Below are 71,230 nucleotides of genomic sequence, written 5' to 3' on the forward strand. Positions count from 1 at the left end.
TTAGTCTGCTGGCATTTCTTATAGTGTGTTTTTCATTTCAATTATTGTAGTCTTCAGTTTTGACTGGTTCCTTTCTATATTTTTGAGTTCCTTGTTAAAATTCTCACTGATTTCATCTATTCTTTCCCCTAATTCAGTTAGCATTCTTTTTATCTGGTAGGTTAACCAAGGATGTAAAACATCTTTACTCTGAAAAATATAAGATGATAATGAAAGATATAAAAAATAACAGAAATAGATGGAGAGACATACTATTTCTTGGATTGGAAGAATTAATATTGTTAAAATGGCCATATACCCAGAGCAATCTACAAGTTTAATGTGATTCCTATCAAATTACTCAGAGAAAATTACTAGAGCAAATAATCCTAAAATTTATATGGAACCATTAAAGACCCAGAATTGCCAAAGCAATACTGAAGAAAAAGAACAAAGCTAGAAGTATTTACACTCCTTGACTTAAAATTATACTACAAAGCTACAATAATCAAAATAACATGATACTGGCACAAAAACAGGCACATAGGTCAGTGGAACAGAATAGAAAGCCCAGGAATAAACTCACACACTTATGGTCTCATTTACAACAAGGGAAGAGAAAAGATATTTAATGGAGAAAAGAGAGTCTCTTCAGTAAGTAGTGCTTGGGAAACTGGATAGCTACATATAGAAGAATGAAATTAGAACATTCTCTCACACCATACACAAAAAATAAACTCAACATGGATTAAATACCCAAACGTAAGATGTAAAACCAAAAAAACACTTAGAAGAAAACACAGGCAGAACACTCCTTGACATAAATTGTAGCAATTTTTTTTTGGTCTTTCTACAGCAAAGAAAATAAAAGCAAAAATAAAGGAATAAGAACTAATTAGCCTTAATTTTTTTTGCACAACAAAGGAAGCCATTGACAAAATGAAAGACAACCTACTGAATAAGAGAAAACATTTGCAAATGATATGACTGATAAGCAGTTAATATCCAAAACATATAAACAGTTCATACAGCTCAACACCAAAAAATCAAAAAACCCAATTAAAAAATGAGCCAGAAGATCTGAATAGACATTTCTTCCAAAGAAAACATATAAAAAGATGCTCAACATCACTAAGTAAAAAAGCAATGCAAATCAAAACAGCAGCAAGATATCAAACCACATCTGTCAGCATGACTATTTTAAAAAGTCAAATAATTAATGCTAGAGAGGATATAGAGAAAAGAGAACCATTGTACACTGTTGGTGGGAATATAAATTGGTGCAGCCACTATGGAAGACAGTATGGAGGTCCCTCAAAAAACTAAAAATAGAGCTACCATATGATCCATCAATTCCATTCCTGGGTATATATCTGGAAAAACCAAAAATACTGATTCAAAAGATACACACACCTTATGTTCATCGCAGCACTATTTACAATAGTCAAAATATGGAAGCAGTCTGTATCCATCAACAGATGAATGGCTAAAGAAGTTATAATTTATATATGTATAAGTACACGCACATATATATATTTATATACATAACCATAAAAAGGAATGTAATTCTGTCACTTGCAATATTGTGGATGGATAAGCCTACAGAATACTAGGCTAAGTGAAATAACTGACAGAGAAAGACAAATACTATATGATGTCACTCATATGTGGAATCTAAAACAATAATACAAATGAATGTATATAGTAAAATAGAAAACAGACTCATAGATATAGAAAATAAACTAGTGGTTACCAGCAGGGAGAGGGAAGAGGGAAAGGGCAAGTTAGGGGTATAGGATTAAGAGATACTAATTAGTATGTATAAAATAGATGAGCAACAAGGTATAATGTACAGAACAGGGAATTATAGCCATTTTTATAATAACTTTTAATGGAGTATAATCTATAAAAATATTGAATCACTATGTTGTACATCTGAAACTAATATAATATTGTAAATGAACTATACATCAGCTTTAAGAAAAGGAGTGTGAATATGTGTCAAGGATAGAAGCTTTGTGTTTGTTCATTCTCACCCACTAACACTCAGAAAGGCATTCTTCTCCCTACTCTTCTCCTCCCATCCTATCAGACCAAGCTCCTTAGTGGGGCTTCAAATACCTCATCCCTTGCCCCAAGCTGCACTGGTTCCACTGGCCTGGAAGAAAACTCACATTTCTCATCCACACTCCCTCTTTTCACTTCTCTTGTTCTACCCTTCCATCCACCTTCCTCTCCAGTCATCCATCACCCTCTTCATAAGAGCACTCTCATGCTTAGCCCTGTCCCAAGACTCAGGATCAGACCATACCCTCTCCTCGTCTTTCCTTTCCTCCTCTTTGTTAATGGTAAAGCAATGGTAAAATTCCTACAAGGCCTGACATCAAAAACACCTCAGATTCTTTGTGTTTTTCAGTTTCTTTTTTTGTTTGTTTGTTTGTTTCTCAGATTCTTTGTGTCCCATTTCTCTCTATGCCTCCCATTGTTTGTATATCCCAGTGTCTTTGTGTCTCAGTGTTTGAGCATCAGAATGTTTGTGTATATCCCAGTGACAATGTGCCCAAGTGTCAATATGTTTTAGCTTCTGTGTGTCCTAATGTCTTTATGCCTTAGTGTCTTTCTGTTTCAGTGTTAGTATATCCTAGTGTTTGTATGTCCTAGCTTTTCTGTATGCTCAAGTATCTATGTGTCTTGGGGTTAGTGTTTGGATATCTCAGCATCTGTGTTTCCTGCTGTTGGTATTTACCCTTATGTGTAAATGCCAGTGTCTCTGTGCCCCAGTCTCTGTACATGTCACAATGACTATATTAAACAGTGTTTTTGTCTTAGCATCTGTGTATACCTCAGAATCTTTGCTTTTACAGTTTCAGTATTTCCTAGTGGCTGTATACCTCAATGTCTGTGTTTCCTAGGTCTGTGAATTGCAAGGTCTGGGTATGTTCCAATGACTGTTTGTCCTACTCTGTGTGTCCCAGTGTGTGTATCCCAGGGTCTCTGTGTGTCCCATGGGCCAAGTGTGCCTGTGTTTGTGTCCCAGTCAATTGTTCTTATTGTCCCTCTTATTGTCAGTTCAGTTGAGTCACTCAGTCATGTCCAACTCTTTGCAACCCCACGGACTGCAGCATGTCAGGCCTCCATGTCCATCACCAAATCTTGAAATTTACTCAAACTCATGTCCATTGAGCCAGTGATGCCATCCAACTATCTCATCCTCTGTTGTCCCCTTCTCCTCCCACCTTCAGTCTTTCCCAGCATCAGAGTCTTTTCAAATGAGTCAGTTCTTTGCATCAGGTAGCCAAAGTATTGGAGTTTCAGCTTCAACATCAGTCCTTCCAATGAATAGTCAGGACTGCTTTCCTTTAGGATGGACTGGTTGGATCTCTTTGCAGTACAAGGGACTCTCAGAGTTTTTTTCAACACCACAGTTCAAAAGCATCAATTTTTTGGTGCTCAGCTTTCTTTATAGTCTAACTCTCACATCCATACATGACTACTGGAAAAACCATAGCCTTGACTAGATGGACTTTTGTTGGTAAAGTAATGTCTCTGCTTTTTAATATGCTCTCTTATTGTCAGTATATACTAATTCCTGTTTCCTGGTGTCTATGTATCCTATTTACTATATGTTCCAATGTTGTATATTTCCTAGTGACAATGTATTTCAGTGTTTAAGAGCATTACTTTCCATGGTTCTCATAGCTGTAGGCCCAAGTGTTTGTATATCCCAATGCTTGTGATTCCTGGTGTCTGTGTGTTGTAGAATCTGTGAATGTCCTAGTGTTCAGTTCAGTTCAGTTCAGTTGCACAGTCGTGTCCGACTCTTTGTGACCCCATGAACCACAGCACACCACGCCTCCCTGTCCATCACCAACTCCCGGAGTTCACTCAAACTCACACCCATCGAGTCGGTGATGCCATCCAGCCATCTCATCCTCTGTCGTCCCCTTCTCCTCCTGCCCCCGATCCCTCCCAGCATCAGAGTCTTTACCAATGAGTCAACTCTTTGCCTGAGGTGGCCAAAGTATTGGAGTTTCAGCTTTAGCATCATTCCTTCCAAAGAACACGCAGGACTGATCTCCTTTAGGATGGACTGGCTGGATCTCCTTGTAGTCCAAGGGACTCTCAAGAGTCTTCTCCAACACCACAGTTCAAAAGTATCAATTCTTCAGCGCTCAGCTTTCTTCACAGTCCAACTCTCACATCCATACATGACTACTGGAAAAACCATAGCCTTGACTAGACGAACCTTTGTTGGCAAAGTAATGTCTCTGCTTTTGAATATACTATCTAGGTTGGTCATAACTTTCCTTCCAAGAAGCAAACGTCTTTTAATTTCATGGCTGCAATCACCATCTGCAGTGATTTTGGAGCCCCAAAAAATAAAGTCTGATACTGTTTCCACTGTTTCCCCATCTATTTCCCATGAAGTGATGGGACCAGAGGCCATGATCTTAGTTTTCTGAATGTTGAGCTTTAAGCCATCTTTTTCATTCTCCTCTTTCACTTTCATCAAGAGGCTTTTTAGTTCCTCTTCACTTTCTGCCATAAAGGTGGTGTCATCTGCATATCTGAGGTTATTGATATTTCTCTCGGCAATCTTGATTCCAGCTTGTGCTTCTTCCAGCCCAGCATTTCTCATGATGTACTCTGCATATAAGTTCAATAAGCAGGGTGACAATATACAGCCTTGATATACTCCTTTTCCTATTTCGAACCAGTCTGTTGTTCCATGTCCAGTTCTAACAGTTGCTTCCTGACCTGCATATAGGTTTCTCAAGAGGCAGGTCAGGTGGTCTGGTATTCCCATCTCTTAAAGAATTTTCCACAGTTTTATTGTGATCCACACAGTGAAAGGCTTTGGCATAGTCCATAAAGCAGAAATAGATGATTTTCTGGAAGTCTTTTGCTTTTTCCATGATCCAGCGGATGTTGGCAATTTGATCTCTGGTTCCTCTGGCTTTTCTAAAACCAGCTGGAACATCTGGAAGTTCATGGTTCACGTACTGCTGAAGCCTGGCTTGGAGAATTTTGAGCATTACTACTAGCGTGTGAGATGAATGCAATTGTGCGGTAGTTTGAGCATTCTTTGGCCAAGAGAATGCGCTGGTCATAGCAAACATGCTCTTCCAACAACACAAGAGAAGACTCTACATATGGACATCACCAGATGGTCAACACTGAAATCAGATTGATTATATTCTTTGCAGACAAAAATGGAGAAGCTCTATACAGTCTGCAAAAACAAGACCGGGAGCTGACTGTGGTTAAGATCATGAACTCCTTATTGCCAAATTCAGACTTAAATTGAAGAAAGTAGGGAAAACCACTAGACCATTCAGGTATGACCTAAATCAAATTCCTTATGATTATACAGTGGAAGTGAGAAATAGATTTGAGGGACTAGATCTGATAGAGTGCCTGATGAACTATGGAATGAGGTTCGTGACATTGTACAGGAGACAGGGATCAAGACCATCCCCAGAGAAAAGAAATGCAAAAACAGCAAAATGGCTGTCTGAGGAGGCCTTACAAATAGCTGTGAAAAGAAGAGAAGCGAAAAGCAAAGGGGAAAAAGAAAAATTACTCATCTGAATGCAGAGTTCCAAAGAATAGCAAGGAGAGATAAGAAAGCCTTCCTCAGCAATCAATGCAAAGAAATAGAGGAAAACAACAGAATGGGAAAGACTAGAGATCTCTTCAAGAAAATTAGAGATACCAAGGGAATATTTCATGCAAAGATGGGCTCAGTAAAGGACAGAAATGGTATGGACCTAACAGAAGCAGAAGATATTAAGAAGAGGTGGCAAGAATACACAGAAGAACTGTACAAAAAAGATCTTCATGACCCAGATAATCACGATGGTGTGATCACTGACCTAGAGCCAGACATCCTGGAATGTGAAGTCAAGTGGGCCTTAGAAAGCATCACTACGAACAAAGCTAGCGGAGGTGATGGAATTCCAGCTGAGCTATTTCAAATCCTGAAAGATGATGCTGTGAAAGTGCTGCACTCAATATGCCATCAAATTTGGAAAACTCAGCAGTGGCCACAGGACTGGAAAAGGTGCTAGTGTTAGTGTGTCCCAATGTATGTGTACCTCATGTGTAGGCACTGATATCCATGTGTTCCAGCGCCTATATATCCCAGTGTCTGTCTCTTAGTGACTATGCACCATTATCTATGTTCCCAGTGTCTGTCGCAATGACTATATATCCCCAATTCACTATATATCAAAGTTTCTATGTATCTTAAGTTCTGTCTGTATCTGTGTACCATGATGTCTATGTATACCAGTTTCTCTTTATCTCTGTAAATTAGTGCATTAGTGTCCATGTGCCCCAGTGTCTGTGTGCCAGCATGTTTGTTGTATAGCTCAGTTTCAGTGTTTCTGTGTGCCTCAATCACAGTGTCTATCCCACTCTATGTGCCCTAGTGTTTTTGTACTAGTGTCTGTGTATCTCAGTATCTGTGAAAAGAGTGTCTGTTTGTCCCAGTGTCAGTATATCCCCATGTCTGTAAGTTCCAGTGTGTATGTATCCTAGTGTCTGTGCAAGTGCCAATTTACTGTATGTTCTATTATCTGTGTCAGTGTTTGTTTGTCCCAGTATTTGTCCCACTTTGTTCCAAAGTGATTGTGTGTTCCAGAGTAAGCATGTTTCAGTGTGTCTATGTATTTCAGTGTTTTGTGTGCTTAGTGACTGTATCCCAGTTTCTGTGTGTTTGAGTCTGTGTATCCCAGTGTCTACATATTTCAATGACTGTGTCCCTTCGTTAGCATGTTGTAGTCTGTCTGAGTCTCAGTGTTTGTGTGCCTCATGACTATATCACACTGTATGTCCTAGTGTTTGTGTGTTCCAGTATCTGTAGGCTTAAGTGTTTGCTACTGTGTATGCCAGTGTCTGTATGTTTTCTGCTGTCTGTATGTCCTAGTTTGGGAGGACCCTGATGTTTATGTATTCCATTGTGTACCACACATCTCTATGTATCAGTGTTTGTGTGTCTCAGTGTCTGTATGTCCCAGTGATTTTTTTTCTCAGTGTTTATGTACCTTGTTTCCCAGTGTCTAGGTCCTTCACATTTCACTAGTGTCCCTAGTGACTGTATCTCCCAGTGTTTCTGTATATCCAAGTGTCTATGTATGTCAGGGGCTGTGTCCCATTGTCTATACGCCCAAGTAGCTGTGTCTAAATGTTTATGTATCCCAGTGTCTATGTATTTTAATCTACAAGTCCTTATTTCTGTCTACTTCTGACTGTGCAACAGTTTGTGTGTCAAAATGACTGTGTGTCACAGTGTATATATACATGCTGATGTATGGCAAAACCAATACAATATTATAAAGTAATTAACCTCCGATTAAAATAAATAAATTTATATTAAAAAAATGACTGTGTGTCACAGTGTATATATAGTTCCCAGTACCTATAGATCACAGCCTCTCTGTACTCTAATGGCTGGGTGTTCCAATATTTGTTTATGCCCTAATGACTGTATGTTCTAGTATCTGTGTGTCTTTATGTTTGTGTATGTTCCAATATCTGTGCACACAGATAGGAAAACACAGATACTGGAACACACAGAGGCTCACAAATGCCCTGACACAGAGATGCACAGATTTTTTATATGTCCCATGGCCTGTGAACCCCAGTGACTGTTTGCATGTTGTGTATGTCTCTTAATTTCAGTGCTTGTATACTTCAGTACCTGTAGCCCAGTGTCTGTGTGTCACAACATCTGTTTGATCCAGTTTTGTGGTGGTTCTATGACGGTTCCATGTCTGTATGTGCCTCAATAACTGCATGTCCCAGGATGTGTCCCAATTTCTGTGTGTTCTGATGTCAGTGTACCTCAGTGTGTGTATATTCCAGTGTTTGCTTGTTCCACTGTTTGTGAGGTAAAGTGTCTGTATGTCTTAGTGTTTTTAAATGTCCTTATGTTTCTGTGCTTCAATATCTGTATTCTATTTTTGTGTATTCTAGTCTCTGTATGATCCTGAGTTTCATTTTTTTTCATATTTAAGTCTCTATGCCTCAGTTTCCTTGTGTCCCAGTGGTGCTATGTCCCAGTGTGTGTGTGTGCCCCAGGTTCTATGTATCCTTCTGTTTGTATATCCCAGTGTCTGTGTATACCAGTACCTGTGTGGCAGTGTCTGGTCCCATTGTTTCTGTGTGCCAGCATCCCAGTGTGTTCTGATGACTGTTCTAGTATCTTTGTGTGTTGCATTAGTATATTCCAGTGTCTCTCTGTGTTTTATTGGTTGGCTATATTTCCCAATGGCTATGTGCCTCTTAATGTATGTATGAGCAAGTGTTTGGCTGTGTTTCAGTGTCTACATATTTTAGTTTCTCAAGGTTTCTGTGTTTCAATGTCTCTGTGTTCTGGTGTCTGTGGTTTCCTTTGCATATTGTAGTTCACTATCTGCATATCCTTGGTTCCCCATAATTCTGTGAGTTTCTGTTTCCTGTTCTTTATGCACATGTCTTATACACTCTATTGGTCTTTTTATTTCAGTGTCTGTATGTTCACCTCTCTGGGTTTCTTGGAGTCTCTGACTGTATTCTCCTGCTTCTATCTGTTGTTTCTGTGTGTCCTTGATCTCTGTATGTTAGTATTTGTGTATCTTTATTCTTCAATGTACTTGAGTCTTTGCATATCTTAAACCTTTGCATATCTTGTGCTCTAGTGGTCTATATCTCCCTGTCTCTGTGTGCCCATGGATCTCTGCATATTAGTGTCTGGGCATCCAATGAGCCTTTCTGTTTGAGTGTTGGTGCATCCCCTTTTCTGTTCATCATTGAATTTTTGTGTTCCTGAATCTTTACATGTTCCTGGATCTTTGCATTTTCCTGAGTCTTTATTGTGTCCTTGTGTCTTTGCTCCTCCTTGAATCTGCATGTCCCTGAGTCTTTGCATGTGATCTAGGATCTAGTGTTTGTGCATCACTGTGTCAGGGCGTTCATGAGCCTCTGTGTGTTCCAGTATCTGTGTGTTTCTATCTTTCTGCATCCCCAAGTTTTGCATATCCCTGAACTTTCATGATGCACTGTAAGTGTGTCCTGGAATCTCTGTATTGCTGTTCTGGGTGTCTCTCTCTGAGCCTCTGTGTTCTAGTGTCTGTACTCACGAATCTGCATATGCCTCCTTCCACGTGCCCTTTGTTGGTGAATCCCTGAGTCTGTGCATCTCTGGGGCTTGGCTCTCCATGTCTGTGATTTAGCATTTACCCTACTTCTCCATTTATTTTCTGCAACTTTTGCCAATGTTTCTGTATTAGTTTCTTGATATTGCTATGGCTGTGTCTTAAGTTGTTCTGTGCCTCAATACCATTCTTTCCTAGTCCATAGATCTTTTTATCTAGATTCTCATGGCTGTGTTCTTGTTTCTGTGGGTCTGTTTGTTAGGGTGTTTCTTTGTATTGGTTCCTCTTTTTGTCTTTCTCTGTCCCTGTTTCTGTTTTGATCTGACTCACCATGTCTGTGTCACTGTCTCTCTATTTGTGTCTAGTGTCTGGATCCATGTCTTTTTATTTTTTACCCACTATCTCTGTGTCCCTGGGTCTGACTCACTGTCCCTATTTCTTCATTTGTGGCCTTGGTTCCTTTTTTGTGTGTCTCTATTTCTGGGCATCCCCAGGTGTATCTTTATTCAGTGTTTTTACCCATTTGCTTATGTTCTGTGTGTTTGTTTCTCTATGTCTAGGTTTCTTTATTCCTATGTTGATTCTTCCAGAAGTGTCTATGTTTCTGTCCCTATGTCTATTCTATACGACTGTGTTTGTGGGTTCACATCCCCATGTCTACTTGTTCTAAGATTTCTCATTCTGAATTCCTGTATCCCTGTCACTGTGTCACAATATCCCCATTATTCCTGGGCTTATCTTGCCTGTCCTTATGTTTGTTACCTGATCTGAAACTTATCTCTTCAATGGTGTTTGTCATGGTTGAGATGTCTGCATTCCCATGTCTTTGTCATTGGATCTCTAATTATATAAATTATGTTTCTGTCTCATTCTTAGTGTGTTCCTCTGCATGTGTGTGTGTCTTTGGGTCTTTATCACCAAGTCTGTATCTGTGTAACATTGAATCTGTTTCTATGTCCTTATAGGTTTTGGGTCTTGTGTCTTTGTGTTCTCTTATCCCACATCCCATGTCTGCATGCCATCATGTCTATGTGTTTCTACCTTTCTGTCCTTGGTGTGATCTTGGCCAAAAACAAGACTAAGACTGTGGTCTTGGTCAATGTCAAGACCAAGACTAGGATCTTGACCAATGTCTCCCTGGTTACCTCTGTGTCCCTGTGTCTGAATCTCTATCTTTTCATTTTGTATGTTGTTATGTCTCAGTGTCTTCATATTATTCACTGTGTGCCTGTTTCTGGGTGACCCATTTTTGTCTCTCTGCCATTATCTTTGTGACAGAGACAGCACCTCAAAACGGGGATATAGAAGCTCAGCCAGAGAGCATCTGTATCTCTGGGTTTATGTACCTGATGCTGTCACACTGGCTTCCTGCCCCCATCTTTGTACGTCTACATGCCCCTATGTCTATTCTCTTTATTTTGAAATCCTTGTATTTCCATATGTCTCTATCTCTACCAATTCATATCTGTGTCCTCATTGCTGTTTCTGTGTGTGATCTTGTGACTTTGGTTGTGAGTAGTATATGTGTGTGCCTTCTGCTGTGTCATGGGATCCTTTTTTGTTCATTCATTTCTTTATTCAGCAAATATTTACTAAGCACCTACTAAGTGCTAAGAACTGGGGATACATAGATGATTTAGAAAAGGTCCTTGCTCTCAAGTAGCTCACAGTCTAAGTAAGGGATCCAGACAAGTAAATAGTATGCACACAGTATGTACAAGTAAGTACATACTATGAAAGATGAATTTGAATGGAATGGGGGTGGGCTGTGGGAACACAGGGGACCAAACTCAATCTATGGGAGGGGTCAGGGAAGACTTCCTAGAGGAAGTGACAACTAAGACTTGAAGAATGTGTAACATTTACCTGAATGAAGCCAAGGAAGGGAATCCCACATAGAAGGAAAAGCACATACAAGGGCTGATTGGTGGGCATGTTTGTGTGCATGCATAGTCGCTCAGTCATGTCTGAGTCTTTGTGACCCTATGGACTGTAGCCCATGGGCTCCTCTGCCCATGGGATTCTCCCAGCAGGAATACTGGAGTGGGTTGCCATTTCCTCTTCTAAAGGATCTTCCTGACCCAGGGACTGAATCCACATCTTCTGCATCTTCTGCCTTGGCAGTCAGATTCTTTACCACTGAGTCACTTGGGAAACCCTAGGGGAACTGTAAGAGCTTTAAATAAGCCATGGGAGCCAGAGAAGGTTGTGAGGAGTACTGGTGCTTCAGGTTTTTGTTTTAAAGAAGTCACTTCTAAGGTTGCTCTGGACTATGGACTAAAAAGGGTAGAGACTGGAGACAGTAAGGACTGTGAGGAGGCAGGAGTCTCAAAGCCTCTAGTTCCATAGATCTGCATATCTTTGTGTATGTGATCTGGTGAATGTACCACTTAGTGCCTGTGTTAATGTGTGTGTTCCTGTGTGTTTTCATGTCCTCAGGGCTTTGTTCCTGGTCAACCCTTTGCCCTGGCCTCTGAGTCATCAGGTCTCTTGGCTGTGGGGTTCAGGGACCATCACAGGACTTAAGCAATGTAGGGTTGGCCCAGAAACCACCGTACATGAGAGCATCCCACCAGCCAGTAGGAAGCTCAGTGGGGCAACAGTCTTGGTGAATCCTTCAGCAGCTTCTTGCCTATGACCACAGGCACATCTGGGCCCTGGTGCCTTCTCAGATTTGGCCCCATAAGCCCTGCCACCAGCTTGATGTCTGCATGCTGGAACTGTCCTGAGGGAGAGAGATGGAATACCAGTCAGATCAGTGTCCTGAGTCCCACTGATAGTTCTGAGAGGATCCTAAAGCAGGGAACCTTGAAAGAAAAGTAGGAGGGAGAAGAGGCAGCAAAGGCCTGGAGGAGGGAAGAGACTGAGCATTGTGTGATTTGTGGAGGAGTCAGATGGGACAGGAGTGTAGCATGAAAGTAGAGGGCCAAAGTGGATGAGATGGCAGCAGATAGGGTATAGTCTGGCTTGAAGGAGATGACAAGTTAGATTAGAGAAGTGAGGAGGTTCAAAGGAAGTAAAAATATCTGTTCAATCCACCAACACTGCCCAAATTCTTTGGTGGGGGTCTCGGCCTCAGGTTCTGCTAGTGTTTCCTGACCTACAGTCTGGCTTCCTGCAAAACCCCTTTACATCCAGAGGGATCTTTGTAATACTCAGATCTGACTGTATCTTTCTCCTGCTTTCCTGATGGCTCAGACAGTAAATAATCTGTGTGCAATGCAGAGATGCAGGCTCAGTCCCTGGGTCGGGAAGATCACCTGGAGAAGAGAATGGGTACCCACTTCAGTATTCTTGCCTGGAGAATTCTATGGACAGAGGAGCCTGATGGGCAACAGTCCATGGGGTCTCAGAGTCCAACACAACTGAGCAACTTTCACTTTCACTTTCTCCTGCCTATGTCTTTTCATGACTCCTATTGTCTTCAGGAAAAGTCAAATTCTTCATGCGGGCACTCTGGTCTGACTACTCCAGCTCCATCTCCTCCAATCTCCTTTCTTTTCCTCTACACATTTGCTCAGCTTTCCATACTCAGTGTGGGTCTCTCTCCTACAGGAGATCTTTCTTGAGCTCCAAGGCTGGGCAAGGTGCCTCACCCTGGATTCCTCCAGCTCTTTGGACTGCTTTCTGTCTAGCACTGATACTCACTGGGATCACTATCCATGTCTGGGTCTGTCTTCTTCTTAGATCAGGAGCTCTCCAAGGGCAGAGCTTGGTTCTGATTCTTCTTTGTGGTTTGAGGGTCAAGATGCTGGGGGCTAACTGACCTTTCATTGTGGCAGAGTTTCTCTTGGGACTGGTGCTCCCTGGCCACTATCAGCCTCAGTAACACTTAGCCAGTAGGCCATGGGCCAAGGGGCTGAGACTTGAGCCACTGACCACATAGAACCCCAGGTGTGGTAGTTGCAGGATGCTGGGGTTCTGGTAGTGGTGCTGGAGACCTAGGAATTCAAGGTAAGGCCCAACGTAGAGGGTTTCACATGCTGCAGCAGTCACACTGGAGCTCCAGCTAAGGCCTTTTCAGTAGTGCAGGCTGGTCCCAGGATAGAAGCAAGGTACCCTTACCTTGAACAGATATGGAAATGTGGGTAATGGAAACAGTGTAGGCCCAGGGTATACAGGGGTCTACAGGGCCAACACAGGGTTGGTACAGGCCTACAGACCTACCTGGAAGTAGGTACAGATCTGGTCCTTGTGCCCTGGACTTGATGGTGTCCCAAGAAGCTGTCTACTCACATGCAGCCCTGCGGGGAGAAGAATGCTTACCAGGAGCACAGGGTTTCACATGGTTATTCACATGGTCACCCATAGCACAAGAAGGGTGAAGTCTCAGTACCTGAAATTCAGATGAAGTGGTGCAGATTTGTGATTAGAATGCTAGCTCCTGAGGATAGTGCTTCTACCATAGCCTATCCAGCTGCTCCTTCCTGTGCAGTGTGTGAGCATGTATGTATATGTGTGCATGCTTACCCCAGTGGGGCTGTTTGCATGTGTGTTTGCCTCTGAATGTGTAAATGTGTGGTTTAGTTCCATTCATCTGAATATCTCTGGGCATATCAGTGCATCTGTATATTTGGGAAAAATGTTATGGTAGAATGTATATTTTTTTGGTTGTATGTTTATATACGTCTCTGGATATGTGTTTCTGGGCTTCCTAGGTGGCACTAGTGGTAAAGAACTTACCTGCCAATGCAGGAGACATAATAGACTGGGGTTCGATCCCTGGGAAGATTCCCTGGAGGAGGAAATGGCAACTCACTCCAGCATTCTTGCTTTGGGAATTCCATGGGCAGAGGAGCCTGGTGGGCTATAGTTCATAGGGTCGCAAAGAATTGGACACGACTGAATAGACTTGGGACTCATGCTGGATATCTTAGTGTTATACATCTTGGTGAATAGTTTATGTCGTGTGTGTCTGGTTGTGTGTTGGTAAATATTATGTATCTTGGGGTGTTACTGAGTATGCATCTGTCTGTGTATCATGGAATTTGTGTGCATTGGTGTGTTTTATGTATCTAGAGTAGCAGAGTGTGTGTGCCTGTGTGTGTTAAATTCTTGTGAATTGGGATGAATCTGGGGTTATCAGTGTATGTATGTTGATAAATGTGTCATTGTGTATATCTGGGCATGTATTATGCATCAATATGTGTCTAGATGCATATTTGTATGTTACTATTTGTAGGTGTGGAAAGTGTCAAAATATATGTCCCTGGGTGTGTGTTTTTGTGAGTTTACTGTATGCCCTGGTATGTGTATGTGTATCTATGAGTGTCTTGGTGTTAGAGTGTATTTGTGTTTTAATGTGTCTGAATATGCACTTGTGTGTTTGTGAGGTGCACTGTTATGTGTTTGTATTAGTCCACAAATGTCTGGAGGTGTTGACTTGTGTATTTGGCTGTGGAGTTATTATGAGATAGAGTCTTTGGTGCTCTCCCCTGCCTTTGGGTCATCTATGAGTTGTAGTAGTTCTCCTGCATGCTCATCCAGTGTGAAGAAGATCTTCTCTTCTGAGTGTGGGATGTGGATCACAAAGGGGGGTCCCATTTATTGCAAGGCAGGAGGCACAACTCTGTAGTTATAGCCTTAGAAGGTATGGGAGATGAGGAGAGGGAAAGAGAGAGTAGGGGAAGATAGGAGGCCATGTTTATCTCCCCAGAGAGACAGTTCAGCCCCAGTCCCAGTGCACAAGCTGTCCTATACTCAAGTCAGCAAGGGTGGCTGGCTTATCTAAGGATGAGAAAGTGAAGATGCTTGGCAACATGCCTGCAAAAGATAGGAGGACTGTGTTGATAGGAGACTGATTATTACATTCCTAGTAACTCTGTGGCCCCCTGGCCTCTGAGTCACCCCAAATTCCTGAGCTCAGTACTTAAGTCTTTTCTGATATCTAGTCCCTGCCTAGCTCTCCACTCTTCTCTGTATGCTCCAGCCTAACTGAACTGAATATTCTTATGGGTACCTTGCCTTATCTTGCTAGTGACCCCACTGTTTCTATTTCTCCTGCTACTTGGAATGCTCTCGTTCTTTTAACTAGTAATAATCAATTTCTAGTCATTCTTCTAGGTCAGCTCAAATGCTATTTTAAAATTTTATTGATTTATTTTTGGCTGCACTGGGTCTTCGTTGAAGCACCTGGGGCTTTTCCTTGCTGTGTGTAGGCTTTCTTTAGTTGTGGGGGCTACTCTTACTTGTGCTGCATGGGTTTCTCATTGTGATGGCTTCTCTTGTTGCAGAGCATGGACTCTAGAGTGAGTGAGCTTTAGTAGTTGCAGCATGTGGGCTCTAGAGTGTGGGCTCAGTAGTTGTGACACATGGGCTTAATTGCCCCACAACATGTGGGATCTTCCCAAACCGGGGATTGAACTGCTGTCTCCTGCATTGTTAGGCAGATTCCTATCCACTGTGCCACCAGGGAAGTCTCGTTAATATTTTAATTTGCATTTTCATTATGACTTAAGAAGTTGAACATTTGTTCTGTTTTGAAGTGCTGGTTTTAAGTCAATTTTCAATTGGATTGTCCTCATTTTTCTTACTGCAGATTTCTAGAACTTTGTTATATATTATTAACATAAGTGGAAATGAAAGCTTGGGGGTCTTTGTCAGCGGAGCTCTTTGTTCACCTTTCGCTAGTACTGCAGAACTTTCCTGAGATTTCATGCTGCCTCCATCTCCTCCACAGATCTCTTCAGAGTTGCTGTCCCAATGAAGATTCCCTGCCAAGTGTAAAAGAAATAGGAGAAATCCTTCACACTCTGAGGGCAAAGAGGTCTCCAGCCCACCAAAAGGCATACCTTCCTTCTGATTAGGAGAGTCTTCATTGGCTTCCCAATCTGACCTTGAACATTGCCAAGACTGAGATCTTATGCTCCCCATGGCATCTTAGTTTTTCAAGCTCAGTCACTCAGTCGTGTCCGACTCTTTGTGATCCCATGAACCACAGCACGCCATGCCTCCCTGTCCATCACGAACTCCCTGAGTTCACTCAGACTCATGTCCATCGAGTCAGTGATGCCATCCAGCCATCTCATCCTCTGTCGTCGTCCCCTTCTCCTCCTGGCCCCAATCCCTCCCAGTATCAGAGTCTTTTCCAATGAGTCAACTCTTCCCATGAGGTGGCCAAAGTACTGGAGTTTCAGCTTTAGCATCATTCCTTGCAAAGAAATCCCAGTGCTGATCTCCTTCAGAATGGACTGGTTGGATCTCCTTGCCATCCAAGGGACTCTCAAGAGTCTTCTCCAACACCACAGTTCAAAAGCATCAATTCTTCAGCGCTCAGCCTTCTTCACAGTCCAACTCTCACATCCATACATGACCACTGGAAAAACCATAGCCTTGACTAGACGGAACTTTGTTGGCAAAGTAATGTCTCTGCTTTTGAATATGCTATCTATGTTGGACATAACTTTCCTTCCAAGGAGTAAGCGTTTTTTAATTTCGTGGCTGCAATCACCATCTGCAGTGATTTTGGAGCCCAGAAAAATAAGGTCTGGCACTGTTTCCCCATCTATTTCCCACGAAGTGATGGGACTGGATGCCATGATCTTTGTTTTCTGAATGTTGAGCTTTAAGCCAACTTTTTCACTCTCCTCTTTCACTTTCATCAAGAGGCTTTTTAGTTCCTCTTCACTTTCTGCCATAAGGGTGGTGTCATCTGCATATCTGAGGTTATTGATATTTCTCCCAGCAATCTTGATTCCAGCTTGTGTTTCTTCCAGTCCAGCGTTTCTCATGATGTACTCTGCATAGAAGTTAAACAAGTAGGGTGACAATATACAGCCTTGACGTACTCCTTTTCCTATTTGGAACCATTCTGTTGTTCCATGTCCAGTTCTAAGTGTTGCTTCCTGACCTGCATACAGATTTCTCAAGAGGCAGATCAGGTGGTCTGGTATTCCCATCTCTTTCAGAATTTTCCACAGTTTATTGTGATCCACACAGTCAAAGGCTTTGGCATAGTCAATAAAGCAGAAATAGATGTTTTTCTGGAACTCTCTTGCTTTTTCCATGATCCAGCGGATGTTGGCAATTTGATCTCTGGTTCCTCTGTCTTTTCTAAAACCAGCTTGAACATCAGGAAGTTCACTGTTCACATATTGCTGAAGCCTGGCTTGGAGAATTTTGAGCATTACTTTACTAGCATGTGAGATGAGTGCAAGCTCAGTTACATTCAAAATTCTGAGCCTGGTGGGCTGCCGTCTATGGGGTCGCACAGAGTCGGACACGACTAAAGTGACTTAGCAGCAGCAGCAGCAGCAGCAGCAGTATAACATTTATGACATGCATTCACTTGATCATTTATTTATTCATTCACGTGCTGTTTAAGTATCAGGAACATGGTGGTGAAAAAGTCAGTCATGATTTCTGATGTGGTGAAGCTCATATTTAAGTTGGGAAGGCAGGCATGAATGAAATTATAATTACCAATTGTGCAAATGCTATAAGAAAAAAAGAATAGATTGACCGAGAGAGTTGCAGGTACTCAACATAGTTTGAAGCAGTAGTAAGAGGTAAGAAGGACATCTGAGTTGAGATTTAATGCATGATCTGGAGCTTGAGTGACAATGGAAGAAATGAGGGTGGTAGGCAGGAGCAGGGCAAAGCAGGTCAGAGCAATTTTCAAGCAGGGGGAACAGCTTGGAAGAGGTCCCTGTGTGGAGGCAGGGGAGAGGGTAGGGCCTATTGGTGGAACAGGAGGCCAGTGTGGCCTGAGTTCAGAGGGTGAGTGGGAGAAGGTGAGGTCAGAGAGGTATGAGATATAGGGCAGGTCATGCAGGGACTTGGAGCTCATTAAAAGAACTTTAAACTTTACTCTAAAAAGTATGATAAGAAATGATAAGTGCAATAGGAAACCCTTGAGGGGAGTTAAGTAGGGAAGAGACATGAAGTGATATATGTTTTTAAATGATCCCTTTGCTGGGGAAGAATGTCCAAGAGAATATCTCAAAAAGGGAAGAAGGAAAACCAGTGATGAGTCTGGAACAGTTTTCTAGGTGAAGCACAATGGTAGTCTGCCCTAAGATAGTGACAGTTGGGGTAGTGAGAAGTGGATGCATTTGACAAACAGAGATAACTGTGTCAGGTATTGAAGATGGATGGGATATTGGGAGGGAGGATGGTGAAGGAGAGGGGTATGTCAAGAATGTCATGCCCAAATTTATATCCCTGTGAATTATTGTCACCACCAACTTGTTCTAATCCTGCCCTATAACGTCACCCAGGAAATGTCACTCCTCTCAGCAAGGTGAATAATGAAGTAGTGAATCACATTCATCATGGGACCAAAGTGTGTAGGTTCAAATCTCTTACTAGTGGTGTGAAGTGGTGTCACTTCTCTGTGCTTCAGTTTCCCCATGAGTAAAATCCAGATAATAAGAGGCTTTTGGTGAGGATTAAATGAAGACTACAAGTACGGTATGTAGATCAGTACCTGTACATAGGAAGAGCTAAAAAATGTAAAAAACTAGAAATAAAACCACCATATGAATCAGCAATCCCACTCCTAGGCATATACCCTGAGGAAACCAAAATTGAAAAAGACACTTGTACCCCAATGTTCATTGCAGCACTATTTACAATAGCTAGAACATGGAAGCAACCTAGATGTCCATTGACAGATGAATGAATAAAGAAGTTGTGGTACATATACACAATGGAATATTACTTAGCCATAAAAAGGAATGCATATGAGTCAGTTCTAATGAGGTGGATGAAACTAGAGCCTATTATACAGAGTGAAGTAAGTCAGAAAGAGAAAGATAAATATCATATACTAATGCATATATATGGAATCTAGAAAGATGGTACTGAAGAATTTATCTGCAGGGCAGCAATGGAGAAACAGACATAGAGAACAGACTTATGGACATGGGGAAAGTGGGGGAGAGGGTGAGATGTATGGAGAGTAACATGGAAACTTACATTATCATATGTAAAATAGATAGCCAATGGGAATTTGCTGTATGTCTCAGGGAACTCAAACAGGGGCTCTGTATCAACCTAGAGGGGTGGGATGGGGAGGGAGATGGGAGGGAGGTTCAAGAGTGAGGGGATATATGTACACCTATGGCTGATTCATGTTGAGATTTGACAGAAAACAACAAAATTCTGTAAAGAAATTATCCTTCAATTAAAAATAAAAAAAATGTAAACATTATTTCACAGCCTTTGGAAAATTTAAAGACAACTGTCATCATCTTCCTCATTTTTTATATTCCTCTCATTAAACAGGGGTGTTTATGGAGCACAAAACAACGAATCAGACCTACCTTGCCCAGGGATGCTCCCATTTATAGCCCCACATCCCTTCTCTGCTTGTGAAGTATAAGCAATTCTCTTGTCCAACAAAGCAAATGTCAAAGCCACAGCTTGACCAGTTTGTTTCAGTCTTAACATCTCTTCTCTCCCAGGGCCTCTAATTCTTTGCCTATGTGCTGAAGCCCAGAGAAGTTAAGTATCTCATTTAAAGTCTCAAAGCAAGCAAGCAAGTGGCTTAAATCATAAAAATCTGTACGGGCTTCTGGTTCTTAGTGCTCTCTATTCTCTATTCCCTTGTGGCTTGACCTCTTGTTCATAGACACAGGTGGTGCTTTGGGGCTCTGGCAACAGGTCATGCTGATGCCAGAGCCTTCCAGGGGGCAGCAGAGAGGGCAGGGTGGGGTGAAAAGGAGTAGTGAGGAATTCTCCAAGGGCAGAAATGGTCATGGTACTGCTGGGACTTGTGGGACTTGAGACTGTGCTTGGGAGTATGCAAAGCCTCTGGAGGTGGGGGCCTGAGCTTGGCAGGCCTGGAAGGTAATGGGATTTTGGGTTTATTAGGAGTTGGTGTCCTAGATTGGAAAGTGATAAACCTAGGGAAGGTTGGTGAGGTGGGGCACTAGGTTTAAGAGGTGATGGAATTTTAGGGGTCTTAGGTAAGAGGATCCCAGGTCTAGGATATGGCATGTTGTTTGGGGTCTTAGGAGCAAGAACCCTTGCTGTGGTGTGTGGTGGGTATATAAGGATCTGATGTGTGGAGAATTCAGGCCCGGGCTGCGACAGGCTTTTTGATTGTGGTATAAGTACCCCCAGGTTGTGGGAGTGATGAGGCATCTCATTTAGTTTGTAATGGAGCACCAGGTTTGGAATGCAGCAGAGTAGCGTGTTTCATAAGGCCAGTTTGGGGAGGGGCTAGAATGCTATAATTCAGAGGTGGGACTTGTGTCTTGAATTCATGGCTAATACAGTACCAAGGTTCTAATGTAATGGTGTGCTGGACTTAAGGAGCAATAGGGCACCAAAATTTGAGAGCACAAGGACAGCAGGCTTTGTCCTAAATTTTGGCTGAACCAAGGTTCCAGAATCCTGTTATGCTGGAATTTGGGGCATTGGGTATGCAATGGTGTATGGGGTACTAGGGCTCCGACCCAGTGGCCTTAATTCCTTGGAACTGGGCATCTTCTTTGTAGAGACAAGAGTAGTTGAGGATAAGTAGAACTTTGATTTCACAAGCCTTTATTTGGGAGAAACAAAGGGCACTAGGTTGGTTGGGTTGTGCCTGCCCCTAGGCCATGACTAAGGGCATGATGGTGCCTGGTCCATCTGTGGTAGAAGTCTGTTTCCTGGCTTTCTCACTGGCTTTTTTGGGCTGTGCCACGACCAGTAAAGTCAGAGGTGTGACAAAATTTTGTTAAAGGGACAGACTGAAGACTTTGGCAGCCAGCATGTGGTAAGTGCTGGCATCACAAGCGTGGAAGCATGCCTCCAGTAGCTCTCTAATGGTGATGTAGGCCCAAAGGCAGTGTATGAAGTGGGCTACACTGGGGGCTGGCTCCTCTGGGAAACCAAAGACCTTTTGGCTGCTGTTGGCGGCCACTTCACTGTGGCAGGCCATAGAAGCTGACCCTTGGGGCCATGGGCTTTCAGGTGGATGTGTAGTTCCTTCTTGCCTGGCTGCACTTGGCCTGCCACTACAGGCCCTGAACCACCAAAGTAGTTGGGGAAAAGGGCCCAAGGAGAGGCCCCAGGCAAGCCACCCAGGTAGTCCAGATGCACATCTGCCAGCAGAGACATGGAAATCTCTTCATAGAGGCCTCTGGCTGTAGGGGCTGCACTGGTATCTTCATATATGTGCCAGGCTGCTACTCAGTTCTCTAGGGACAAACAACACAGCAGTGGGAAGTCAGCATCATTCCCAAAGGCCAAGCTGAAAAGGGTCACTTTGTTGCCCAGTGCCTGACGGATGTTAGAGAGGATCACACTGGAAGTTGTCACTCCAGCTGTGGGCTCCCATCTGTTAGGAAGATGATGAGAGGGATCCTCCCCCACAATGGGGCTCCTCCCAAGCTCCTGGTTGCTATGCTTTAGCACTGAAGCAGCTGCCAGCAGAGCAATGTTGATGTCAGTCTCTAATTGGAGAGCAGACTGTGAGACTACCTTTTCTAGTAATTTCTACCCCCATTCCAGACACACTGAGCACCTCGTTAACCTCCCAGGCTCAGTCACATCTCCTTATCTTTGCTCAGACTGTTTCCGCTGCTTATCCTTCCCAATTCCCCACTCCCACACAAACTCCCTGAGATCTGACTGTGGGTCCCACATGTCCTTGGCTTTTATCACTTCCTGTCTCAGATTGCTTTGCCTGTTTCCTGGGGGGATGTCTCATTCTTTAGTCAGATTGGCAGCTCCTCAAGGATAGCATCCCCACCTCTATGCTACAGGGGAAGAAGGGGCTGCGTGGTCAGGAGGTGGTAGGAGGGGGATTCTTCAGTAACTGTCTGAGAGAGGATTGATCAAAAGCCAAAATCAAGGCAGAAACTTACTCAAAATACTTAGAAATAAATATCTAGATTATTGATAAAATACAAAACGAAAGTTTTAGCAAACTGAGTATATGCTTTAAGGAGGAGGAAACTCAGCCCCAAAGAGGAATGTGCCCTAAAATACATGGAGAATAAGCTGTGCTCTGTTAGGCAAAGAAGCACAAAAGGATGAAGGAAGATATTTGTGTAAAATTTAAAAGTGATATTTCAGACATTATGAGAGGTAAAGTCGATGGGTGAATGATGGGAGAATTTCCCATGTCAGCAGAGTCTGCCGATTTGAGTAGGTAGGTCTAACACTTACAACCAGCATCTTCCATATGGCCCAGGTAGTCCTTAGCACTGTGGACATACTGGACGGTGGCCTGGATGGAGCCTCCAGCTTTCCAGACACTAACTGTGTAAGAAAAGGAGATGATGTTGAAGTAGTCACTGGCCCACAGGTTACCAGGGATAACATTCATTGCCTTTTTAGTCTGTAGGATATAGACGAAGTAAAGGAGATGGACCAAGACCTGAGGTCTTGCTCAAGACTGAAAGGCACTTTCTATACAAAGTACTGCAGTCTAAGTGTTGTAGGGTTTTAACATTTTCTGATTCTGCTGCTGCTGCTGTTAAGTCACTTCAGTCGTGTTCGACTCTGTGCGACCCCAGAGACGGCAGCCCACCAGGCTCCCCCTCCCTGGGATTCTTCAGGCAAGAACACTGGAGTGGGTTGCCATTTCCTTCTCCAATGCATGAAAGTGAAAAGTGAAAGCGAAGTCGTTCAGTCGTGTCCAACTCTTTGCGACCCCATGGACTGCAGCCTACCAGGCTCCTCCATCCATGGGATTTTCCAGGCAAGAGTACTGGAGTGGGGTGCTATTGCCTTCTCCTTTCTGATTCTAGCACTCTGTAAATCTAGAAGTCCTAAGACCTAAGTCAAAATGCTCTATAGGCTCTAATGGCACAAAGCCTAGAACTGCACTGTCCAATGGTAACTGCTAGCCACATGTAGTTATTTAAATGTAAACATACGTTGTTGCTGTTCAGTCACTCAGTAACATCTGACTCTTTGTGACCCCATGGACTGCAGCATGCCAGGCTTCCCTGTCCATCACCATCTCCCTGAGATTGCTCAAACTCATGTCCATTGAGTCAGTGATGCCATCCAACCATCTCGTCCTCTGTCATCCCCTTCTCCTTCTGCTCTCAATCTCTCCCAGCATCAGGGTCTTTTCTAGTGAGTTGGCTCTTCACATCAGGTGGCCAAAGTATTGGAGCTTCAGCACCAGTTTTCCAGTGAATATTCAGGGTTAATTTCCTTTAGGATTGACTGGTTTGATCTCTTTGCAGTCCAAGGGACTCTCAAGAGTCTTCTCCAACACCACAGTTCAAAAGTATCAATTCTTCTGTGCCCAGCCTTCTTTATGGTCCAACTCTCACATCCACACATGACTACTGGGAAAACCATAGCTTTGACTAGACTGATATTTGTCAGCATTTAACTACTGTTTACCTTTGGAGTATATTTAACTAATGAACTGTACATTAATTAAAATTGAAGAAAAAGTCAAAATTCTGTTTCTTCACTTGCAGTAGCTACATTTCAAGAGTTCAATAACCACATGTGGACAGCAGCTACTGTATTCAACAGTAAATTAGTACATCTAAAAGTACATACTTTTAGAACATTTCCATCATCAAAAAAGTTCTACTGGACTGTGGTGGTCTAGAAGGTTCAAGCTCTGTGCTTTCAGAGCACTAGGATTCATGTTCCTATGGTTTCTGAACCCCGTGACCCAAGATTCAATGATTCCAGGGCTGCCCTAAAGTTTAAGAGTGTTGGATCCCCTGGAGAAGGGAATGACTATCCACTCCATTATTCTTGCCTGGAGAATTAAATGGATAGAGGGGCCTGGTGGGCTACAGTGGTTGCAAAAAGTCAGACATGACTGATGACTAACACGTCAATGATTTTGCATGCTTTGGTTGCAGTTCTCTCTAATCTGTTCTTCTACCTTACCACCTGTTTCTTCCAGGCTGGTCTTCTCACCAGCCCCCAGATAACCTAGATTCCATTTCATCTCCACAACTTTGCTCTTTATTTATATCTTCACAGTTACTTCAGTTGCTCTTTCTCTGGGCAGCCCTTCCTTGATTGCCTACTCTGATCCATGCCTTTCACACCCAGACATTCTCTGTCCCTGGCAATTTGCTGATTATCTTACGTGGAATATTTTCATCCTCCATACAGATATTGTGTCCTCTGAGAACAGGGCTTAGAATGCTACTTCCCCTTGGCTCCCTTCTCCATGATGTATTTAGTATAGGGCTAGACTCAAGGAATATAGTATGTAGGTTCTAGTATTAGGTATCATTTATAGGATACTTGCTATGTTCCTGGCACTGTAATTTAGATGCATAAGCTCATTTTATCTTCACAGCAACACAATAAACAAAGTGCTAATAATATCCTCATTTTACAAGTGATGACATTGAGGCTCAGAGAGTGAAGTGGCTAGTCATTGATGGACCAGGGCCTCAAATGTGTATTTTGGAGGTGTTAAATCCAGTGATTTAAGGCATAACCTTTTATATAGGTGTGGATTCTAGAAACCACACGAAGAACATTTGTGGCTTGCCTTTCTCTCTACATCTTAAACTGATAGAAGATGCCTTGAGTGCTCCTAAGTAGGTCACAAGTTTTCCTGCCATAAGATGGGATAGGTCACACATTCTGGGATCAGAAGCTGAGCATCATATTCTTATTTCCATTGAGAGGACTGTCACATAAAGGATGGCTTTTCCTAAGAATCTCCTATCCAGGGACAGATTATGTTTTTAGAAGTATGTTGCTTAATCTCCTACTATTTGGAGATTTTCCAGCTGTCTTTCTGTTGCTGATTTCCAGTTTTATTCCATTTAGTCTGAGAGCATACTTTGTATGATTTATATTATTTTAAATTTGTTAAGGTGGGTTTTATGACCCACAATGTAGACTATTTTGGCAAATGTTCTATGTGAGCTTGGGGCAAATGTGTATTGTTGGATGAAGCATCGTATAGATGTCCGTTAGATCCAATTAATTGATGGTGCTATTCAACAGTGTCCTTATGTATTTTCTGTCTGCTGGATATGTCCATTTCTAATATAAGGAAATTGAAGTCTCCAACTATATTAATGATTTTTCTATTTCTTCTTGCAGTTCTATTAATTTTTGCCACATATATTTTGACACTGTAATTTCAATTGAATACACAGTAAAGATTATTATGTCTTCTTGGAGACTCAACCTTTTTCCATAATATAATGCACTTCTTAATCTTAACAATTGTCTTGCTCTGAAGTGTACTTGGTCTGAAATTAGTATAGCTGTTCAGCTTTCTTTGGGTTAGTGTTAGCATAGCATATGATTCTATCCTGTTACTTTTAATCTATCTGTGTCTTTATATTTAAACTGGGCTTCTAGTAGAAAACATATAGTTGGTTCTTTTGTTTTGTTTTCTTTTAATTGACACTGACAGCTTCTATCTTTTAACTGGTATATTTAGACAAGTCATCATTAAAATGATTACTGATATAGCTAGATTAATATTTGCTATATTTTAAAACTGCTTTCTCTTCATTTCCCTTTTTTGCTTTGTCTCCTACTCTTTTTTCTGACTTCTTTGATTTTAATTGAGTGTTTTATATGGTCCTGTTTTCTCTTGTCTCTTAGCATATCCATTACGTTAAGAAAATTTCTTAGAGGTTGCCCTAGAGTTTAAAATATGCCTTTACAGTTAATCCAAGTCCACATTCAAATAACACTCTATGACTTCATGCGTAGTTCAAGTACCTTGTGACAGGGTAGTCCAATTCCTTTCTCTTGTCCCTTATACCACTGCTATCATTAATTTCACTTATTAATATGCTATAATCACTGAATACATAGTTGCTCTAATTATTCTGAGTAAATTGTTATCTGTTAGATCAATTAGTTTAAAAATAAAATATATCATTTTACCTTTATTTATTATTTCTCTAACAAACTTCCTTTCTTTATATAGATCCAAGTATCTGAGCCATCTCATTTTCCTTCTCTCTGAAGAACTTCTTTTAACTTAGCTGTGCAAGACAGGTTGGTGACAATTATCTCAATATTGGTTTGGCTGATAAAGTCTTTATTTATCATTTTGGAAGGGCAATTTTGTTGTCAAATTGGGTGGTTTTCTCCTTCAACACTTTACATATTTCACTATACTCTCTTTTTCCTTGCATGGTTTCTCAAGAGAAATTCAATGTAATACTTATCCTTGTTCCTCTATAAGAAAGATATTATTTTCTGTGGGCTTTTGGACTTTTTCAGGATTTTCTCTTTGTCTTTGATTTTCTGCATATGCCTCCATGCACATCTTTTAGCATTTATCCTGCTTAGTGTGCTCTGAGCTTCTAGGATCTCTGATTTGATAGATGTCATTTGTTATTTGGAAAATCTGTGCCTGTTATTCCTTCAAATATTTCTTACGCAACTTTCTTTCTTCTCCTTATGGGAATACCATTAAACACATTACACTTTTGTATAAGTACATAGTTCTTGGATATTCTGTTGGTTTTCTATTTTTGTTTTCATTCTCTTTGCTTTTCAGTTTGGGAAGTTTCTATTCTCATTCTTCAAGTTCACTGATTCTTTCTTTGGCAATGTTCATTCCCCTGATGAGCCATAAAAAGCATTTTTCATTATTGTTACAGTGTTTTATATTTCTAGCATTCTTATAAATTTTCTTAGAGTATACCTCTCTGGTTAAATTTCCAATATGTTCTTGCATGTTGTCCACTTTTCCCATTAGAATCTTCAGCATATTAGCCATACTTGGCTCCATATCTATGGCTCCTAAGAATTATAAGCCCAGGGCACAGTACTCTTTTGGCTATGTAGTCAAAAAACAAGAAAACAAAGCTGTGGTCCCTTGACAGTTCAGAGTCTAAAATGATCAAAGTTTTAATATGTTTGACTCAGTCTTTATGATGCCAGAGTGCTCTAGCTCAAAGGCTCTTTAACTCTGAGCCCTTATGAGACCTGGAGGCTTGTGGTGGAGGCTATCGATGGGCTCAGGCCGTGTGGTCCTATGTTTCAGTATTCCTAGGGTTCTGTGGCTCCATGTCTATGGGGGTTCTGATTGACAAGGAACCAAGACACTAAGGTACGCCTAGGCCTATAAGGTCAAAGGGTGATGGGATGGCAGGGAGTCCGGTCTCAGGGAACCACTGTTCCAGCACTCTGCTTTCTGAGCTTTCTAAATCAAAAGCTACAAAAGACCCCCAGGGCCCCTGTTACCTGCTTCATCCTGGTACCACACATGGAGCCACTCATGTCAAAAACAAACCCCACATTTTTACCAACAGGTGGAAGGCCTCTGGGTGCAAAGTCATAAATAAAATAGCCGTTGTAAATCTGAGGAAAACAGAAGTGAAATCAACAAAAACTGTGAAGCATCTAAATCAAGTCCTCTCTTATTTTGCTACATAAAACTCTACTCTTTTCCTTCCTAGGCCTTACCACTGTTGCCATTAAATAGGCATTTGTGGGACTGCTTGCTCAATGTCCGTCTCCTCCACCAGAACTATGTATCTCTGCTGGTCAGACTGCCAGCCCAGGGCCTGCCCCTGAGTGTGGAGAGAATGAGACTGGCTTGAGGCCAAAGGCTCCAAGGATCAGGATGTCTGTAATATGTGAGTTCCTGTCTGTGAGAGCTGGGCTTGCACAGTCTTGAGGGCCCCTAGGGACGATTTGCCTGGGTTCCAGGAAATGTAAGTACTGTTTCAGCCTCTCTCTATAGAGTGAGTCTGAGGCCCAGCTCCATTGCTGCCAGGGGCTGGGAGTTTGCAGGGCCTCCCTCTCCTCCTTCAGCCTGCTTTCTGCTGTTGCTGGGCAGAACAGGGAGGGGAGGAGGGAGCGGAGTCTGAGTGAGCAGTTTGTTCAGAAGGGATTGGTTAGACCAGGTGCAGATGCCTTGGGCTATCAGGTATGTGATTGGCTGCTGACCCCCATCCCCCACTCCATCTCTCTTTCTGCAGAGCCTGGGGCCTGGGACAGCTGAGGGAAAAGGAGAGGGAAATTGGGAGGGCCCCCAGGACCAGTGCAGCTCAGCCTAAGCAAGTATAGGCTTGCAGAGGGTCTGTGCTGCCCAGAAGCCTGCAGCAGGCTCTACCCCAGGATAACCAGCTTATTCTCCTCTCAGACATTCAGGCATTCTCTGATCACAAAGCTGGACACACTATCTCCTCCCCTCTTGGAGGGAGGGAGCTGGGAGTGGAGAGAAGGAAGGAAGGTGGGAGGACATCTTGCTCTTCTCCTCCATGCCAGCCTTTTAATTAATTCACAAGCACAAGTTTAGGTGTTGTAGGCACTTTTCCCTTGCACACTACAGCAGTCCCCCAAAGCCTGAGTCAAACATCCTGCAACTGCCCAAGCAAGAGGCAGAGTCCAGCTCTCTTTCCATGTTCTTCCCATACGTGTGTAGGTGAGAGCTTCTGGGAAAATCACATCCCTACCTCTCCATGCACCCAGGTTCACTGGTGGTGCCACACCTCACATCTTATAAACCAGCGGCATTACCTCTCACACTCCCTTCAGCTATCATGCCACGCTGTTCTCAGGAACCGTCTCCCTTCCCTCCACAGGAGAACAGTAAGGGCACCAGGCCATGTCCCTTGGACTGCCCACTCCACTCTTGCACAAGGTCCACATGCCTATATGCCTCATCCCTCTACTGAAAGACAAAACAATCCTTCCCTGACCCCATGCATGCCCAGCCTCCAGGACCTCTTCCACCAGCCAGACTCCTACTCTCCAACCCCACCCATGCACCCGACCGGGTCTTCTTTAGAATTTAAAAATGTTGCTGTCTTTTCCATCCACTAAGACAACCTCCATTCATCCCAATCCCACACAAACTTCAAACCAGCTCCTTTCTTCCCAGTAGCATGCCGAGGTAACGAACTCACAGCTGTAACGGTCTTCTCACCTCCAGTTTACTCCGCTGCCTACTGGAGCCTAGCTCCCACCCTCACCACTGATCCTTCTCTCACCAAAGGCAGCAATGACTAGTTGGTTTGAAAACTCACTGGATGTACTTCAGTTCTCCTCAGACTGCACCTGCCTGATGTTTTCACAATTGACAATCACTTCTGGTCCTTAGAAGAATCTTGTCCCCTGGGATTCAGAGATGACGAAAGCTCCTTATTCTCCTACAGGCTCTCAGGCCCATAGGGTTCAGTCTCTTTCTTCAGCTCCATGTTCTCCCCGTGTTCCATAAGCAGTGTTGCCTAATATTTGTCAGTCGTGGCATGCAAAGAAAATGATTACATTTGTGTAGCACAATGGGGGAAGTGGTGGGCATTTAGAACCCTGAACAGCCCAATGTCAGTTGGTGGGGCTGGATATCCCAAGGGTTGTGGAGGTCAATAGCTGCTAGACTGGGAAGCTCTGCTTTAGCAACTGCCATCCTAGATCTGCTCTTCTGGCTCTAGACGTTCTGCTTGGGTCACCTCCCTAGCTCTCTTGGATGCAACCCTGGATCTCCATTGCTGACCCCACAAGTCCTTCTCCAGTCCAATGCTCTTCACTCGTTCCCCCTCCACAAATTCATACCCACTCACCACTGGACCCATTCCCTTGGATGGCTCAAACCTCTCAACATAAATTTTATATTCCTTATCAAGCCCCTGCAGCACTCATGGCCTTCAGGCTCACCTCTGAACATACCATGAGCCTCAAATCAACGCTTCAGGAGCTCCAATCCTCTTGTAGTTCCCTTCACACCCGTGGATTTTTCCAACCTCCATTCTTTGTATCATGCAACCCTCAGTTTACTAGATCGCCTTTGCCTCTGAGAGCGTCCTTCCCAACCTGGCACATGTCTTTGAATTCTTTAAGACCACAGTATGTCTTTACTTCCTCCAGGGAGCACTCTCTGACCTCCTCAGCCCTCACAATGGCTTCCATCATACTTAAGCTGTCATTGACAAAGCACTTCTCATCTTGTGTCATTCTTGCATGTCTCTGTTTCACCTGGAGACAGTAAATAAGATCAGTGTGTGATTCACTTCAGGGTTCCCAACACAGGCAGTAGTGGGCATAACGGATTAGGTGTTCATGGAGTGAGCGGGTTGGGCTTTGAAAGGCAGGCATACTCAAGCAAAATGGTAGGTAGGTGGATTGAAGGGTTCTTGTTTTGGGGATGCAGGAATCAGAGCACACCCTGGATGGGAGTATCAGTTCAATTCAGCCGCTCAGTCATGTCCGACTCTTTGCGACCCCATGGACTGCAATATGCCAGGCTTACCTCTCCAACACCAACTCCTAGAGCTTGCTCAACTCATGTCTGTCAAGTCAGTGATGCCATTCAACCATCTCGTCCTCTGTCGTCCCCTTCTCCTGCCATCTTCAATCTTTCCCAGCATCAGGGTATTTTCCAATGAGTCAGTGCTTCACATCAGGTGGCCAAAGTATTGGAGCTTCAGCACCAATATTATTCAGGACTGATTTCCTTTATGATTGACCGATTTGATGTCCTTGCAGTCGAAGGGACTCTCGAGAGTCTTCTCCAACACCACAGTTCAAAACATCAGTTCTTCAGTGCTCAGCTTTCTTTATGGTCCAACTCTTACATCCATACATGACTACTGGAAAAACCATAGCTTTGACTAGACAGACATTTTTTGGCAAAGTAATACCTCTGCTTTTTATTTATTTTTATTTTTAAAGAAATGGCTTCAGAAACCCATAGGTATAAATTATTCACAATTCATACCTCTCCTTTTTTAATATGCCATTTAGGTTGGTGATAGCTTTTCTTCAAGGAGCAAGCATCTTTTAATTTCATGGCTGCAGTCACCATCTGCAGTGATTTTGGAGCCAAAGAAAATAAAGTCTGTCAGGGTTTCCATTGTTTCCCCATCTATTTGCCATGAAATAATGGGACTGGATTCCATGATCTTAGTTTTTTGAATGTTGAGTTTTAAGCCAGCTTTTTCACTCCCCTTCACTTTCATCAAGAGGCTCTTTAGTTCCTCTTCACTTTCTGCCATAAGGGTGGTGTCATCTGTGTATCTGAGGTTATTGATATTTCTCCTGGCAATCTTGATTCCAGCCTGTGCTTCATCCAGCCTGGCATTTCACATGATGTAGTCTGTATATAAGATAGATAAACAGGGTGACAATGTACAGCCTTGGCATACTCCTTTCCCGATTTGGAACCAGTCCGTTGTTCCATGTCTAGTTCTAACTCTTGCTTCTTGACCTGCATGCAGATTTCTCAGGAGGCAGCTAAGGCGGTCTGGTATTCCCATCTCTTTAAGGATTTTCCACAGTTTGTTGTGATCCACACAGCCAAAGGTTTTGGAGTACTCAATAAAGCAGAAGTAGATATTTTTCTGGAGGTCTCTTGCATTTTCTATAATCCAGGGGGTGTTGGCAATTTGATCTCTGGTTCCTCTGCCTTTCCTAAAGGCAGCTTTACATGTGGAAGGTTGAACACTTTTCCAGCTTGAACATTTGGAAGTTCTCGGTTCACATGCTGTTGAAGCCTCGCTTGGAGAATTTTGAGCATTACATTGCTACCGTGTGAGATGAGTGCAATTGTGCGGTAGTTTGAGCATTCTTTGGCATTGCCTTTCTTTGGGAATGGAATGAAAACTGACCTTTGCCAGTCCTGTGGCCACTGTTGCTGTTTCCAAATTTGCTGGCATATTGAGTGCAGCACTTTCACAGCATCATCTTTCAGGATTTGAAATAGCTCAATTGCAATTCCATCACCTCCATTAGCTTTGTTCATAGTGATGCTTCCTAAGGCCCACTTGACTTCACATTCCAGGATGTCTGGCTCTAGGTGAGTGGTCATACCATCATGATTATCTGGGTCATGATGATCTTTTTTGTACAGTTCTCTGCATTCTCTTCTTAATATCATCTGCTTCTGTTAGGTCCATAACATTTCTGTCCTTTATTGAGCCCATTTTTGCATGAAATGTTCCCTTGGTTTCTCTAATTTTCTTGAAGAGACCTCTAGTCTTTCCCATTCCATTGATTCCTCTATTTCTTTGCATTGATCACTGAGGAAGGCTTTCTTATATCTCCTTGCTCATCTTTGAAACTCTGCATTCAGATAGGTATATCTTTCCTTTTTTCCTCTGCCTTTAGCTTCTCTTCTTTTCTCAGCTATTTGCAAGGTTTCCTCAGACAACCATTTTGCCTTTTTTGCATTTCTTTTCCTTGGGGATAGCCTTGATCACTGCCTCCTATAAAATGTCATGAACCTCTGTTCATAGTTCTTCAGGCACTCTGTCTATCAGATCTAGTCCCTCAAATCTGTTTGTCACTTCCACTGTATGTAAGGGATTTGATTTAAGTCATACCTGAATGGTCTAGTGATGTTCCCTACTTTTTTCAATTTATGTCTGAATTTGGCAATAAGGAGTTCATAATCTGAGCCACAGTCAGCTTGCGGCACTGAAGCACAGTCTTCAGGATAAGGAGGACACGCACCAGTGGGGAAAGGAAGAAGACATTCCCAAGGTGGCAGATAGTTGGAGCACATACTCAGGCACAGATGTTTGGTAGGTTCGGGTGCTTTGGGACAACGGTGTGTGATGTGTCATGGTGTGGGGGCAGCTGGAGGATGGTTTGTGTGCTGGAGGCAGTGAGAGGTGCTGTGGAACAAGCAGGCTGGGACCAGACATCTCAGACTGCCACACAATTGTTGTCAAGACAAGCGTCCCGGATCAGCCTCTACTCCTCTGGAAGAGGACGGGACCTTGGCATGTTCTTTGTGAGTGTGTGAGCTCAGAATTTAAGGGCTCCCAGTTTAGGCAAATGGCTCAAGTGAGGCTAAAAGGCTTTTTAAAATGTAGAGACATCCAGAAAGCCCAAGAGAACATGAGAGTATCAGAGCTGCAGAAAGTGTGAGAGTCTAATCACTGGCCGATATTTCCCTTCCTAAAAGGACTGGTTAGGAGTGGGCTATGGCTTGCTTCACTTAGGAGCGTGTTTACCTGGAGTTCAGTTCCATTTATTGAATTCAAGTTCCAGGTCTCTAAGCCTTTGGGGTACACGTGCCTCCCCGCTGTGAAGTCATGTGTTGCTACACACCATCTTGTCTGCGTGCACCAGTCCTCACTGATCCCCAGGGAGAAACAAACAAGTACCTCGTGGAGGCCAGCGCCTTGTTTCCCTGGACTGTCTGACTCCTGAGCCCACTTTCCATTCTGCTGGCCCTATCACGTGCACGTCTCCTACTATGTCCTCGAATGCTACATCATTCTGGACCACAAAGTTGGCCATGATCCCTGAGCTGGGGAAGGCAGACTGGTCTTGCAGTGATGGACAGAAGGTAATTCGGACACAGGTCTCTCCCCTCTCAATCATAGTGGATGGGGGCAAGTCAGCCTCACCTGCATGGGTGGTGGTAAGAAGAGTCCACCAGGCAGAAAGCCAAGTAAAGGGACATCAAAAGGGGCAATATCTGGGGAGGATGAGAAGTGAGCTCTGCACCACCTGCTGCTCCATTGCCTGCAATGCCCCACCCCACCTGCCAAATACCACATGCTTCTCCCAAACCTACAATCAGCTGCCCCTACTCTGCCTCTTCCAAGCATGCCCAGCCTGACAGACCCAGCCTCCACTCAGCTTCCAGGCTCTGGCAGTCTGGCTATCACTCACAACTTCATCCTGGCTCATTTGCCATCCATCCTGGAGCCCAGGCTCTGGAGGAGTGTCATGTCCTCATGAGCCTGGATCTCCTCCTGGAGAGACCCTGTGTTGTGCGTTGCAGAGAGAAACCGATACACAGACAGGGCCTCAGTCTCCCCCAACACCCCTTACTGCTGTGGGAACTTACAGTCTAGCAAGGTTCTCTTCTAGATAGAATTTCATGTTTTTTCCCCCTCTGCCTTTTGACTCTCACAGAATCACGTGTGTGAATAAGCCTTTTAGCGCCTCATGAAATCACAGATGAATTTCTGGTCCCGGATGTTTGCTGAGCTGGCCACAAGATCAACTCCTCTGGAATTTCAGTCCAAGACAAATGTCCATTTAGATATGCCTCTGTGCCTCCTTTCCCACCCCCCCACCCCAGAACATGGAAACTAGGGAATTCTGCTCCCCACCCCCTTTCCTGCTACAGCTGTCAGGAAGCTTAGGGGCAAACTGAGCCCCCATACTCTCTGAGGTGCCTGCTTACATACATTCCCTTGGCTTCCTTCCTTTCAGAGGTCTTTGTTCTGTTTGATCTCAACAGGATTGGCTCTCCCCTCTGTTTTAACCCTTAAGGAGAATGGGGGGGGTGGGGAGGAGGGAGCTGCCATTTATGGCTTAGGGTTTAAGAGTGCAGGCTCCAAAGACTCAGTTGCTGCCTGTGGGCCCCTGGACAAGTTATTCACACTCTCTACACCTCAGACTCCTCATCTGTAGCATGGGAAGGATAATAGCTCCTCTTTCATAGATAAAGTTAGTGCAAATTCAGTGAGATCATTTATGTAAATCATTTGGAACCATACTTGGATCTTAGTAAGTGCTTGATAATGCTGCTGCTGCTAAGTCACTTCAGTCGTGTCTGACTCTGTGCAACCCCATAGACAGCAGCCCACCAGGCTCCCCTGTCCCTGGGATTCTCCAGGCAAGAACACTGGAGTGGGTTGCCATTTCCTTCTCCAATGCATGAAAGTGAAAAGTGAAAGTGAAGTCGCTCAGTCGTGTCCAACTCTTAGCGACCCCATGGACTGCAGCCCACCAGGCTCCTCCATCTATGGGATTTTCCAGGCAAGAGTACTGGAGTGGGGTGCCATTGCCTTCTCTGATAATTATCTCTTGATAATGCTAAGGATTACAATTATCATCAGGTCTTCATTCCTGGGTACCAGTGATTTGTGGGGAGGAATTTTCTCAAATTCTCACAGTGGTCCTGGGCCGAAGATTGTGCATGCTCATTGTGCAGATGGGAAAAGTGAAGGAGAGCCAGTGGGTGATTTGCCTGCTGCCTCACCTTCACAGAAGGTCAAAGCTGGGATTTAAACCCAGGTCTGTGTCTGTGTCTCCCCCCTCCACGTTCCACACTGTCTCTCTGGGTGAGCAGGGTCAAATTATGTAGGACCTTAGCAGATAAACAGTTTAGTGAGAGTGGCCACATAACATGGGTGATTTCTCTGTGTCTGTCCCACTCGTCCCTCAGAGGAGGCCTCTAGCCCAGATCACTGGTTCTCCAATATGATTGGACATCAAGCTCACTTGCAAATGGGTTGTAAAGATAGATTCCTGGGCCCCTCCACAACCTACTCATGCAGACTCCAGTAGGGTGAGGCCCAGGAATCCATATTTGGACAGCTCATATAACGATTCTGCGGTAGCCAGTGTGGCCTTCAAATGCCTCGAGATGAAGTTTGAAGCAAGGCTGGCAGCCTCAGTGTTTCTCTGGCCTATAGGGCCTGAGATATCCTCTGGGGCAGCTTGTCCTTAACATTGTCATCTCATTGCCTCCCATTCTCAGTAGTAATTCCAGAGGAAAGCAAGTGTGGCTTCTGAATCCCCTAGTCTTGTTAATATATTATTTCATGGAGCCAAGCCAGGAAACCCTTCCCCACTTTTTACAATTTTGGAGGGAAATTACCAGTGTGGAAATATGACAGTTAATGATTTCACACAGCTGGTTCAAATGAGACCAAGTTTGTAACCAAACTATCTTCAACTTCAAACATGCCCTCTACTCCTTGAATGGGAAAGGAATGTAGGATAGAAGTGGTATCAGAGGTAAGCAGATGGAAAAGGGGCAGGTTCCTTATCAGGAAAGGTTTCTCTTATGGTTGACCCATAGTGCCGCCCCCACAGTTGTGTGGTATTTGTGCACAAGCAAGTTGTCCTCAGAGGTGGTACATGAACATATCCAATGCTTGTCTTTTCCAGCACTGTAACCTCTGCACTCAGCCTTTTCACCAATTGGCCAGGCCTCAAGCTCACCACCAGCTGGTACTGGTCCAGAGAAAGGATCTCATGAAGGTGAGGGGAGCTGTTAGATGATCTAGTTTTGCCTGCCCCCTCTCTGGCCCCAGCAGAACTTTTCAGACTTCTACTAAGTCCCTCGCCTACAGTGAGTATTTAAAACTACTTTTAAAACTGTCTTTCTCCCTCATTCACGCCTTTAAATATTCTGCCTAACAAATTTTATTACAGGCAATTTACCCATAACAAAACTATGTTATTGAAAATCTGAATCTACAATAAAACAATAAAAGGCTAATGATTTGTTTTACAAAATGAGCTTTCAATTTATACACAATACCTCTTGCTCTTCAAATAACTCCTCACACTCACCCCTCCCCCATGCTTTAAACTTATTTATGTGGCATTAATTCCTCAGTATTCAATAGCCAAACCTATTCTGTCCTTGATGAAGCTCTTTTGGAGGCTAAGAGGAAACCCTGAAGGAAGGCAATACATTTCTGCCAGCAGAATAGAACTCAGTTAGAAAACAGGATTTGATTTAGAGAAATCTCACTTGAACACAACTTTACTGGAAAATGCCAATTCTTAAATAAGCCACATCCTGCTGGCGGGAGGAAGGTGGAAGTGAGGAATAAATTCCCATTTATTGAACACTTACTGTCTTATAGGCTTTGATATTCATTAACTCACATTATCTTCATGTAATCCTATGAAGTAGAGATCACTGTCCCCACTTTACAAAGGCAGAGATTGAGGCCAAGTGAGACCATGTGTAATCCCCTGATCACACATCTAAGACGAATTTGTCATGTTTCATACTGAATGGAGCCTTACCTGATGCCAATATGAGCAGCTATTTTTCCTTGCTGATAGGCTTCTCTTCATAGATTTTCTTTGCCTGGTCCTTCTTTTTGACTTCTGTAATGTAGACTTTATTGTTGATGGTCCTAATGGAGCAGAAAAGAGGAAGGACAGACAGAAACAAAGGAAAAAAGAGATGGTCAGAGACATAAAGAGAGATATACAAAGAAGACAGAGGAGGAAGATGGGGAGTGGGGAGAGAAAAAGAGCAAAATAGAACCATAGAGCCAGAGTAGGAGAGGCCAGGAGAGGCCAGGGAGATAAAACCAGGTGAAGCAGTTATCATTATCTCCATTTGTCAGGTGGGGAAATAGAGACCACACAGTTGGTATGTGGTGGAATGGTTTTAGGAGTTTATGTTTTCAAAAGTGTTGAATGAATTTTGTTGTTTTGGCGCATAAAATAACTTTAGGAGGAATACAATTGAACGTTTTTATTTTAGTTGCCATATATTGACTATAATGTGTATTAAAAATATAACTAGCATGTTGAAAACATGAGATCATAGATATTGTTGCTTAGAATAAGCCTAACAAGTAACAAGTCCAGGAACTGACTGTGGCTCAGATCATGAACTCCTTATTGCCAAATTCAGACTTAAATTGAAGAAAGTGGGGAAAACCACTAGACCATTCAGGTATGACCTAAATCAAATTCCTTATGATTATACAGTGGAAGTGACAAATAGATTTAAGGGACTAGATCTGATAGAGTGCCTGATGAACTATGGACATTGTACAGGAGACAGGGATCAAGACCATCCCCAGGGAAAAGAAATGCAAAAAAGCAAAATGGCTGTCTCGGGAGGCCTTACAAATAGCTGTGAAAAGAAGAGAAGTGAAAAGCAAAGGAGAAAAGGAAAGATATAAGCATCTGAATGCAGAGTTCCAGAGAATAGCAAGGAGAGATAAGAAAGCCTTCCTCAGCGATCAATGCAAAGAAATAGAGGAAAACAACAGAATGGGAAAAACTAGAGATCTCTTCAAGAAAATTAGAGAAACCAAGGGAACATTTCATGCAAAGATGGGCTCGATAAAGGACAGAAATGGTATGGGCTTAACAGAAGCAGAAGATATCAAGAAGAGATGGCAAGAATACACAGAACTTTACAAAAAAGATCTTCACGACCAAGATAATCACAATGGTGTGATCACTCACCTAGAGCCAGACATCCTGGAATGTGAAGTCAAGTGGGCCTTAGGAAGCATCACTATGAACAAAGCTAGTGGAGGTGACAGAATTCCAGTTGAGCTATTTCAAATCCTGAAAGATGATGCTGTGAAAGTGCTGCACTCAATATGCCAGTAAATTTGGAAAACTCAGCAGTGGCCACAGGACTGGAAAAGGTCAGTTTTCATTCCATTCCCAAAGAAAGGCAATGCCAAAGAATGCTCAAACTACCACACAGTTGCACTCATCTCACACGCTAGTAAAGTAATGCTCAAAATTCTCCAAGCCAGGCTTCAGCAATATGTGAACCGTGAACTTCCAGATGTTCAAGCTGGTTTTAGAAAAGGCAGAGGAACCAGAGATCAAATTGCCAAATCTGCTGGATCATGGAAAAAGCAAGAGAGTTCCAGAAAAACATCTATTTCTCCTTTATTGACTATGCCAAAGCCTTTGACTGTGTGGATCACGATATACTGTGCAAAATTCTTTAAGAGATGGGAATACCAGACCACCTGACCTGCCTCTTGAGAAACCTATATGCAGGTCAGGAAGAAACAGTTAGACCTGGACATGGAACAACAGACTGGATCCAAATAGGAAAAGGAGTACATCAAGGCTGTATATTGTCACCGTGCTTATTTAATTTATGTGCAGAGTACATCATGAGAAACGCTGGGCTGGAAGAAGCACAAGCTGGAATCAAGATTACTGGGAGAAATATCAATAACCTCAGATATGCAGATGACACCACCCTTATGGCAGAAAGTGAAGAGGAACTAAAAAGCCTCTTGATGAAAGTGAAGGATGTGAGTGAAAAAGTTGGCTTAAAGCTCAGCATTCAGAAAACTAAGATCATGGCATCTGGTCCCATCACTTGATGGGAAATAGATGGGGAAACAGTGGAAATAGTGGCAGACTTTATTTTTCTTGGCTCCAAAATCACTGCAGATGGTGATTGCAGCCATGAAATTAAAAAGCACCTACTCCTTGGAGGAAAGTTATGACTGACCTAGATAGCATATTGGAAAGCAGAGATATTATTTTGCCAACAAAGGTCCGTCTAGTCAAGGCTATGGTTTTTCCAGTGGTCATGTATGGATGTGAGAGTTGGACTGTGAAGAAAGCTGACTCCCAAAGAATTGCTGCTTTTGAACTGTGGTGTTGGAGAAGACTCTTGAGAGTCCCTTGGACTGCAAGGAGATCCAACCAGTCCATTCTAAAGGAGATCAGTCCTGGGTGTTCTTTGGAAGGACTGATGCTAAAGCTGAAACTCCAATACTTTGGCCACCTCATGCGAAGAGTTGACTCATTGGAAAAGACTCTGATGCTGGGAGTGATTGGGGGCAGGAGGAGAAGGGGACGACAGAGGATGAGATGGCTGGATGGCATCACTGACTTGATGGACATGAGTTTGGGTGAACTCTGGGAGTTGGTGATGGACATGGAGGCCTGGCCTGCTGCATTTCATGGGGTCGCAGAGTCAGACATGACTGAGCGAATGAACTGAACTGAAAAAGTAATATTAAAAAGTGTATCTACTTAAAGAAACTAAGTAAATAATACAGTGGGTAGCACAGGCAGTAAAAATTGTTAAAGCAGAATGCAAATTACTGCAAAGGCATCTAAGTTTGATCTTGACCTTAGGGGGCTTGACCTTGACCTTAAGGGGCTCAGAGACCGATGAGATACTCAGACTTGTTTCACCTACATTTTTCTTTTTGTTCTAAGGAAGGTAGTGAAATATATGGAGTTCAAAGAAGGGAGGGATCGCCTTTGCTCAAGTCTTACAGAAAAGGTCCTAGAGGAGACAGCCTTGGTTGTGTGGGAGGTCAAATCAAGGAAGATTTGGACAGATGATCATTCCTGGCCATAACTTTTCAGTCCCCTTTATTGGCTCCTTCTCTTCTTGAGTCTAAATCTTTGGGACACTTGGAGGTGCTATTCTAGACCTCCCCTTCCTCTCCTCTGTTCTTTCTACAGTCACTCTGTAGGTGAGGTCATCTAGTTCCATGGCTTTAAATATCATTTGTACACAGTTGACTCCCAAATCTGTATCTCTAGTATGGACATGTCTTCTGAAATCCAGACCTATATATTGTTTATTTTACATTTCACTAGCATTTCCACTAAGCACCTAAAGCTTAAGGTATCCCAAACTGAGTTCCTTGTATCTCCCCTACCTCTCAATTCCACTCCTCCCCTGGTTTTCCTTATCTCAGGAAATAGTTGTTCCACTGAAAATCTTAGAGTCATGTTTGACTCCCTTCTTCCTCTCATGCTCCACTCCTAATCCATCAGGGAATTTTGATCCTATCTTTAGATACATCAACAATCTACTTCTCACTACTCCCACAGTTACTACTCTAGTCTAAACTACCAACTTTTCTTGTTTTGTTGTTGTTGTTTAGTTGCTAAGTTGTATCCAAATCTTTTGCGACCCCATGGGGTGTAGCCTGTCAGGCTCCTCTGTCCATGAGATTTCCCAGGCAAGAATACTTGCATGTGTGCTCAGTCACAATACTGGAGTGGTTGCCATTTCCTCCTCCAGGGATCATCTAGACCCAGAGATCGAACCCACATCTCCTTCAGTGCAGGTGGATTCTTTATCACTGAGCCACCAGGGAGGCTCTTTCTTTCTTGGATAAGTGCAGTATTTATACTAACTGGCCTCCCTCTTTAAAGTCTTGCTGCCTTATTATCTGTTCTCTTCACAGCAGTTAGACAGATCCTATTAAATCCTAAGTCAGGCCATGTCCCTTCTTTGCTCAAAACTCTCTGTGGCTCTTGTCTCAACTCAGAGTAAAAGCCAAAGTCCTCCCAGGACCTACATGGCCCTATGCTTTCTGGCTTACTGTCACCTCCTTAACTCTATCTATTCCTTCTCTTCCCATTATTCATTCTTCTCCAGCCACAAAGGCCTCCTTGCTGTTTCTGGAAAATTTTTTCAGCATACTCCTGTTTAAAAGCCTTTGCTTGGAACACTCTTCCTCTAGATATTCACAAATCTTATATTCTTTCTTCTTTTAGGTCTTTGTTCAAATGTCATTTCCTCAGAGAGACATCCTTGATCACTAAAACAGCATCTTTCTACTCTTTATCTCCCTTGCTCTACTTTCTGTTTCTTTGTAGCACTTCTCATTCACAAACTGACATATACTTTTTTGTTTATTTTTCCCTTATCTATTTTCTCTACTGGACTGTAAGCTCTTTGAGGACAGGGATTTTGTCTGTCTTAATTGCTGCTGTATCCCCAGTGCCTGGAATGCTGCCTGGCACATAGTGGGCATTCAGCAATTATTTCTGGAATGGGCATTCCCCACAGACAGCAAGAAAATACAGGGACCATGTTTTAGGGAATAAAAAAGTTAGATTTGGATGGAACAGAGAGGTAGGGAAAGGAGTTATGGAGAGAAGTCTGGAGTGGTTGGGTAGGCCTAGACAATAAAAAGCTTTGAACACCAGAATCAATGCGCTCATATGGCACTGACAACTTCATATGGAGAATGGGAGTCCTAGATAAATCTTGAAGTGGGGATGGGTCAGACCTGGTTTTTGAGGAGTGATAGATAGTTCAGTGTCTTAAAAAATATTACTGTAATTCTGTAAGAGGCAGGAACAACAGTTTCTATTTTACAAATGGATAAACTAATGCACACATACCAGGAAGTGGTTGGGGTAGAATGAACTTATTTGCCCAAAGCAGCAGTTTCTAGGAACACTTGAGGAGCATTTCCAACCTGCAGAAGAGACCACTCAGGCAGGAAGTGTTTCTAGGCAGCTGAAACAGACTATTGCTGTGGCTAGGCTCATGTGGGGGTGGGCTGAGCTGGCATTGCCCCAAGGTCTCCTGGTGGATTGTGGGGGTGTAGGGTGGAGCTAGTCAGGCAGCAGCACACTGGGACCTCTGTGTGTGTGCTGCCTCCAGCAAGCATACTTTCCATGGAGTCTGCCCAAGAGCATTTCCTCCAGCCTGGTTTGCTTAATTAAAAAAAATATTATTTTGGAGGGTTTTTTTTTTTTTTTTTCCTATTAGAGCAAAAATCCACATTCTGTCTGACTGCTTAGCTCTTGCATCATTTGGTCAGCAACCTCCCTGGTTAGTCTTCATATGCCAAACCCATGCCATCTTTCTTTCCTTCGATTTTCCTGAATTATCCATGTACAGTGATCCTGGTTCCTTCCAATCTTACCTATTTGGAAATCATGCTTCCAGGAAGCCCTCTTTAATACCTCAGCATTTTCCCCATAAAATCCCTAGGCAGGTGCACACTGCCTACCTCCTCCAACCTTTCCTCGCTTTAGGGGAGTGCCATCTGTCTGCCAAGGCCAGGAGGTTCCTAATGACAGAGCTCAAGCCCTAGAGCTGCTGTTAATAGAGGGTTATAGATTCTTTATAGCACAAAGCACACTTCTCATGAGGGGGTCTGAGCAAAGGCCAAATCTCTGCCTGTGCTGAACTCACTCATCTGCTAAATCTGAGTTACAAGCCAGGAGCCATTTTCTAATTCATATTAAGGTATTTTATAAGCCAATGAAGCCCCAGTAAGCTTCTTCTTATTTGCCCCTCCTCTCACATTAACCATCTCAAAGAAGGCACTGTCATCTACTGGGTCAGACAAGCCAAAATCAGGTGGGCACCCTCTATGTTTACTTACTCACTCCCGACATGTGTGCACCAGGTTGTTTCTCCCTCTTTATGGTTTCTCAAATCCCAGCCCACTGCACTGCTCTAGCGCTCAGCAGCTCTTATGTGGTCGTTGTTCTGAGTGCCTTATATTTTTGTATGCTTCACGATAAACCTATTTGCTGAGTAGTATATTTATAGATGATATAAATTAATAAATAATATATACTTGGGAAGTACATGATCAAGTTTTTTCTGATGGGTGTGCAAACAGATAAGATGGTTTGGAGACCATCAAGTAAGTGCCAGGTACTCGGCTGCCCTCTACCACATAGTTCTTCCTTACCTCTCCAGTCTCACTTTTGACCACTCTCTACCACTGCTTGTGCCCTACACTCCAGTGACACTGAAGGCCTTCCAGTTCCCCTAATGAGGAAACATTTGTTCCTGTGCTTGTTTTGCTTGGATTCCCCAGCCCTGCCCTCACCTTGTTTTCCTGATGACAGCTCATACTTCAAAACTCAGTTTAGGTGTCATTTTTGTCATTGGTATGGGGCAGGGGAACTGACCAGTGTCTCCTGGTTGGCCTCACCATTCCTATTATTCCACATTCTTGCTTCTCTTTCCTCCCAGCATACTTCATTAAAATTATCTGTTTTCATTTTTATTTCCCCCATTAGATTGTGAACTCTGGGAGCAGGCCCACTGCAATTAATCTTCCTCTTTTCATAATACCAAGCCCAGTTTAAGTCACACAGTCAGCCTCAAGAAATGTTTGGTTAAAAAAGAATCAAATAAATATTATCAAGGACATATTATCTGCCTGCCACTAATTTTAGCATATATTTTCACATATAATTAGTTAATTTAATCCTCACAAGTGGGTTCAATCTTATCCCCATTTTACAGATATGTAAAATTAGATGCTGATAAGTGACATGACTTGTCCTGAGTCCCATAGCTGGCAGGACCAAGATTCAAACTCAAGAGTGCATGCTCTTTATCACTATGTTTGCTGAAAGAATGAACAAAAGAATGAATAAATGTTTGCACATATGAATAAAACAGTGATTTTGGAAGCAGATTTACATGGTAAAATTGGAGATAAAAGCAAAGTGAGGCAGATCCAGGTCCAAGATGGCTTCATGGGCCTCGGCATGGGGCCTGAACAGAGGTGACCAAGCTATGGGCATAGTGGGAAACCATGGTAGAATGCATAGAATAGCTTTTCATCAACAGCGGAGGGAAAAACAGGAAGCTGGGTTAGGTAGACTCTATCCTTGGCCCAGGGCTCCTGGACAAGCCTGAAGGTACAGGTTTAGAAACTGAGGCCCAGAGAAGAGAGAAAACACACTCTCTCATTCATTTGGTGGATCTGCCTAATATTTGAGTGAGCTTTGCAAAGTCTCATAACAGAAGACTCACAGAAGATCACAAATCAAGGGACAAGTTCTTCTCCAACTGTAACGCGAATATGAATTTCTTGTATCTTTTTAAAATGCAGATTCTGGTGGAGACTGAGATTTTGACTTTGTAACAAACTCCCATGTGATGCTGATGCTCCTTCTCCATGAATTTTACTTTGAGTAACAAGGCTTTAGAATATAACAGAGTGGCTGTCATTCATTGAGCTCTGCTCTATATAAGATACTGTGATATACATGTCTAGCTCTATATCACCAAATCTATTCCCCCTTTTTTAAAGTCTTCCCTGGTGGCTTGGATGGTAAAGAATCTGCCTGCAATGCAGGAGACCCTCAATCCCTGGCTCAGGAAGATCCCCTGGTGAAGGAAATGGCAACCTATTCCAGAATTCTTGTCTGGGAAATCCCATGGACAGAGGAGCCTGGCAGGCTACTCTTTATGGGGTAGCAAAGAGTCGGACACAACTGAGCAACTGACACTTCCTTTCTCAATTCCCTTTTTAGGAACTCAAGTGTAAAGAACTGCACCTTAGTACTTCCCTAGCTGTCCAGTAGTTAAGACTCTGCACTTCCACTGCAGGGTGCAGGTTCTATTCCTGGTTAGAAAACTAGTATCTTGCATGTTGCATTGTTGTTGTTCAGTCACTCAGTCGTGTCCGAATTTTTGCTACTCAATGGACTGCAGCACACCAGGCTTCCATGTCCTTCACTATCTCCCAGATATTGCTCAAACTCATGTCCATTGAGTTGATGATGTCATTCAACCATCTCATCCTCTGTCACCCCCTTCTCCTCCTACCCTCAATCTTTCCCAACATCAGGGTCTTTTCCTAATGAGTCAGCTCTTCACCTCAGGTGGCTAAAGTATTGGAGCTTCAGCTTCAGCATCAGTTCTTCTAATGAACATTCAGGGTTGATTTCCTTTAGGATTGACTCCTTTCATCTCCTTGCTGTCTAAGGGAATCTCAAGAGTCTTCTTCAGCAGCACAGTTTGAAAGCATCAATTCTTTGGTTCTCAGTCTTCTTTATGGTCCAACTCTCACATCTGTACATTACTGGAAAAACCACAGCTTTGACTAGATGGACTTTTATTGGTAAAGTGATGTCTCTGCTTTTTAATATGCTGTCTAGGTTTGTCATAACTTTTCTTACAAGGAGGAAGCATATTTTAATATCATGGCTGCAGTCTCTGTCCACAGTGATTTTGGAGCCCAAGAAAATAAAGTCTGTCACTGTTTCCATTCTCCCCGCGCCCCCCCCCCCCCCAACCATCTATTTGCTATGAAGTGATGGGGCCGGATGCATGATCTTAGTTTTTTGAATGTTGAACTTTAAGCCAGCATTTTCACTCTCCTTGTACACCTTCATCAGGAGGTTCTTTTGTTCCTCTTCACTTTCTGCCATTAAGATGTCATCTACATATCTGAGGTTGCTGATATTTCTCCAGCAATCTTGATTCCAGCTTGTGCTTCATCCAGCCTGGCATTTCGCATGACGTACTCTGCATAGAAGTTCAATCTGCAAATAAGCCTGTAGTAAGGCATGGCCAAAAGATACAGAGAGAAAAAAAGAGTTGCACCTGATAAGTGCAATCAGGCACTGAAAGCAAGATAAGCATTTGGCACCCATGATCTTACTTAATCCTCACCTTGGCTCCCTGGGCTACATAATATTTTTGTTCATATTGTATGGATGTGTTAACTGGGCCCAGCACCCGAGGCCACACAGCAAGTAACTTATCAATTTCCTTCCTCACCTTTTCTGAAGCCATGATCCCTCCATCTACCCACATATCTAGTTCATTCTCAGTGTGGGGCAGTGGGAGTAGGGCATTTGTGACCAGATGGACCTATAATCAAATTCTGGTTTTGCCACTTCCTGTATTTAATCTCAGAAACTGAGCCTCAGTTCCCTCTCTATGTGACAGGGATAATAGTAGAAATTAGCTCACAGGGAAGCTGTAAGGACTCAAATAATAACTCTAAAATCCCTGATGCAGCAACTGACATGTGCTCAGAAAATAGTTAACTCTTCCCTAGATTCCTAGGACTGAGAAAGCAGGCTAAATAACCATCCCCTCTTTCCCTCAAAGAGTTAATTTCCTTGCAAATCCAAAAGCTCTATTCCATCACCCCAGAACCAACATTTGTGTTTGATGAGGAGGGCCCAGAAGGACCCTGGTATATCAGTTCCAGGAGAATGGTCAACAAAAAGCTGATGTGGATGAAGCATCTCCACTTAGACATGATGATATCTCTGGCCTGGTGCTGTTGTTCATGTCCAGAAGATTTGAGCCCAATCTCCAAACTTGTGTTCTTTTAAGTCTCCAGGTATCTCTTCTCTTGAGAAGGAGGGACTATCCTGCAGGGTGAGGAAGGCTCTGAATGTGGCATTGAATACACATAAGCCAGGATTGTCCAAGATCTGGGGCTGGCATCTTGCCTGGAGAGGGGCCAGTTCCATGTCTCCCTTATCCCCGTCATCTAGATGTAAGATGAATGGAAACTAAACATACTGGAGTTCTGGGGCTGTCTGTTTGCTGGGTTGGCTCAGGGTGGGATTTTTCTTTCCTATAAACATCCACAGGAGCCCAGTAACTGAGGCCAGAGAAAGGTCACTTAGCACAGATGATCTTTAAAAGCTAGCAGCACAGAGTCGGACACGACTGACGCGACTTAGCAGCAGCAGCAGCAGCAGATATGAGAAAGGGGTTGGTGGGGCAAGGTCCCAATCCTGGTCCTTTCTGACACAGATATTAGCCTTGAGACAGGAAGGACTTATGGTACCATAAAAATTAAGACTCTCATGGACATGAAACTTACAATGTGCAGAATAGTCAGAGGCCAAGACAGTCTAGAGCAGGACTGAGAAAATAAGATAATGGTTCAAAATAGAACTGCTGGACTCAGACCATCTGGGTTTGAGTCTTGATTCTGCCACTTACTGACAGTGTAATATTGAGAAATTTAATTAATTGCTCTGTACCCTCAGTTTACTTGCCTATACAATGAGAATAATAATAGCACCTACTTCATAAAGTTGTTATGAAGATTAACTAAGGTTGTACTTTCAGAATGCTTGACACACAGTAAGTGTTCAGTGAACATTAGCTTCTAGGACTAGAGGGGGATGAGGCCTGATTGAGCTCAAAAGTATGGGAAACTCCCTCCGGAGACCTAGGTTGGGGAGGGGTGTGGAGATGCTGAGTTGATTGGCATCAGTCTGTCTGTGGGAACCCAGAGGTGCTCTGGACTGTGTCTGTAGGAATTGTGGAGGGCAAGAGTGAGAAGTGGAGCCTAGAAAGAAAATTACTTGAAGATTTGCACACAAGAGGTCAGCATCAATCAGAACCCCTATCTCTCTGCCCTTTCCACCCACATAGAGAACATGTAGCTCCAACACTTACCTTCAGGCAAAATCTCTAATGACATTTTACAAACTGCATAGGGAACATTCAGACTTCTACTATGGCATTTGGTACCACAGAACAAGGCCTCCTCATTCTTGTATTTGGGTGATCCATGGCCTGTTAATTGCCACCTCTCCCAAGTCCACAAGAGGTTTCCTGTCAGAATTCCCTCATGGGAGAGAGCCCTAGCTAGAACACAGTCTTGCTTATATAACAACTGGCTCCCAGTCCTTTTCCCTTAACTGGGATGGATAACCAGGGGTCCTCAGGTAAATTAAGGGAACCTGCAGCATGAAAGCAAAAGACTGAAGTAAGTGAATAGAACAACTGACCCCAGAGAAATTTGGAAATTGTTGAAAGAAAAGAGAATTTCATAAAAGAAATGATCTTCAGCAAAATTCAAGAGGGTAAAACAGAAATAAAACAAGAACAAAATGCCACAGAACAGGAACAATGAGAGAAAAGAAAGACTCAGGAGTGGAAGTAAGTTGCTGAAATTAAAAGAAAAGCAACATGAGGACTGGGAAATAAAATTAAGGAAATTTTCCAGGACTTAGGGCAAAAAGACACAAAGAAACACAATGTACAAGAGAAAATTTAAGAGATGAAGATTAATCCAGCAGGTTCAGCATCTGAATAACAGGAGTTTCAGCCAGAGGGAACAGAAAAAATGAAGGACAATTTGTCAAAAATGAAGGACAACATATTAGAAGTTAATTTTCCAAAGCTGAAGAAGGATCTCCAGAATAGTCCCCAGAAAAATGAACCCAGAAAAATGAACCCAGGAAACAGTGGATCCAACCCAAGCAGTTATTGCTACAGCCCCCTCACAGGTCTTCAAGTTTTCTATTTTGTCATTCCTCACCTCCCGCCCCACCCACTTCCCCAGTATATCTGCACAACAGCCAGAGGGAACCTTTAAAAACTCAAGTCAGATATTCTCCCACCTCTGCTCAAAACCCTCTTGTGGATCCCACTGTGCCTTTCATGGGGGCGGGGGGCTTGCTATAAGAGTAGGCCCTCATTACCTATCTGGCCTCATTTTCTGTTACTTCCCTCTTTGCCTTCCTCCACCTGTCTAGCAACACTGACTTTTATATTCTTCAAAAAATGACGAGCAGGAGGCAATGCTAGGCACAGTCCTGTTCTAGGGCCTTTGCATTTATTGTTCTTTCTATTTGGAATGTTCTTTCCACCGGTATCCACTTGGCTAGTTCTCTCACTTCATGCAAGTTTTTGTTCATGTGCTACCTTTTCAGTGAATCTTTCCCTGACCAACCTATTTAAAATTGCAATATTCCCTGTCCTTTTTTCCCTCACTTTTTTCCTCCATGGCACTAATCAAACTTAAACTTGTTATGTATTTCACTTATTTATCTGATCATTTTCTTTCTTCCTCGCTAGAATATTACTCCATGGGGACAAGGATGTCTGTCTATTTCACTGCTGTATCCTCAGATTCTAGAACAATGCCTGGCACATAGTAGATACTCAGTAAATATTTGTTGAAAGAATGAATACAACAAAGGCAAACAATTCAAAGAAAAAAGAAAGGCTATTAGAAAATTCATGTGTATGTGTTTGTGTGTGTGTGTAACTGTTCAAGAAAATCATGGGCTAACTACAAAGCTAAATGAAATGCAACATGATTATAAGCAGCTGATAGAATATAAGAGGGACTCCTTCTGGCCTTAATAGTAGAAACATTCTCTTTTAAGATGCCCAGATATTGTGATGTTGGACTTGTAGAGAAGTAACTGTATTCCTGGCTCACCACTTACCTTGGTTTTTAAAAATAGTCATGATAGTGTAGATGCTGTTTATTGGTTTTCAAGTTTTAAAGTCAATCTGGGGACAAAGCAGGGAAGACCTGGATGTGGCCGCAGAACAGAATGTAAATGTTAATAACGTAGACAATGTAAAGGAAAGATGAGACTGACAATGTGGGTCATTGAATGGTAGAGGGAGGGTGGTGGTTCTAATATCCTTGTCTTAAAAAGTGGGTGGTCAAAATTAACTGTCAAAAATAAATGGAATAAAGTTTAAGTATATAGTCTTTTCAAGTTACAAAGTCAACTAGGAACAAAAGAGGAATATCAGTGTTAAATATTGCAGGGGAGTCGAGGGAAAAGTGAGGCAGTGTACATAAGCAAAGCCCTCATTGTCATACTTGGGAGTCAACAGGATATTGTCTGAATTTTATAAACCAAAACCTAAAGTATATAGGTGTTATCTAGAGTTGTAAGGCAACCACCAGCAGAACTAAGCGCAAGAACTGTTAAAAGTTTGCTTTGAAGGGGTGGGACGGAGATGAGGAGGGTCATTCTCCTTCCATACTGTTTGATTTTTGCCTTGTATACACATTATTCTAATAAAAATAAGATCTTAAAAATTTATAATGATTTTACAACAAAATATTTATATATCCTATGATACTTTATGACAATATCAGAAAGGGTATGTGGATATCCAATTAGACTTGCCCTCCAGAGAGGGAAATGATACTGTAATGTGCCTTGCATATGTTCATGAAGAGGGTTGGAAAGGATATTATGGGACTTAATATCCCATATAGTGGTAAAGTCTCTGGTATTTGGCATCACAATGACCTGGGTTCAAGTTCTTTTTCTGCCATTCACTAGTTGATCTGTCATGGGCAAGTTACCTCCCTTATCCTCGATTTGTCCTTTGTAAGGAAATCCAACCAGTCCATTCTGAAGGAGATCAGCCCTGGGAGTTCTTTGGAAGGAATGATGCTAAAGCTGAAACTCCAGTACTTTGGCCACCTCATGCAAAGAGTTGACTCATTGGAAAAGACTCTGATGCTGGGAGGGATTGGGGGCAGGAGGAGAAGGGGACAACGACAGAGGATGAGATGGCTGGATGGCATTACTGACTCGATGGACATGAGTCTGAGTTAACTCTGGGAGTTGGTGATGGACAGGGAGGCTTGGTGTGCTGCGATTCATGGGGTCACAAAGAGTCGGAAATGACTGAGAGACTGAACTGAACTGAACTGAACTGAACTGAAAGTGAGGCTAATGCTCATACAGTAGAAATGTAAGCCCTTGAAGAGAAAAAGCCACCTCTGTAGAGGTGTCAAATGTAAGCCCCTGAAGAGAAAAAGCCACCTCTGTGGAGGTGTCAAATGTAAGCCCCTGAAGAGAAAAAGCCACCTCTGTAGAGGTGCCTAATATATAGTTGGTGTTCAGTGTTTGCATGTGAGGCCTGAACCTGCCTCACAGGTGTGTGCAAAGAGAAGAGGAGGAGTGTTAGTCCAAAAGTGGGTAGCTGGTTTCCTTGTCTAAGAGAAATTTGCCTTTGGTTTAACAAAATGTAGTCATTTTGATTGTGGAAACAATAGCTCTCAGGGCTTAAAGTGATACAAATTTAATTAAATTGCCCTGTACATAAAAGGGAGAAAACAATGAGAGTTCACTAGCAGCTCAAGGGAGAGGGCACATAAGCCTGGAAATGGAAAGGAGGGGACCTCCTCTCTCTGCATGTTGGGAACAGAAAGAGCCCAACAGAGATATGGATTGGGGTCCAGGAGAAGGGTTGGTTAGGAAGCCTGTCTCAGTGATGTGAACAGCTTAGGAAATGTGAAGAGCAAGAAAGTCTGATGTTCAATATTAACTTGATTGCTATGCTGTGCTGTACAACTTAGATGACTAAAGAAGTGATAGGTAGCCTTGGAAGGAAACCTTTGCCACTTGCTCCCAGCTTTGAGAATTTTCCAACATTCAGAGGTACTGATTCTATATAGTTTGGGGAAAGGGAAATGTGTTAGGAGAGGACTGGTGGTGAGGATATTCTGGGCTTTCCATGTGAACTTTAGGGGTCTGAAATCTTGACTGCTCCAGTATTAGGCAGTTTCATTCCCTGATATTCTGCACTAAGCAGTCTTTAGCTTGCCTTTCCTTATCTCCTGAACAAAGCTACCTGGTAATAACTCAGCTTTTCATCTTTGTTCCAAGTAAATGTGTAGGATCTATGTGATTGCAGGTATTTGCCTGCTGATCCGTGAATGCTGGAAACCCATCTGGGACCCAGTGACGTAGGTTTGTTCAGAGTTTCTGAGCAGGTGCTGAAGATCAAAAGATTCCAAGAGTTCACAAGGAGAGAAGATCACTGGGGAATCTCTCTAGTCAAATGGTGAAGATTGTAAGTGAATTTGTTTTGTTCTCTCCTGATAAAGTTTCATCCTGTCCTTTGACCCCCCAGATCATAAGATAAGGGCAGTTATAGTATTTTTCTAGGAAGGTGGTGATAGTTCTAGACAAACTTCAAAGTCTAGGAAGTTTGACTTTGAAAATTTTGGGGAATGCCTCTCCAATGGACATGGACTGAGAGTTCGGCTGAGTTTCTTGAGTCCAATAACTGCTAAGAGTCTGACTTTATATTCTTTTAAAGTTACTCCAGGATCCTAATGGCCACAACCAGGACTTAAAATGCTGTGAAATTTAAAATGATGGAGGTATAACAGAAGGTAGATGTAACAGAGGGCATTCCACGGGGAGAAATTGTATGAACAAAGGCTCCTACATAAGAGAAGGCAGGACATGTTTGGTGATAGTGAATATAGGCAGCACTCAGAAAAATAGCAAGAAAAAGGCTGAAAAACTAGTCAGGGCTATATTTTGGGAGAGGCTCAGAATCAGAGTCAGACATTTCTTTAAAAAGTAGTTTATACACACTGTCAGGAATACTTCACCTGCAATTCACATTTCAACTCACTGCAATCATAGAACTGCTGTATGACTCACATATAGAGAACAAACTAGTGGTTATCAGTGGGGAGAGGGAAGGGGATTAAGACATGCAAGCTATTAGGAAAAAAATAAGCTACAAGGGTATATTGTATAATACAAGGAATATAGTTAACATTTTGTAGTAAGTGTAAAAGGAAAGTAGCCTTTCAAAATTGTATTAAAAACATAACATCAAAAATTTAAAAAAGAAACCTTCCATATGGCATAGATTCCCAAACAGTGGCTTCAATAAGGCCTACACATATTGATCTCACCTAAAAGAAATTCAGAGTTAGGCAGTCCAAATCTGGTGAGGTGGCCCTATGAAATTGTTCAGTTTAGTTCAGTTCAGTTGCTCAGTCGTGTCTGACTCTTTGCGACCCCATGAATCGCAGCACGCCAGGCCTCCCTGTCCATCACCAACTCCTGGAGTTCACCCAGACTCACGTCCATTGAGTCAGTGATGCCATCCAGCCATTTCATCCTCTGTCATCCCCTTCTCCTCCTGCCCCCAATCCCTCCCAGCATCAGAGTCTTTTCCAATGAGTCAACTCTTTGCATGAGGTGGCCAAAGTATTGGAGTTTCAGCTTTAGCATCATTCCTTCCAATGAACACCCAGGACTGATCTCCTTTAGGATGCACTGGTTGGATCTCCTTGCAGTCCAAGGGACTCTCAAGAGTCTTCTCTAACACCACAGTTCAAAAGCATCAATTCTTCGGTGTTCAGCTTTCTTCACAGTCTAACTTTTACATCCATACATGACCACTGGAAAAACCATAGCCTTGACTAGATGGACCTTTGTTGGCAAAGTAATGTCTCTGCTTTTGAATATTCTGTCTAGGTTGGTCATAACTTTCCTTCCAAGGAGTAAGCATCTTTTAATTTCATGGCTGCAAGCACCATCTGCAGTGATTTTGGAGTCCCCCAAAATAAAGTCTGACACTATTTCTACTGTTTCCCCATCTATTTCACATGAAGTGATGGGACCAGAGGACATGATCTTAGTTTTTTTAATGTTGAGCTTTAAGCCAACTTTTTCACTCTCCTCTTTCACTTTCATCAAGAGGCTTTTTAGTTCCTCTTCATTTTCTGCCATAAGGGTGGTGTCATCTGCATATCTGAGGTTATGGATATTTCTCCCAGTAATCTTGATTCCAGCTTGTGCTTCTTCCAGCCCAGTGTTTCTCATGATGTACTCTGCATATAAGTTAAATAAGCAGGGTGACAATATACAGCCTTGACATACTCCTTTTGCTATTTGGAACCAGTCTGTTTTTCCATGTCCAGTTCTAACTGTTGCTTCCTGACCTGCACATAGGTTTCTCAAGAGGCAGGTCAGGTGGTCTGGTATTCCCATCTCTTGAAGAATTTTCCACACTTTATTGTGATCCACACAGTCAAAGGCTTTGGCATAGTCAATAAAGCAGAAATAGATGTTTTTCTGGAACTCTCTTGCTTTTTCCATGATCCAGCGGATGTTGGCAATTTGAAATTGTTAGAGGTCCCTATTCTTTTTAGTTTACTCCTCCACTATCCTTAGGGTGATGACCTTTGTCCTCAGAGCCTTTATTCCAGAAGACATCCTGTGTCCAGGTAAAAATCAGATGTTCTATCACTAGGGAAGGAGACGGGAGTGTATATTGAGGTAAATAATTAGAAATCTATGCCACAAGTGTCTGTACTGAACCTATCCCCTCCAAGGTCACCAGAGACCAGACCACCACCTGACTGCTACAATCCCTAACCATTTTTTCAGGCCTTTTCTTGACCTCTGGGTAGCATTCAATGCTATTGACCCCTCCCTCCCTTTGAAATATTCTCTTCCCTTGCTTTTGTGACATTACTTTCTCCTGCTTTTCAATCTCCTTTGTCATTACTTATCTGTCTCTCTCCTGGGCTCCTCTTCCTTTGCATATGCTGAGGTCACTGCTGGCCTCCAGGGCTCTTCCCTGGCCTCCTTCTCTTCTTAAGGTTTTCATTCTTCCCAGGTGCTCTTGCTCTTTCCCATGGATTAAAGAATTGTTCATATTATAGATCTGTAACCTCAGTCCAGACCTCATTTATAAGCTTCAGATATGTATATTCACCTGCATGTGGGTCATTTCCATTTGGCTGTTGCGCAAGTACCTCAAAATCAATGGTCCCCTCCATTAGTATTCCATGTATTACTGAAAGGGGTTACCTTCTACACATTTGATCTCTCAAATTAGATTCCCAAGAGTTCCCTTTGACACTTCCCTCCTCCTCACTTCTTTTCCTACATCCAATTATTCATAAGGTCTTGTCATTTTTAATTTAATATTTCTGAATTCAGCCATTTCTCACCACCTCCCCTGCTACCATTCTAGGCCTAACCACAGTCACTGCTTAGCTGGATGACTACTCTCCATTTTTCCAGGAAGACATCTAAGTCATACTTCTAATGGGCTAGGCAACTAGAATGGTGTTCTTTCTTTAAAACAAATCTATGCTGTATCCAAGCCTAGAACCCTTCAATAACCTCTTGGTGTTCTCAAGATCAAGAACAAAGTCCTTACCTTGGCATTCAAGGCTTGCCGTGATTTGAAAGGAATGGGGATTTAGAGTACTGGAACTGGAAGAATGGAAGGGCTGTGTCTAGTGCAAAATAAAGCCCTGTAGCCCCATGGATGAAGGAGCCTGGTAGGCTGCAGTCCATGGGATCGCTGAGGGTCAGACATGACTGAGCAACCTCACTTTCACTTTTCACTTTCATACATTGGAGAGGGAAATGGCAACCCACTCCAGTATTCTTGCCTGGAGAATCCCAGGGACGGGAGAGCCTGGTGGGCTGCCGTCTATGTGGTTGCACAGAGTCGGACACGACTGAAGTGACTTAGCAGCAGCAGCAGTAGCTGGGGGAGAGAACCTAGGAGACAGAAAAGTCGTGAGCTGATGTCACAAACTTGGAGGAAGCAACAATTTAGAGAAAAAACCAGGAGAATAGAAACCCACTGTGAATATCTATAAAGTGTGTATATGTGTATACATATGTTGAATTGTTCACAGAACATAGGGATTCACATTTCATTTGCTTAAATGAGGAAAGGGTGACTTCATAAAGCAGAAGGCATAACCATTTAAATTATTTTTGGATGTAGGAAAGGCATTGAATATTAATTCTATAACTGACCACTATGTTGAAATTTTTATGGTTTCTAATAATATCAGTTGATGCTCTCAGGTTGTCCAGCTTTGCATTCATATACTCTGTAATTAATAATAATGTTGTCTTTCCATTTTTTATACATCTTATTCTGTTCTCCTGAATAGATTCAATTACTTATATGAATCTGTTATGTGGTAGAAGTACCATTTCAAATCATTTGGGGGAACGATGGATGAATCTGCACATGGTGTAGGGAAGAAGCTGCATTTTTTTTTTTTTGAAAATAATCCTTATACAAATGCTGGAGTGATCAAACTTTTAAATGTAAATAATAGAGCCATAAAACTGGAAAAAACTGATTATTATACAGTAGAAGTCTATAAAGCATCTGTAAGCATGAAGCAGAATCAGTCACGATAAAGGAAAACCTGATACATTTCACTACATAATAATTAAACCTTTTTGTACAGCTAAGAATATTATAAATAACATGAAAGATATTTGTAATATATGCAGCACACAAATGTGCAAGAGACATTGCTTGTGGAAATGTTATTCTGTGTATCTTTTTAGAGTAAGCTGACAAGTTCGTGTATCAAAATGGAGTCAGCTCTGCTTGTAACAGTAAATAAAAAATGGAAACAATCTAAATGTCTATGTACCCCTGGACTGGTTAAATACATTATGGGACATTTATACAGAAAAAATTAGGGGCTAGTGCACTGAGACGACCCAGAGGGATGGTACTGGGAGGGAGGTGGGAGGGGTGTTCAGGATGGGGAACACGTGTATACATGTGGCGGATTCATGTTGATGTATGGCAAAACCAATACAATATTGTAAAGTAATTAACCTCCAACTAAAATAAATAAATTTATATTAAAAAAAAAAGATTATGGAGCAGTTAAGAAAAACGTACACTATGGAAAGCTGTAAACAGCTTAATTCTAAAGAATATACAACTGGGAAAAAAACCCAGGTCACAGAGTAACAGATACAGTGTACCATTTGTGGGGAGAAAACTCAAATAATCAGTATATGAATAGAAACAAATCTGGAAGAATGTATATCAAAATACTAATAGTGGCTATTTCTGGGGCATGAGCTAAGTATGTTACAAATTTCTGTATTATTTGAAATTTCACAACTACATTACTTTTGCAATAAACAAAAATAAAGATATAAAAATAAATATATTCAATGAATGAATCGCTTTGAGGCGGTGGTTTTGGTTTGGAATGGCTTCAGACCGAGCCTGGTACAGTGGCATAAACACGGGCTTTGGCGTCAGACAGCCCTGAGCTGGGCCCCATTGCCCCACCCCCCGAGGAAGGAGAAGGGGGGTGGCAGGGGGCTGCGGAAAGGGGCTGGGCTGGGCTGTCTGCAGCTCTAGTCCAGGACGCTGACTTCCAGAGGGACTAAGAGACGGAAGACAAATTCCGGACTCGCTGGAGGACAAGGTGAGGGACGTTGAGATTGAGGTTTTCCAGACAGTAGTTCCAGTCCTCTCGAACATAGAGCCAGGCAGGTGGGCAATTTTTACTGCACCACTGCAGCTAGGGGAGAGGTTACTTGGAGTGGGATTTAGGCAACGAAGACGACCAAGAGAGTAGTAGGTTTATGGACTGGAGAGCAGAGAGTAGTTGAGGAAGGGAGGGGAGAAAAACTGGGAACTGGGCGTGTTGAATGGTGAATGGGGAATATGAGGGGGAAGGGGAATGCTGAGGGGAACTGGAAATTCAGAAAAGAAAATAGGGGAGTGTAGAGAATGGTTAAGGAATACTAGGGGAGGGAGTGCAGTAGTAACATGAAGGAGGATGGTGTGAGGAATGGAAATAAGGAATCCTGTGGGGTAAATAGGAAAGTCAATGGAGAACTAGGGAGCGGGGATCAAGGCAGAGGGAATACGGACTGGTACGAAGTGGGGGATAAGGAATGAGGAGTAGGGAGCGGGGGAAGGGCAGACGGAGGCCCCCCTAGGGAGGCGGAAAGGGGCGGGGCCACTTCCGGCCTGGAGCGGAGAGGGAAGTCTCTGAGTTTATGAGGGGCTCAGAGGGAGTGGACGCACTCAGGAATTGTAGAAGGACGAGGTGAGCAGCCCTGGATCTGAGCCCGGGAGGGATCTGCCCCACCCTCTGGGATATGCAGAAATCCTACTCTAAAGGACCGGATCATACCGGATCCATCCAGTCAGGAAGGGAGGGGACCGGACCCTGTTTGGCTGGGCCTAAAGATGGAATCACTAGCTCAGTACTGATTTGAGGAGGGGGTGTATTAGAGACGGGGAAGAACCAAGATGCACTTGGGCACTGTTTGGAGGGGGGGCATATTATGAAAAAGGGCGGGACCAGGCGGTGTTCTGGACTTGGGGTGTATTCAGTAGGGGAGGAGTCAGGACTAACGGACACTGCGACAATTTGAGAGTGAGGTTTGTTGGGGAGGGGGCGGGACCGAATGATACTATGAACTTGGAGAGGGGCGTGTTGGAAAAAAGGTGTTGGACTGAGTCCTCGACTATTACGCATGCGCACTATGGATCGCTAGAAAGGGGCGTGTAGAGAAGGGCCAGCTTGGAGAGACACCAGCTGCAGAGTGCGCATGTGCAGGGTGGACATCAAAGAAAGGGCTTCTGCTGGGAAAGCGGGTGGGGCTGAGATGGGCCCTGCAACGGATGCGCATGCGCATTGTCGACTTGCGGCTGGGGAGGGGGGTGCACTAGGGAAGGGGGCGGGGTCCTCAGGGCTGCCGCGCTGGCACATCTTCCTGGAGAAGGGGAGGGTGCGGCTGCAGAGAATTGAGACCTAGACGTTCTGGAATACTGAATTTGAGAACGAAGTCTTTGGGTGGGGGTGGGGGGCGTGGGAGGGTTTGGGATTGGATGGGGATCAGCCTCCAGGCAGAGCGGGAGAGAAGACGTTCAGTGGGTTTGCCTCTTGACCCAGGCTTTCTCCCCTTCAGGCTCAGCTCTTGCCAGGCCGACTTGAGACATGTCTGACACAAGCGAGAGTGGTACGGGTCCAACCCGCTTCCAGGTAAGCCCTTCTGCCCTCTCCCTAGCTGCTTTTGCTCTCCAGCTCTTGTTGCTGCCCCCAATCCCTTGGCACCTCCCCTCCCATCCTAATCCTTCTCCACCTACCTCCTTGCTTGGGTGCTGCCCCCCTCCCCCAAGTAGAGGGAAGGAGGAGGGAAGGAAGGAGGGAGGAAGCAACGCTAGAGGGAGAGTGGGCCCGCCCCTTTTCTGCTCAGGAGAGGCCTTGTTGGGCAGAGGTGGTCAGAGCACACCGCAAATAGGAATTAGTATAGGTAAGAGAAGTGAGGCCCTGGAATTTTGGAGCCATTTGCTTAACTAGGGGTGGGGAGAAAGTTTGTGAGCTTCCCTGCTTCATCTTGCAGGCTGAAGCTTCAGAAGAGGACCCTGGCTTGAAGATGCAGACCGTACTGACAGTGACCCAGAACTTAGAGGCCTCAGAAACACCGAAGGGCTCAAAGACACCAGAGGTCTCAAAGGCCACGAAGATCTCAAATGCTGCAGGCGTCTCAAAGGCCACTGAGGCTCAGGAGGTACCTGCCACTCAGGCTTCACCTACCACTAAGCTGACCGATACCCAGTTTCTAGCAGCCAAAAAGAAGAGTCTGGCAGCTGACACCAACATGCAGCATACTGACCCTCAGGCTGTGACAGTGCCTGCTACTGAGACCAAAAAGGTTAGCTCTGTGGCTGATACAAAGGTCAATACAAAGACCCTGGAGACTGAGTCTACTGCCTCTCAGGCTCTGGCAGATGAACCTGAGCCTGAGGGTGCAGCTGGTCAGGCTCAGGAGAATCAGGATACCCGGCCCAAGATCAAGGCCAAGAAAGCCCGAAAGGTAAGATCTTTGCTTTTCTACTTCTCTTAGTTGGTTCCTGGTTCTGTAAACCTTTAGAAGGTTGGTTCCCTCTCCTCATAATAGCTGTGGGGGGACACAAAGAGGAATTTGTTATAATTCCTGTCTTCAGAAAGCTCATAGACTGGACATGAGATAGGAATACACATAGCTGAAATCTAAACAAAATGCAGTTTATGTTTACGTAGTAGCTTACCATATGTCAAGGGCTTGAGCTAGGCATATTCACACAGGTTATCTCATTAAATCCTGAAAGTGATCTAGTTTTGTAGAGAAGGAAGTTGAGTCCCAGAGAGGTGGAGTGACTTGTCCAGGGTGATATAAACAGAATCAGTGGTGGACACAGGAAGAGGAGAAGCCTCAGGCTTTACACTTGGGTTGCTCCTGTCCTGGTGGGAAGATGAAACTCCTACTTGGAAACCAGTGAAAGATGAATCCAAGACTCAACATGGCCAATATCTAGTGAGTCGGGCTGTTACTACAAGGGTGGGATTAGAGGGGACTTCTGGAAGAGAGAAGATGAAGGAAAAAGGACCATCTGTTTCATCTGGCAATGTTGTGTTTGCTCTCTTGATGCAGGTGAAGCATCTGAATGGGGAAGAGGATGGCAGCAGTGATCAGAGTCAGGCTTCTGGAACCACAAGTGGCCGAAGGATCTCAAAGGCCCTAATGGCTTCAATGGCCCGCAGGGCTTCAAGGGGCCCCATAGCATTTTGGGCCCGCAGGGCATCAAGGACTCGGTTGGCTGCTTGGGCCCGGAGAGCATTGCTTTCTCTGAGATCACCCAAGGCCCGTAGGGGCAAGGCTCGCCGCAGAGCTGCCAAGCTCCAGTCATCCCAAGAGCCTGAAGCACCACCACCCCGGGATGTGGCCCTTTTGCAAGGGAGGGTAAGAACCCTGTCCTCTCCACTCTGCATTATTCTCTGCTTTGCCTGCCTTCTTCTCTGCCATTGTGTCAAGTTTTTTGCAAACACATTTTGATCTTTCCATCTTTTCCACTTCTCCCAGGCAAACGATTTGGTGAAGTACCTGTTGGTTAAAGACCAGACAAAGATTCCCATCAAACGCTCAGGTAGAGTCCTACTAACCCCTTCCTTCCTCCAGCTCTGCCCTCCATTGCCCTGTCCCCCACATGCTGAGGGCATTTCTTGCTCTCTTGCTTCCACTTATGCCCTCTCAAAGTTCTAATTTGGCAGTAGTAGCATCTCTGTTCACTAGCTCAGAACCTGTTTGTGCTACCCACAGCAGGGTTGGTAAAGGGTGTATAGTTTGGGTATGGGGGCCACTTGGCTTCACTTCAGCCCAGGTGCTCGCAACACTCTCCCCTTGCAGACATGCTGAAGGACATCATCAAAGAATACACTGATGTGTACCCTGAAATCATTGAACGAGCAGGCTATTCCTTGGAGAAGGTGAAGGGGCAGACCTGGGGGATGGGTGCAATGGGGAAACCTTGAATCAAACAAAGGTGTACATGTCTCTTCTGGGGGGCACCACAGAGACTAATCCAGCCCCATCACTGTGCAGATGGGAAGACAGTGGCCTAGCAAGGGGCATAGACTAGCTTGAGGTCACACAGCAAGTCCATGGTAAAAGCACAGCTAGAACCCAAGCTACCCAGCTTAGTCTTGGCTCTGTCCACTGCTGGACAGTCCTGTAATGTACTTCAGATACTCACTTCTCAATTTCTTTACCCACTCTCTGGCTCCCTGGATTCCACTGATCACAAAGATGACAATAACAGTAATGCATTTGTTGTCTGTTTGCTGTGTGCTGGCCACTCAGCTAAGTGCTTTATGTGCATTATCTCACTGATTTCACATGCACACACACATACACACACACATACAAGCATACACACACACACAGACTCCTGAGTACATGGGGAGCTATGGGATGCCAAGGAAGCTGAATTCTGTGGTCTCACAAACTGTTCTCCCCATCCACAGGTTTTTGGGATCCAATTAAAGGAGATTGATAAGAATGATCACTTGTACATTCTTCTCAGCACCTTAGAGCCCACTGATGCAGGCATACTGGGAACGTAAGCTGGGATAGGGCTGGGATGGGAGGGAGGCATCTGCTTTCGTTCATGGTACTAGTTCATCCCTATCTTCTCCCTATACCCCCTTAAGAAATAGGAAGGACAGAACCCCAGACCCCTTTTCTATCATCCACACATAGTTGGAGCCCTGCACACAGGAGTGGTACCTGATTATGATTGTAGCGTGTAGAAGCCTCGGGTAGAAGCACTCTTACTGTAAGATTTTCTGGTTTTCCAGAAGCTTTCCAAGAAAGCAGACTTGTCATAACTTGTCTCTTCATATTGGCCTTGGTAGAATAGTTCTCACAGGAGGGCTTCCTGGTATGAGTGGATCATGGTGCTCGATGGGCAGGGGCATCAGTGGGGCTATGCCTAGAATTTTCTTGAAACTGATGGGTCTAGGGGAGTAAGAAGGGACTCAGAGTTGACTGGGTGCTCAGATCATACCATTCTTCTATTCTCTCAGCAACACAGGAAGAGAAGGATGTGTTTTTCCCATTTTATGAATAGGAGACTAGGCTCAAAATCTTAAGTGCCTTACCCAGGATACATAGAGCTTGAAGTATAGACTGGGCAGAATTCTCCCATATTTGAAGAATCTGGGAAAAGCTAGCCTAGTGAGCTGGCTAGTGAGTTTTTTTTTGCAGATGGCTGCTGGATGTAAACCTTCTCTCTGTCCCATTATTCTCCTAGGACCAAGGACTCACCAAAGCTCGGTCTCCTCATGGTGCTTCTTAGCATCATCTTCATGAATGGAAATCGATCCAGTGAGGGTGAGTGGCTGGGTTGGCAGCTGGATGGGGGGGTCATGGTCAGAATTGCACATGTTCATTTTCTATCCCTGTTTCCTTTTTCCTCCCCTTGCAGCTGTCATCTGGGAGGTGCTACGCAAGTTGGGGCTGCGCCCTGGGTATGATTGGACTCTGTCAGCACTTGCTGTCCGTGTTGTCCTTTGGCAAGAGAGGATGGTCCCAGGATTGCATCAGCCTGGTGGTCTGGTGGGGTGGGCGGGGGTGCTGGATTGGGTCCAGGGTTCTGACCTAGGTGGATGGGGAAATGGTCCTGAACTCTGCTCTATGTCACTGACTCTTGGGTTTCTATGGAATTTCCATCTTATGCTGGAAGCTTCTTTTCCATGTGGGAAATGTCTCTGTCCTATCTGGGAAGTGCTGTAGCCCCAGTTATATTTATCTGTGTATATAGTTATGTATGTATTTATTTATTTTATCATTCTCTACTGTAAGGATACATCATTCGCTTTTTGGAGATGTGAAGAAGCTCATTACCGATGAGTTTGTGAAGCAGAAGTAAGTCTGTATGGTGTTGCTGTGTTCCATGCATTTTGCCTGTCTTCGAAATGAGTGATAAAGCTGTGGTGCATGTGCATGTGCCTGTGCATGTTATATAAGTGCATATGCAAGTGGTAGCTTATTCCTGAGGTAGTGGCAGAGAACATGAGTACACGTTTACCGACCTACTTGTGCTCTCATATATGCCTTTGGAGCAGTTCTTCAGCGGAAGGATTGTCATCACCAGTATTGTATGTGTGAGGAAACTGAAACTGACAGAGGTGAAGTAATTTGCTCAGGGTTATACAGGCAGCAGATAGAAGAGTTGTATTTAAATCCTGACTTCAATACCTTGATTCTTTTTACTATGCTAGCTGGGGATTCATAGAAATTAATTTCCATAAAGAAATGCCATAGAATGGTAGCTTTAGGCAGCAATGTACTGTCCTGGAGTCTTGACTTGAACATCTCATTTCATTTTCATAGCTACTCTGCAGAATAGCTGCCATCATCCCAACCCCAGTATCAGTTGAGGAGCCTGGGGCTCAGAGAGTAGAAGTCTGAACATGGCCCTGGCTGGTAAAGGACCCATTTGGATCTGAAGCCCAGTCCTCCTGACTTTTCTGGCCAGGTCCCACCCTGTTCTTGGTCCTTGGAGAACATGTGTGCACTCACGCAGCTGTACCAGCCCACATACCTGTATGCTCACACACAAATGTTCGAGAGTATGCATTGAATCCGCTGCTCTTGGTTGACTGTTTTGTCCCATACAGTCATTTCCTAGGATGGACTGTACCAGGGTTCAGCCAGGCCACGGATGAGCCCATTGGTGGGGTGTGTTCAGAGCAGGGGGCCTAAAGAACTGGCTTCTCTATTTGCAATACACCCAATAGGAATCTGGGTTATTGTGACAGGGGCACAAAACTTGTGGCCTTCCTATGAAGAAATACTCTATACAGGCCCCTTGTACCTCCACATGGCTGCTGGGTAGGGTCAGTGAGATAGGGCTGAAGATTGGAAGAAAAGCTGCAGTAGTCAGTGGGGGAGTTTGCCACCTAAATGCATGAATGGGCCATTAGTGGTCTTATAGACATAAAGGCTTTGACCCTCTCTTTTCAAGGTACCTGGACTATGTCAGAGTCCCTAATAGCAATCCCCCTGAATATGAGTTCTTCTGGGGCCTGCGCTCTTATTATGAAACCAGCAAAATGAAAGTCCTCAAGTTTGCCTGCAAGGTAATTGGAGAACTGCCCAAGCTTGGCATACCAAGAGCATGGGGTGCCACTGTCTGGGGTAGGCTGTGTGCAGAGCAGTCTGTGGTTCATGCATGAACATTCTGAAGCCTGTATTAATGTGCAAACACTTTATTTGAATCATTTAATACTTACAACTGACATGTCATTGCCTTACTGCAAGTGAGAATACTCAGGCTCAGAGGTTGTTAGGTGTCATGTCCAAGGTCACAGAGATAGTAAGTTTCAAAGCAGAGCTGAAATATTAGGTATGAGCCTGGTGGGCTCCCGTCTATGGGGTCGCACAGAGTCGGACACGACTGAAGCGACTTAGCAGCAGCAGCAGCAGTAGCAGCATGGTATCATAATTTGCATAGAGCAGGCACTTGGTGCTCAGATTTAGATCCTTCAGATGGTTGTTCTTCCTGTTGTAGGTACAAAAGAAGGACCCTAAGGAATGGGCAGCTCAGTACCGAGAGGCAATGGAAGCAGATATGAAGGCTGCAGCTGAGGCTGCAGCTGAAGCCAAGGCAAGGGCTGAGATTAGAGCTCAGATGGGCATTGGGCTCGGCTCTGAGAATGCTGCTGGGCCCTGCAACTGGGATGAAGCTGATATTGGACCCTGGGCCAAAGCCCGTATCCAGGCAGGAGCTGAAGCTAAAGCCAAAGCCCAGGAGAGTGGTGGTGCCAGTGCTGGTGCCAGTGCTGGTGGCAACTTTGGTGCCAGCACCAGCCTGACAGCCACTCTCACGTTTGGGCTCTTCGCAGGCCTTGGTGGAGCTGGTGCCAGTGCCAGTGGCAGTTCTGGTGCCTGTGGTTTCTCCTACAAGTGAGATTTCAGGTATCTACTTATTTTTTGGGGAAGCCAGGGCTCATGGGGGTGGGATAAAGAGCTGGGTGGTTATAGGAAGGCCAGGGTTGGAGGATCACATGGAGAGTGTGAGAAGACACTACTTTTGGCATTTTATTCCTTCCTATTGGTGGATATAATTGACTTTTTTATTTTCTTTTACTTGTGTTTTCAGATATTCCTAATCCCAGCAGTCTTTCTCTTCGAGCCAGGGTGCATCCTCAGAAACCTATTCAACACAGCGCTCTAGGCAGCCACTATCAATCAATTGAAGTTGACACTCTACATTAAATCTATTTGCCATTTCTGAGTTTATTGCCTTTTTTGGTGGGCTGTCACGTTTTTGTATCATATTTTAAAATGAACTGGGAAAGTTTCCACCTCAATCTGTGCTTAGCTTGAGGTGACATTGCTGAATTCAGTGGAGCAAGATTAGCATGTTTCCTGGGATAGGTTGGGCCCCATCTCTATCCTATAGAGCAGGCAGGGTTGCAGTGGTGTGGGAGTCATAGGGATTGTAGGCACAGAGGGCATACTTAGAAGAAGCTCTGATATGGGCAAATCTGGTCCAGAAAAATAGAGGCGATTGGGCATCAAGTATTGACTCTCCTTTTGAGAAACTTGGGTTAGACAAGAAGGAGAGAGAGGTAGGTAGCTAAAGAGAAGTACAAGAATAATGAATTTCTTGGGAAAAGAGAGATTTGAGCAGGCAGGAGCCAAAAGACAGGGAGATGTTGAAGGCTGACTCATGGAGCCTAGTCCCTGAGGAGGTGGAAGGGGAGGACCTGTGGGAAGGGACTGTACAGAAAGGACTTGGAGAGGAGACTGTAGGATTCCAGACAGTGGGGAGGCCCCAGTAGAGCAGGGAGCCTATGATTTATGGTAGACCCCCTTCCCCATGGCAAAGTGCTCAGTAATCTTGTAGGAATGAAGATGAGTGTTAGTTTATTCCAAGTATTTGGTTCTGTTATTCAGTGGTGGAATAAGGACAAGACCAAGGGCAGCAAGTGTATGAGTCTGCATCTTTGTTACCATGTCCACAATGTAGGTTCACAGAATGGAGAAAGAGATGGACCAGGGAACCCAAGCATTCTTGGTGAGGAAGATAGAGTTTGAGTGACAGATTGGGAAACAGTGCAGGGGTTTGTGGACAGGAGTCTCTGAAGTCTATGAACAAGACAGAAAGGTAAGTGAATATAGTAAGTGCCTGCTATGTGCAGTGTTATAGCTGTCTGGGAGGGAATGTTTAGAGAACCAGAAGGATGAACTGAGGGACTAGTTCGATGGTCAGACAGTAGAATGATTAAGAAGACAGCAGAAAGAACTCTGGGCAGTGGGAAGATCCATGGAATAGCTGGTTAAAAGGGAAGAAGATGATGGTTCCTAGAGATGAGGAGGGGTCAGTGGCCTGGTTGGGTTATCCATTTGGACAGTGTAATCACCCAGAATGGAGGCAGAAGTTAGGGTAGAGAGGAACACTGTGAGCCAAATGCCAGAGTCCCCTTGTGTAGTTGAAGGTGTCCTCCCAGCTCTACTACCCACTAAGGCATGGGACCCTCAGGCAGAGATCCACCTTTGCCCTGTTTTGGAGAGTATTTCCCTGGACCTTCCTTTCCAGGAAGCTCTCAGCGTCTAATCCCCACATTCAGTTCAGTTCAGTTCACATACTCAGTCGTGTCCGACTCTGCGACCCCATGACTTGCAGCATGCCAGGCCTCCCTGTCAATCACCAACTCCTGGAGTTTACTCAAACTCATGTCCATTGAGTCAGTGATGCCATCCAGCCATCTCATCCTCTGTCGTCCCTTTTTCCTCCTGCCCCCAACCCCTCCCAGAATCAGAGTCTTTTCCAATGAGTCAACTCTTCACATGAGGTGGCCAAAGTATTGGAGTTTCAGCTGCAGCATCAGTCCCTCCAATGAACACCCAGGACTGATCTCCTTTAGGATGAACTGGTTGGATCTCCTTGCAGTCCAAGGGACTCTCAAGAGTCTTCTCCAACACCACAGTTCAAAAGTATCAATTCTTCGGCACTCAGCTTTCTTCACAGTCCAACTCTCACATCCATACATGACCACTGGAAAAACCATAGCCTTGACTAGACAGATCTTTGTTGGCAAAGTAATGTCTCTGCTTCTGAATATGCTATCTAGGTTGGTCATAACTTTCCTTCCAAGGAGTAAGCGTCTTTTAATTTCATGGCTGCAGTCACCATCTGCAGTGATTTTGGAGCCAAGAAAAACAAAGTTTGACACTGTTTCCACTATTTCCCCATCTATTTCCACTATTTCCCCATCTATTTCCCATGAAGTGATGGGACCAGAGGCCATGATCTTCGTTTTCTGAATGTTGAGCTTTAAGCCAACTTTTTCACTCTCCTCTTTCACTTTCATCAAGAGGCTGTTTAGTTCCTCTTCACTTTCTGCCATAAGGGTGGTGTCATCTGCATATCTGAGGTTATGGATATTTCTCCTGGCAATCTTGATTCCAGCTTGTGCTTCTTCCAGCCCAGCATTTCTCATGATGTACTCTGCATATAAGTTAAATAAGCAGGGTGACAATATACCAGACCCCTAATCTGGGACAGAGTCTTACAGACAATGAAACTCTAGTAATAGCTGCCTTTCCCCTCTTAAGACTAAAAGCAGTAGAGAAACAAGGCTTATTTCTTAGGGAACAGGATCTAAAAAAGAAAAAGCTGCACCAGGAGCAAGGAAGTTCCTTGCCTGTTGTCATGAATCGAGACCTGCTTTTGCTGTGGAGGTGTTGAGCTGTTCTTCACTGGAAGCATTGATTCCATAGGCCATGGTTGCCTCAGGGGTTGGATAGTACCTGGGAGAAGTAGGCAAGGTCAGAAGCAGCTTAGACCTAGGAAGGATTCTATAGCAAGTGGGTACCATGTCCAGGGCACCCTCAGATTCCCAGGTCATGTCCATCTGAAAATGGGGGGTAATGTGAGGGGGTGATGGTGAGGGGTGGCAAAGGACTTGGAGACTGTGATTCTAATAAAAAGTTTAAAGTGCTTGATAAGAGATAAGAGTGAATCATAGTCATGAAGAACTCTGACCTTCCCACTTACCTTCCCTCTACAGACCACTGGGTTTGCAGGGCTCCCCACCTCTTCTTTCCTACAAGGCTTAGACTTTGGAAAAGGATGGGTTTTTTCTCACTACCTCAGGTTTAAGGATGGAAGGCATGTGAGGTAGGGAGGAAGAGATCAAATCTGGTTCAAGGCAAATGGGGAATGGCCAGAACTGAAAAGAGGGAGTGCTAGGGGAAATGGGGACAGACTATGGCTCATGTTTTTGTCACCTTTATTAGCTTGGAGGCCACTACTGTAATAAATGAACTCCCACAGTATTATCATTAAATTCCAAATAATTCTAGAATATATCATGTATTAATATCTCCCGTTTGCCTAGGAGTGGGAAGAGCTCCAAAAGCAATTTCTCCATCTATTTTTTTATTATCACCCCCAAGCTTTTTTAGACATTTTTGTCCCAATTGCTACCCCCCATAAAATTTGAATAACACAAATATTCTGTGCACCTATTTAATGTATAATGTATATTTGTACTTTATATAGAAAAAGGTTTTTACTCAATATAGGGTTTCTAATGACTAAAATATTTAAAGTTTAACAATTTAAGATACTATAAGCAACTTTATAACTATTTGCTGATCAGCTTTAAATGTAACACTTACATTGTAATGTATCAAATTACATATGTAAATCAGCAATTTATATAGCTATGTGATAATAGCAGTATAACCAATATTTTAAAATACTATTCAAAACATTTTTCAGCAGCAGTAAAACATGAAATTTTAAATTAATTTCTTAAAAATGATTTTTAGTGTAATTAACTTTCAAGTATTGCATGATAAAAGAAAATTTTTAACTAGCTGCTGGGTATCCATTCAGGTATCATCAACATTCTTACAATAAGTGCTCTTCAGTGCTTGACTGAAAGATCAATTGAATAACTTTTGTAGAATTAAATAAAAGCTATTTTTAATTCTCAAAGCCCAGACAACACTCTGAGACACTGAGGAAGTCTTCCAATCATAGCCATCTATTTGCCATGGTTTTATAGTGCTGATTTTGCATATATTTTGTGTGTCTTCCTCATTGTTGCTCTTGTGAAACTCAAGAAAACCCAATAACAGAAATTAAATATTAAAGAGTAAGATTCTTCAAGTAAGGTTGAGCTTTAGGGGGACACAAACTATGATGAGAGATTTTGGGGAATTTTTGTCCTCCACAAGGACCAATTTTCACTCCCTTGTGGTTGATTACCCACAACACCATCTGCCCTTTCCCCCTGCATTAATACAAGACCTACGTAACATTTCACCTGAATTGAATAAACAAGATAGAATGAGTGCTGAGTTGGGGCGGGGGGAGAGGGGGAGGAGTGGGAGAGAGGGAAAGGAAAGAAAGGAGGGAGGAAAAGAACAAGAAATAACTACTAGAGACAAACCATTTGTGAAAACAAAGTGAGGGGGACAACATTTTTATTTCTCCAAACTTACACTTTCAAAAATGCCTTAGTCCAACATAATTCTATTAATTCATGTATAATTGCCATTCACCCATTTTCCAAACACAGATCAACCCAAACCTTTTCACCTACTATCTCCAGCCTCAAGTCCACGAATTTTGGGTGATACCCTTTTGTCTACCTACCTTGCAACCTATTCTAGATATGTTGCAGGCTTCGAACTAGGTTGTACGTTGAACTACCATGTCCTGTGTGTGTATGGCTATTGTATCATTTGGATAATCTTTGGATTATCACTGAGTATGATGTGGATGAAGGTGCCAAAGGAATTTCCTGGGACTCATATATAAGGTACATTAAGCCCTCTCCAGTGGGTCCAGCAATCCTGAGCATGCTTTGTAGAATTAACTTGTATGAGACCCTAGAGGTTGCCTCCACAATGACTGTGTGAAATCTGAGCTCTTGGAAGTCCTGTATTGGCTTGCAATAATCTGCATTTACCTTTTGCCACTGGACATGGTAGTGCTAGGGTCATGCAGTGAATCTCCTGGGTTCTAGATATGCTCTTCCCTACCCAACTGTGAGGCAGACAGACTCCCTATTTCCCCATGGTAGTTGGGATCACTCATCTCAGTCACATAGTGAACTGACCCCCTCCCCCACTCCTTTCTTGCCTATTGGTTCAATGTCATGCTGCTAAGTCACTTCAGTCATGTCCGACTCTGTGCGACCCCATAGATGGCAGCCCACCAGGCTCCCCCATCCCTGGGATTCTCCAGGCAAGAACACTGGAGTGGGTTGCCATTTCCTTCTCCAGTGCATGAAAGTGAAAAGTGAAAGTGAAGTCGCTCAGTCGTGTCTGACTCTGTGCGACCCCATGGACTGCCACCCACCAGGCTCCTCCGTCCGTGGGATCCTCCAGGCAAGAGTACTGGAGTGGGGTGCCTTGAGGAACTCCAAATGGCCAGGTAGAAGTCTCAACTTCCTGTGAATCGAAATTGTTTAACTAAGTGAAGTGATGAGAAGTGTCATTCCCTCTTCCATTCTTTAGTTTCTAGACCTATGTATTCTGTTTATGGGAGAAAGAGCATCATATATTGGTTATTGATTCACAGAATATGCTGAATTCTGCAGAATGGCCTTCAGACTTCACAAAATGTTGTTTCCTGTCACTAGATTGAAATGTTTCGTAGGCCATCCCACTCTTCTGCAAAGGCAGTTGCTTATGGGTGATGGTGTATGTGATAAGAACAGGTAAAGCCCTTGTTGTTAGACCATTTATCTTACCTCTTTCACTGTGAAATGTGTTTCATGACCAGAAGAAATATTGTATAGGATAATTCAAAGATGTACAAAGTGTATAAAGTAATTAGAAAATCCAAGGATGATGGTTCTGGTAAAAGCACCAGGGGAGGCAAATCCATTCCAGAATATGTGGTTATTTCCATAAAGACAAATTGATGCCCAGTCCCTGATGGAAAAGGTCCATTGTAATCCCTCTGTTATCCAAGGACTTGTTGGTCTCCTAGGAAATGGTGACATATTGGGGTTTCTACTGTTGAGAAATTGGGCACTCAACAGTGTTGGTAGCCAAGTCAAACTATGAGAAGGTAAATCCATGTCAAACCCCTGAGTACCATCCATCCCTTCTACAATGGTAATTTTGTTCATTGGCTCATCTAACAAGCACTAGGATGTCTAGAGAAAGAGGTTGACGGATGTCCACAGGCTGGGTCATCATGCTCCCATCATGCTCATGCAACACAAATATTCTCACACTCAGCCCATTCCAAAAGATCCATTCACTTACTCCTCATATACATGTAGGCAAAGCAATTAGACTGTGCCTTATAAGCACTCTCCACGTATTTTGCTGCCTCCTTGTTATTGCTACCAGTTCTCCAGTATTGTTCTTTCCCAGCGTCTGACCATCTGACAAGACTGTTAATTGGCATTGATCAGAGACCCGGGTAGGACACTGTCTGAATTAAGAGATCAACCAGATGCACTGCTCTAAGTTATGTCTCCTCCCTCCCTTACCTCCCATCAGGGTCACATTTCAGTAGGGCTGTTAACTTTCAGTTAGTTCCTGCTTATCAGACAGTATCATCTGCAAATCATGCTCCTGGGTTTTTTCTTCTTCAGTAAACTGATTACTGGGACTAACCACAAGGACCTAGGAGT

The 71,230-nt window shown here is 43.5% G+C and overlaps 2 protein-coding genes and 1 non-coding gene across 5 annotated transcripts; 2 read left to right on the forward strand and 1 right to left on the reverse strand.

Moving 5' to 3' along the window:
- Positions 1-11,632: 11,632 nt before the first annotated feature.
- On the reverse strand, positions 11,633-46,198 carry ITIH6 (inter-alpha-trypsin inhibitor heavy chain family member 6). The gene is given in 27 exon segments (XM_070785062.1): positions 11,633-11,844; positions 12,950-13,115; positions 13,117-13,244; positions 13,283-13,363; positions 14,549-14,661; positions 14,843-14,882; positions 15,740-15,832; positions 19,697-19,860; positions 19,862-19,949; positions 19,952-20,186; positions 20,188-20,321; positions 20,324-20,638; positions 20,641-20,673; positions 20,676-20,987; positions 20,990-21,382; positions 21,385-21,418; positions 21,420-21,502; positions 22,221-22,392; positions 27,216-27,332; positions 33,162-33,342; positions 35,770-36,013; positions 36,560-36,606; positions 36,708-36,751; positions 36,754-36,820; positions 43,618-43,701; positions 43,703-43,768; positions 46,098-46,198. Coding segments are annotated over 27 exon segments (3,747 nt in total).
- Positions 46,199-56,552: 10,354 nt separating this feature from the next.
- On the forward strand, positions 56,553-64,851 carry MAGED2 (MAGE family member D2). Of its 3 annotated transcripts, none has more exons than XM_019955714.2 (13): positions 56,553-56,701; positions 58,200-58,273; positions 58,635-59,108; positions 59,706-60,014; positions 60,135-60,198; positions 60,459-60,538; positions 61,076-61,170; positions 61,864-61,943; positions 62,038-62,080; positions 62,415-62,477; positions 63,580-63,694; positions 64,126-64,532; positions 64,717-64,851. In XM_019955714.2, exons 2-12 carry the CDS (start codon positions 58,229-58,231, stop codon positions 64,522-64,524), a joined length of 1,767 nt encoding a protein of 588 aa, XP_019811273.1. In that variant the 5' UTR covers positions 56,553-56,701; positions 58,200-58,228; the 3' UTR covers positions 64,525-64,532; positions 64,717-64,851. The 3 variants fall into 3 exon arrangements, with proteins under 3 accessions (XP_019811273.1, XP_019811272.1, XP_019811274.1); XM_019955713.2 differs by lacking the exon at positions 56,553-56,701 and adding an exon at positions 57,207-57,331; XM_019955715.2 differs by lacking the exon at positions 56,553-56,701 and adding an exon at positions 57,995-58,084.
- LOC139181815 (small nucleolar RNA SNORA11) lies at positions 63,291-63,418 on the forward strand. Its single transcript, XR_011565553.1, has one exon. It is a non-coding gene; the product is annotated as a small nucleolar RNA SNORA11 (small nucleolar RNA).
- Positions 64,852-71,230: the final 6,379 nt, after the last annotated feature.

This window comes from Bos indicus, chromosome X (assembly GCF_029378745.1).
Source record: "Bos indicus isolate NIAB-ARS_2022 breed Sahiwal x Tharparkar chromosome X, NIAB-ARS_B.indTharparkar_mat_pri_1.0, whole genome shotgun sequence".
Lineage (NCBI taxonomy): Eukaryota > Metazoa > Chordata > Mammalia > Artiodactyla > Bovidae > Bos > Bos indicus.

What these genes read in the sequence shown, in the direction of transcription:
- MAGED2 (XM_019955714.2), top strand. Translation starts at nt 58,229, where the DNA reads ATGTCTGACACAAGCGAGAGTGGTACGGGTCCAACCCGCTTCCAG. An exon ending in AGGCCAAGAAAGCCCGAAAG is followed by an intron (nt 59,109 to 59,705) that starts GTAAGATCTTTG and finishes CTCTTGATGCAG; the next exon opens with GTGAAGCATCTGAATGGGGA. An exon ending in GATTCCCATCAAACGCTCAG is followed by an intron (nt 60,199 to 60,458) that starts GTAGAGTCCTAC and finishes CTCCCCTTGCAG; the next exon opens with ACATGCTGAAGGACATCATC.